This window comes from Copadichromis virginalis, linkage group LG15 (assembly GCF_057382275.1).
Source record: "Copadichromis virginalis isolate Kocher_CV1m ecotype Utaka linkage group LG15, C_Virginalis_male_GT1.1, whole genome shotgun sequence".
NCBI lineage: Eukaryota > Metazoa > Chordata > Actinopteri > Cichliformes > Cichlidae > Copadichromis > Copadichromis virginalis.
The window spans coordinates 37,616,822-37,688,910 of NC_140632.1; the positions used below are offsets into that span (position 1 = coordinate 37,616,822).

Genomic DNA, 72,089 nt, shown 5'->3' on the forward strand with positions numbered 1-72,089 from the left:
CTAGGGAAAACAGTGGTTAGAGACCGTGCTCTGACCATGTGCAATAAACTTGTGATCTCATTGCCTTTGAAATGGTTGCTCTGAAGATGAGGACCAGGTCTGAGACCACTTACAGTCAGCTGCCATCTTCAAAGCAACTTTGGTATGTCAAGATGGTGATAAAACATCAGTCTGCTTTCAGTTTGAATTGGGTCAAGTTGGTAATTACACACAATCTGCTTTTGATAATTGGCAAAACATTGCAAATTCTTTCTGTCTACATATAGAGAAATTCACATTAACTATTTACAGTCAAGTCACAGCCAGAACATCATAGATCTAGAAAGAAATCCAAACATTCCTCCACAAATGATGATGTAGTTTCCGCAGGATGGCCATTTAAGTGACAAGGGTGCTCACTAATACAATATAATCAAAATACAAAAAAGTATAGGCAACTTAAGTCGAGTCCTCTACTGCAAAAAGAAGCATCACAGACGAGTTGTGCTCATCAGAACAAATAGATTCAACTCTAACAGGGATTAAAGTTATTCCAATTTGAACTCCACTTTGTTTGAAGACATGTTGCCTGCAACCACGCTTTCTGTGCAGTCGCTATGCAAGTTGCTCACCACAGGTACTCACAATCAATTGCTGAATGCCAAAAAGTTCAAGGCAGTCTGTAGGCAGTCAGAGATTGAGCTCCTATTTTTGCTCCAGTGTGTCTGAGCCATTAATTGATGATTCTAAATGGGCTGTGCGTTTGTGAGCGTGAATATTTGTTTGCCTCTCTGGCGAGGTTGACTGGCAAAGTGCCTCTCACTGGGATTGACTTAAGCAGAAAGAAAACGGCCTGATGGATGGACAATTGTAAGTCAAAACGTCAACTTTTCGTTGTGACTAACTGAATTGCAAATTTTAATCTTGTTTATAAAACCACATGATTATGGTAAATACAGCTCTAACAACTTTCAAATTTCTTAAATCAAAGGAAGACAGTTAAAAGTAATGAGAATGACAAAATCCATGAATATTAGCTGTTTTCATGCTGCATTATCACACTTATGCACACAGGATAAGACATGCTGAGATTTAATGATCCCTTTGGGGAAATTAACCATACAAGTATGTTTAAACTTAAAAGCAAATACATAAACACCCACACACACACACACACACACACACACACACGCATAAACATAGTTCTTATTTCTGTTTGCCTGCTTCTGATCCAGCAGGCCAAGAGACGCCTCTGTGTCCTCTCTAAAAAGTCAGTTTATACAGCTTCTGATTTATGGCGCTGCTGCATGCAGCCAAAACAACGTCTCTGACCTCTTTTCCCACAGTTCTCTCCTCTGTCTGTCAACAGACGTTGAATAGCGATCTCTTTTTTTTTTCTTTTTTTTTTTTACAGTTGGTGCAATAGCAACAGACCTACGTGTGTCACACTGTGTTTAAAAAACACATTTTGGAGGATATTTTGGCATGTTTTGGTGCTAGAGTGACAAGATTTTATGCATACCACCACACAAACACAGCCTGAAAGCTTTGATGACTTTAACACCATTTATTATGTATACTGGTGAGTTACCAGAGCTGATCTAAATTGCACTGATGCAGTAATATCTGTGCAGCAGTTTCCTTGAAGCTAACTATGAGGCAAACTGAAGATGATTTTGTTTTAAGGAAAAGCTCACAAATGATCATAAAATCGGCTCAATTTTTGGACCCGAGTATGAATCAGGAAAAGTAAATGAGTATGGGAACAGAAAGAATATCCGCAGAAGAGAGCCTCACAAACAGTAATAGGCAATGATGAAAAAACAGAAACAGGTTTTGAATGAGAAGCAAACACAAGCTCCCGCAGGAATAGAGAAGCATTACTACTGTGAAAAGAATGCACGTAATTGGGAACAGGCATATCAGATCTAACAGGTTAAATGCTCCAAGACCCAACCGGCCTTGTAAAAGGATGTCAGATGTGTTCAGTAAGCCATATAAAAAGGGTTACAGTGGGCAAAAACACAGGTCAAGCAAACCCTAAAATGAGCAATCAGTCAAAAATATCAGCAAAAGAGAATTTTCATGCTTAAACAAGAAAGGACAATGGGAGAGGTCTGAAGCAGTAAAGCTAAAAAGCAACATGGACCAATTGGCAAGACAGAAAAAACACCCATACATACTGGGATTACATGCATTTGACCATTTATACAGGGGATGCATCATAAAATTTCTAATCTTCAAAGCTTGATTTATAGAAATTATATCTTATGGAAAAATCATCTGGTGATTACATGAGTAAATGAGCATTTGGCTGTGATTTGAGAGTGGAGAAAGAAGATTTCCCACCAGCAAACACTCGCTTACTTATGCTCAACACCCCTCCTGAGTCCTCCAAAGTGCTCACTCTTAAGCATTGTCTTAATCTGATGCCAATTGTTTCCCAACTTCTCAGGATCCTATTGGAGTTCTCTGCCATGTATTCTTTGGCCTTGCTCTTCTTCTCCTCCCCTTCGGGTTGACGTCTGTGCTTGTCTGGTGATGTTGTTGCCTGGTTTCCTCAGTTTATATCCTGTCCATCTACAGCTTCTTGTCTGTCCCTTCTTTTACATTTGCTTGCTTCGCATTTTCGAATAAGAATGATTGATAGATCATAAAAAACTTTCACTGGGTGGCTTCTGGTGATAGTCTGTATCTTATTGATGGTAGCCACTGTTGTCCTCCAAGACTGACAGTAAGGCCAAATCAGTGAAATTCAGGTTTATCAGTTGTGTCCACTGAATTCGGTTTCTTCTTCCTTTTATGGTTTTCTTCATTACCCAGTCAAACACTAATAGGAACAGGAATGGTGAACGTGGGCACCGTTGTCTCACCTCTTGATCAGGTTAACCAGCTTCACTGGAACTCCATAGTTTCTTAGCAGTTCCCACTAGTCTGTCCAAAATTATTCTGTTTGGGATTTTCCCTGGAATTGAGGGTAATGTAATTACAGATGGCCCCGCCCCTCCCTGAGCCTGTTTCTGCTGGAGGTTTCTTCCTGTTAAAAGGGAGTTTTTCCTTCCCACTGTTGCCAAGTGCTTTATCATTGTGGTCAACTGATTGTTGGGCTTTTCATCGAATTATTGTAGGATCTTTACCTTTAATATAAAGCACCTTTGACTATTGTTCTGATTTTGGCCTATATAAAAAATTTAATTCAATTCAATTTAATTTAATTCCTTAGCAGTTCTTGGAAAAGACTGATAATAGCACTTCTTTCGAGTCTACTGGTATTTCTTCTTGTTCCCAAATCTCTGGGAAGAGTGGGTAGAGCGTTCCCAATGTGGTATTGAGACCTGCTTTTGGTACTTTGGCTCTTATGTCTTCAACCTCATTATCCATGTTGTGATGAAAAGAATAATAAACATGGTGTACTCATCAATTCAATATGTTCACCTTCAAAGTCAGCTTTCAGTATTAATTTTATCTGCACTTGTGAAGGTTGTTTTTTTCATGTATCAGATAAAAATGTCTTGTGACGAGAGCAGCTATAAAACAGTGTCATGGTCCTCCAGTCTTCACTGTGCATCCCAACCATTTCTCTCCCCTTTGTTCTCTCTCTGTGTTTGTGTGTTTGCTGCACTGAGTGTTGGTGTGTTTACCTGCCGTACAGGGGCGGGATCCTCCTGGATGCACCTGAATCATTCAAGAACCTGTGGATCATCTTTCAATCAGCTGTTTGGTGTTTAAGCTGAGACCTGTTTCTGTTCGGGACACTGAGAGGATTGGGCACTTGGACCCTTCCTCACATTGGATTTTGTACATCTTGGACTTTTCAACTGAGCACTTCAAAAAAGACTTTATATATTGCGCTGCACCAACACTATATATAAACTCACTGAACTTTCATTCCTGAGTCCTGCATCTGAGTTCGGCCAGACAAACCGTGACAAACAGAATTTTTAAACAGAACTGTTTTCTTCTATTTCAAATTTAGTTTAAATAAAATCTTGACCAGGGACCCCATGTCCATGTGTATTCGGTTATTTTAAGTGAAAACCCTCAAAACACCAAAGCGGTATGAAATCCTTTGCAATGATCGGCATATTTTTGTAAATCAGAATGTCCTGCAGGGTCGAGGCTAATTAATTTGGGTATATTTCACAGGAGAACCACATGGGTGCTACCCAATGCTGGCCAAACAGCAGAGTGAGGGAAGCCAAGAGTGGACCTCAGAGATTCTGCATGTAGATGGGGCATGAGAGGGTCATCAGAGGTTATGCCGACCTCACAGTTTGGATGTCTACACCTCCCACTCATTCATTTCTCTTTCTCCTGATCTCTTGCCATCACTTTCCCTTTGGTGGTGAGTTCTTTCCATCTCTGTCTCCACTGTCATTTACTCTCAGACTATCCATCTGTAAACAAATGCACGCATATGTGTCCATATTTACAAGCGCGCACAGCCAAACATCACACCATCACATCAAGGCTCTCATCAGAAACATGTGTCCTGGGTGGAGACTCCTTAGATCCCCCAAACTAATACCAAGTGCTGAAAAACTAATGAACAACAAAAATGAAAAAGTCTTAATTCTGTTTCCTCAATCTTGCCAGCAGATGTGGGGGGAAAAAACTCAACCCCGCATCACCTCAATTTCTCCCCTCAAAGAGTGAGCAGACTTTGCAGAATTACTGGAAATTACATGTTGAATTAAAAGCCCATATTATCTAAAAAACAGAGGGCCTGTGACAGAGACAGTGTATTATGGAGTGCCGGCAAACGCTCTCTGTTTGCTTAACTGCTCTTGCCACCCTGCATAATCTTGCATTACTTTATTGTTTCAGTAAAATAGCTTTTCTCCCTAAGCTTTTCTCTTAATCTCTCAACTCCTTTTTAAATGGATGGCAAAAGTGAAAGAGATAAACACGCTTTCCAGCAAGACCATTAGGCTTATTTTTCTTTTCTTTCTTTTTTTTTAGGTCCAACAACTTTTTGGACTTTTTAACTCTTTTACTTTCACACGACTTTTAGTTTAGTTTGTCTGTAGAAATTCTCCCAATTAAGGTCATGAGTGGCCATCCAGACTGCTGATCACACAGAGGCACTGACTTTAAGCCACGCAGATACATACTCACATTAACCTGAACTAGATGGTGGTGCTTGATTTGTGCAGCCCACAACTCATGTTTCAGTTAATTCAGAGTCCACTGAATCGCAAAGTGTGTTTACATTCACTCCAGTGATGCATCTAAAACTTCAAGTAAGGTGATACTGCAAATAGCGTTCAGGTAAACGCCCTCGATTGTGAGAGCAACGTGCGCTGGGTTTGTTGCCGTGATTTCAGCACAAATGCAACTTAACTCATGACATAAAGCAGACGCTCGACATTGTGTTTAATAAAAAAGCGGAATGGCTGGAGGTGAAGGAAAAGGAAACCTTGCTTTCCGTGGTGACAGCAAACCAGCTGTTACAACAAAGCACACGTCTCTGTAAAACAACCCGAGCAACAAACAGCAAAACTCTTCAATTTTCCTGTGAAATGGATTGTATTATTAACAGCAGACTTGTACCTCACAGCTGTGTAAACCTGAGGTATTAGAGGAGTGCTGGTAGTAACTAAAAGCATCAAGAAAATTTTGAGTTAGTTTTACTTAACTATTAATTTCTTTTCTGTGGATACTTTACCAGATTTCCCATTGGAAATACACTAATATGCTGCATTTATCTGACAGCTGCAGTGGAAAGGTCGAGTTACTAGCCCAAAGTAAAGCTAGTAAAGCTAAGTACACAATGATAATCAGCTGCAATGTTTCTACATCAGCTGACCTTTAACCGTCAGTGTGAGATGCTTTGTGAATAGCTTTTATCATTACGAAGGTTTCCTGTGAGATATTATATATAAAAAATTATAATTCCTTTGTTTTTTATTTATTATTTATTATTTTGCTCTTGTTTGTTTTTCAGATATGCATTTCCTGGATTGTCACAGTTTACTTTGATTTTGGACACAGTGTGTTTTGGGTCACTGCTCTTGGCACTCTCTGTTGAACATGGTCCTCAACTCGAGCTGCCTGGCACGATGTCAGTGTCAGACAGTAAAGAAGATTCAGCTGTGCTCCAAGGGAAATGTTCGCAGCCGCTTACAGGGGGGTTTCGCCCTAGTACACCTCAATTGCTCTTGTCCCTTAACACCCCGCTCTGCTGCAACCAAACAGGAGAAAGGAGAGATTAAATAAGGAAAGGAGTGAACCAAATTTATCCATCAGTACGAACGCACATGCTAAATGGCATTCTACCATTAAGCTACACTGTAGATCTTATTTTTTAACAATTAAACAGGCCTCTGCTCATCTAATCTAGCTCATGGCTCCTTTGACCACACCCGTTTATTTGTGCACCACAGCAACATGTTGGGAAACTGAATTACTGGAAGTCTGCTGAGAGAGACCAGCAGCAAGTAAAACATCTGAACTTTCAAATTTGGCAATTATATTTTATGTCAAACCACTACAAACATCAGAGCTGGCAGCACCCTAAGGCCTTTTCAAAGGACTTGAAAAGATAAAAATATTTTTTATCTTTTTAAGGATACTGTTAGAACACATCAGTGGAATTTAAATGGTTACTTTGTTACCTAAAAATATCTAAATATATCTTATGTTAGCTATGCTACAATAAGTATTTTGAGATAGCCAAAGAAAAGAGAGCCGGGCACTGGGCAGCTTGCTGCACCTATCACCCCTCCTAGAGGTTCTGGGATATAAACTTGACTCGATCAGCCGGGGGTGTTGCGGGACCAACTGGTCAGCTGATTCTCCATTTCAGCCTTTATACTTCTCATCATCCCCCCCCCAGTACATTTACCATAAAAGACATGAAGAACAATCCTTATACATCCTTTTCACCATCAGCAGCTAAGTACTAAGCGGTCACAAAGTTTAGACTTTAGTCCTCATGCGACACTGCAAGTACGAGAAAGTTTGAGTTTGGTCTAATCGAATGTTCTGTAGGTCAATAATGTCATCAACAGTGTCTGAATGTTTGCCGGTGTATAAGCAAAACTTGCTGTGCTGCAGGAAGAGTTGGGTTTTCACGACAAATGTAACTGACAGGAGTTGCCTTTGTCTGTGCACTACACTGCCGTGGGGCATGTGGGGGTGTTTGAAACTATGTTTAAGTGTCAGACATTGTGTACATTTTTATATCCTGAGTTCAGCTGTACATTTGCTGCGTGGGTGGATCAAGATTACAATACTGTCAAGTCAGACAGTGTCAAGAATGTGATTCACAGGACAGAAAAAGTTGCAAAAGGACAAAAAAAGATTATCTATATGACTGGAAAGTAAGCAGGATATGGATTTTGGCTTCCTGTGGCTAGAACATGAAGTTTACTACATCAGTTGAGCTGTTGCTCTTTCGTAAAATGATTTAATTGCAAATACTTTATCCATAATTGTTGTATTCTGTAATAATTTGTCCAATCATTTAAAATGGGTAATCCTGCTTTTTTTCTGTTGTTAATGTCCTGCTGCTGTCCCCACCTCCAGCTTTTCATGTGTGCATGTGGGTGATGTGATCTCAGCACTTTATGCATGCACATATAACCACTAAAGGACGGCTTTCAGCACACAACTATGCTGCAAATATAAACTACTGTACAAAGAAAACAACTGTCTATCACTATAGCAGTCCTCTGTGAAAGACAATAGTATCACTGAGCCACAGGAACAAGTGAACTCGATTCATTGCAGACATAAATTACATGGACAGAGGGCAACTCATTTTTCTCTCACTGTTTTCTTAAAAGTGCATATTATTAGTGCATATACTGCTCTCTAGATCTATCTAATATAGGTAGCAAGTTTCTCGGTGGAACCACACAACTTTCTCCTCTTCCTCCTCACCCACAGAGACCCACACACACACAGATTTCCGTCTTTAATTCCACAGTCACCCTGTGACTCAGTCAGCTCAGTAAACCCTTTCTAATCGATTAGCCATCCCTTTCCACGCACCACCCATAATTTTGGATCTCAGAGAGGCCGCTGTGCCTTCAACCTGTTTGGTGCAGATAGGCCACCATGACACTTCTACAGGAAACGTCACATTTGCTGTGGAATACATCGACTAAAAGGCAACGTGATAATGTGTGAAAGTTGTAATGACTTTGTGCCTAAGGCCTTCTTTCACTGCCTCATTGGTGAGTTTTGTACGTCTGATGGAGAACAGTTCGTGACAGAAGACCAGAAGTTGATTCATGAGGCTGAAGAAGCCACCGAGCTAAAATAGTAGCTTACTAATTGAGGCCACTGTCTCCTCTTGAGCTTTACTCCCATTTGTGAGGTGCATCCCCTTTCACAGGATGAGCACCACTATAAATATGCCTCTGTTAAAAAGCTGTCCAAGTTTTTTCATGGCTATCTTTGAAGCGTTCTTTCTTTTGATTACAATTGATAATTAGCATAATTGATTTATCTGTATGTGATAGTGGCATTGAAGTAAATGGAGATCAGTCAAAAACTGTTAATCACATTAAAAAGTGATACATTAAGTAATGAATATAGATTTTGGTGCAAAATCTGCTAGTTAGGGACCTTTCCAAATTGTCCACATAACCGATAACCGAACTTCCAAGTTCCCATGGTGTAAAGAAAAAGACCCATTAGCTATTTGTCAACCCTGACGATTGTGGTCACTACGTATCATCCAGCCACAGATCTAATATGCATTACACAACAGTTTGTCAGGGGTCCATGAAGTGGATTAGTGCTAACAGGTCAGCTTGGTAGCAAAGACAGTTTGGAAAGGCAGCCAAGTGCTTTGTGTCCGATTAATCTTTATTAAAGACGGAAACTAACTGTTGTTTCCAGTGAAACAAAGACATACAACCAAAGACAAAGCAAAGCGCTTTCATTTCATTCATTGCAATGAATGAAAAGGACCATGTGTGCCAACTAATGCTTTTCACTCAAACATTCTAGAGCAGGGGTGTCCAACATAAGAAGTAGGGGCAAGAACCGGTCTGGTAAAGACTCATTCGATGCTTTTGGAAAATATGAAGGATTTTATGGACTTTAAATGTATTTAAATACTGTTTTGCATATTTCCCTCCTAATAAAGACCTCCACCATGCCTTTCATACTACACCAAAGAAATGTCAGTTTTTAACAACAGGGCCACAATAATAAAAATGTATACATGCGAAGAATCGTGCTGACAGATTTCTCTGATTTACTACAACAGCATTACTTTATCATGTAGAAAGCTGTATGTGGCCCACAATGTAAAACTAGGTTAAAATTGCTGCTCTAGAGTTTCAGCCTGCCTGGTTTTATTTAAAACCTGTTATCACACATTTAATGTTGTGTGATTACAGAAACAGAAGACAGTGTAAATAATTAAAACAGTCCCATTGATCACAGCTAAAACAACTGAGGAGCAGTATTTCTATTTGGTGAAGACTATAATTGTGGATCCAGTAGTTTCTTTGGTGTCCAGTTCTATTTACATGGTCTAAAAACTCAAAAACATCTGAGCAATTCATGCTGAAGATATGAGGCTGGACGATACTGAGATTCTACTTTTTAGTTGTAAGTGATCTTCTGTTCCACCTGCTGACTTTGCTTTTCATGTTTCTGCATCTTTTCTCATCGTTTGGCCTTCGTAAAGAGAATATGTACGTAACTCGTAAAAATCATTCAAGAAACCTGACAACAGGGGTAGCATGTTTTTTGAAACGGTAAAAAAGTCACCATATTGGTGATCTTTGGAGTGTAAATTAAATTTTCTATGCTGTCTTTTATAAAGATGTTCAGCATACCCACAGTGCTCGAGTTTGAAATGCCAAGAGGATTTAATGGCGCTGATAAGTGGGGTCGGCGTATTAAGCTAAGTCCTTTGAGTGTTGCCATTTCTGTTTCAACTATAATTTGTGGGATGTGGAATTAAAGTATTACAAAGACAAAAAAAGAGGAATGGGAGATGAGAAAGCATAATAAGGGACTCTGGGTTACAGTATAAAGGATACAGCAGTATAGGGTTCAGCTAGATGTCTCTTTGGGCTCGTTGTACTCGAACAACAGTGAACTACAGCGAAACAGACGGAGTACAAACGTGAACACGGGCAGATATTCACAGACGCACACTGTGACTTTTTCTGCATGACTGGAGGTACATATCACTAGCTGCAGCGGGGGCAGAGGGCAGATGGTGCCTTTGAGGTAGGAGGTTGAAATGTAGGAAGGTAGAGGAGGTGTCTATGTGTGTGCATGCGCATGTGTGAGAGAGGGAGTGCGAAGCCAGATTCTGGCTGAGGTGTGGGCAGCACAGCAGCACATGAAGGTGAAATTCTGCACAAAAAAACACAAAATCAGCTTCACACAATTTCATATGGTTGTGCTTTTATTGTGAAATTTTTCAAAGCTGTAATCTGACTTATTAAAGATGAGGTGACTGGTAGTAAACTCACGGCCACATCTTGCTATGCAAACCATGGTTTCCTCATTGCATCTGCGTCTAATGTGCCGTAGCTCTGATTTGCATGCCGTGATTTAGATGTTTCAAGCTTTTGAAGAGATCAGCCTAAGTTCATAAGCTTTTGAATAAACACAAATTTTACACGGTTACAACACAAGACATAAACTCCCTCTGCCGCCACCGGGCTGTCAAAACAAAACTAAAGTTTTCAAGCCCACAGGTCTGAAGAACTGATTCATAAAGGACGGATTATGTAGCACGGTGGGTGAGTGGGATGATGGTTCCATCTAGTGGTAAAAAGGTTTATATTCAATTAAACTTTAAAATTTGCACCATTTCAGAACAACAGTAATCTCAAGGCACTTTATATTGTAAGGTAGAGATCCTACAATGTTAGAGAGAAAAGCCCCCAAAACACCTATGACCAGCACATAGCAACTAGGGGAAAGAAGAACTCCCTTTTAACAGGACGTGAGTTCTGACAGAACCAGGGCAGCCATGTGCTGCAACCAGTTTGGCAAATGAGGAGAAGGAGATGAGCAATAAAGGAGAGCATGGAGAGAAAACGTGAAGCGAAAAACTGTGGGAGAAAGTTCATGACATGATGCGTTAGCAGTGTATTTTAAATGGTACGATCAAAGTGCCGACTTTCAGCTTTAATTGAAGATGTACAAAAAAACCTGCATGAACCATTTAGGAGTTACAGCATTTTATACATAGTTACCAACTTTCAGAGGCTCAAAATTAATACATTGACTGATCACCAGTTTCATAACCAGATGAGGTCTGTCTCCTCGGGATATCATGACAAGCAAAACAGGTAAAATATCTGAAGTTGGGCAAAGTATTGAATTTGTCTTTTATCGCTTTTCTGTGTAATTTTAAATATAAGGTTGTCAGTGGGGTGGTTGAGTGGTTTCCTTACACCAAAAAGGTCCTGTGTTTGAATTCACCCTCTGGCCAGGGCCTCTCTGCATGGAGTTTGCACATTCTCTACGTGCGCTCCACCTTCGTCTTACAGTCCAAAAGTCACGCACTTAGGTTAACTGGTGATTCTAAATTAGGTGTATGAATAGTTGCCTGTCTGGCAACCTGTCCAGGGAACCCCACCTCTTAAGCTATGGCAGCTGGCATAGGCTCCAACTATCCTTTGTGGCCCCTTATTCAGTCTATGAAAGTCAGTCTGCGCTTTGGCAACCCCCCCCCCCCCCCCACCCCAAAAAAACAAAAACAAAACAAAAACAAAAATCATTTCAATTAAAACAGAAAGTCTGCACTTCAATCGCGTATTCATAGAGTTAAAGTCCACTGTTGTGTCTTTGTCCATTAATTATGATTCTAACTGTGAAAGCCCCCTACAGTGTGAGTCTATAGCGGCAAATCTGAAGAATGAGTCAGAGTCATCGAATCCAGTTTTATCAAAAAGGAAAGTTTTAAGTCTAATCTTTGAAAATAGAAATGCGTGTCTCTAGCAATCAAACTAGGATCTGGGTCCACAGAAAAAGGGCTCTGAGAGGTGAAGGCTCTGCCTCCCATTCTTCTTTTGGATTCTAAGAACTGCGAATAAGCCTCTTAGGGTAGTGTAATACACGTTTTAACACAGCCCTTGATCATTCAAAACTTTGTGAGGGGTAAGATTTTCAAATCAGATCTGGATTTAACAGGGAAAAAGTAAAGAGAAGGTAATATCTGCGAAATATGGTGTTGCTTTCTAGTCCCTGTCAGTATTTTCACTGCAGCATTTTGGATCAACTGAAGCCCTTCTGGGGAGCTTTGAGAACAGCCTGACACTGTTTTCCAGCATCACTCTGATACAGGATGTTTTTACTTTTAGCAGTATTGCACAGATGAAATCATGCCTCAGTCTGTGCTTTGAGGGTTCTGGCAGTCAGTACAGCACATGGGTGCTGATTTATTTACATGAATATATTCTTCCATCTGCAACTAAGTTTCTGTAAGACAAAATAAACCAACATGTTGATCAGCTATTTAATCACTCATTAACTAAAGTTTTGTCATGTAGTTTAGTAAGTTAATTGTTCTGAAAAGGTGTTACAGCTTTTCTTCGTGAATTTTTAATGGTTTACTCCTTTTGTTTAGATCTTTATGTAAGGTGGCCTGGAAGCAGACACAGGTTTTATGGGGTAAAGGTTTTGGTGTGACAAGAGGAGGAGAAAACTGCAGAGAGACGTGTAAGACTGCATCTCAGCGCCAGATAGTCATGTTTATAGAGGTTTAATCAAGCCATATTTATGAAACACTGGCACAAGTTCAACAAGGAACACTCTTAAAACTGTAGAGATGACAGTGGACTTCAGGAGAAGTCCCCCCCTCACCATATCAGACAGCCCTGTGTCGACTGTGAAGATCTTCAAGTTCCTGGGTATCACCATCTCCCAGGACCTGAAGTGGGAGACCAACATCTCCTCCATCCTCAAAAAGACCCAGCAGAGGATGTGCTTCCTGAGACAACTGAGGAAGTACAGTCTTCCACAGGAGCTGCTAATCCAGTTCTACACTGCAGTCATTGAGTCTGTCCTGTGCTCCTCCATCACAGTCTGGTATGGTAGACTGCAGCGGACTGTACGGGCAGCAGAAAGGATCATCGGCGCCCCCCTGCCCTCCATCCACGATCTGTACCTCTCAAGAACCAGGAAACGGGGAGGGAAAATCATCACAGACCCCTCACACACTGGACACAGACTTTTTGATCTGCTGCCCTCTGGCAGACAGTACAGAAGCCTGCAGCCACCTTATTCATTTCTGTATTTTATGTATATAAGTTTAGATTAGTTATTTATAGTTGGTTTACACAGCTTTGTGTATGTATGTGTATGCATATATAGACACGTGTGTGTGTGTGTGTGTGTGTGTGTTTTTTACATTGCTGTGCTTGAGAGCCACCATCTACCAGAACCAAATTCCTTGTATGTGTCTGCACATATACTTGGCCAATAAACACGATTCTGATTCTATATTCACTAATCTGTCTGCTTTCCCAGGTGTTTAGCTGCTAGTCTATTCATTACATGACTAACACATTCCCATGCTGTAAAACTCAATGGTGACATCATTGCTTCTTCCTGCCCGCAAGTCACTTCATCGAAGCCTCCAGCATCTAGACTCTGGAGAGTCCTGCCCTAATTTTTGTCACCGTTGAGATTTCATTCTGCTGTGGGCCATCAGAGTCTAATCGGCAAATAGCATCATTTAATTCTGTAGCTCAATAAATCATTTTCAATTCCTTCTAATGATTTCTCTCTATTGAATTAGATTTGCTTGACCACCTAAAATTGGATGAATACCATCTCCAGAAAGACTGGAGAAGTATAACGTTTGCACTGTTTTAAGCAGTTGAGGGATGACATGTGGCTATAAATGCAATCACTGTTCAGATCAGGGGTCAGATTGCTTGAAACGTGTAATGTATCAACACAGCTTTGTTTATGGAGGGAGTGGTGTTAAAAATATCTAAATCTAAAGTCTTTGAGTCATCTTTATCTACACAAGATGTTCTCTGTGCTCACTGCATAATCCATTTGTGCTTTAAAAAGTGCAGAGTTATGAATTACTCTTTCTTTAATTAATTCAACAAAAATGGGCATCCTCAATGGGATCCAAGTAAAAAATGTTCACTATGTTGCCAAAAGTATTCCCTTGTCTGTCTTTACACTTATGAACTTGAGCGATATCCTATTCGTAATCTATGGGGTGCAATAAAACATCAGCCCACCTTTTGAAGCTATAACCGCTTCAGCTCTTCTGGGAAGGCTTTCCACAAGGTTTGGGAGTGTTTATGGGAATTTCTGACCATTCTTCCAAAAGTACATTTGTGAGATCAGACATTGATGTTGGATGAAAAGGCTTGGCTTGCAGTCTCCCCTCTAATTTATCCCGAAGGTGTGCTGTCGGGATGAGGTCAGCACTGTTGTTGAAGACCGGCCCACACAAACTCCCTCATCTCTCTATGGACCTTGCTTTGTGCACTGGTGTGCAGTCATGTTGGAACAGGAAAGGGCCATACCAAAAACCGTCTCCACAAAGTTGGGAGCTGAAATTGTTCAAAATGTCTTGGTATGCTGAAGAACTAAGAGTTTCATCCACTGGAAATGAATGCCCGAGTCCAGCTCCTAAGAAACAACTCCACAACGAATTCACCCCTCTACCACACTTCAACTTGGCACAATGAAGTCAGACAAGCACTGTTCTCCTGGCAATCTCTGCAATCATCCTGCTCTGTGAGGGTCAGCAGATGGCCTACCACATCGTCGTTACAATGCTGTTGTTCCCAATCGCTTCCAGTTTGTTATAATGCCACTAACAGTTGACTGTGGAAATTTCACAACTAGGCACAGGTGGCATCCTATCACAGAGGTCCTGAGAGAGACCCGTTCTCTCACAAATGGTTGTAGAACGGAAATTGAAAAAGATGAAAAAAATGGACAGGAAGATTTCTGAACAGAAATTTCAGGTTCAATAATCAGATCGTAGAGTCACAACTGAGCATAAACAACATGAAAGCACAGATCCATCCTGCCTTGTATCAATAGTTCAGACAGGCTGTGGTGGTGTAACTATGTGGCGTATTTTCTTGCCACACTCTGAGCCCCTTAGAACTCTCTGAGCATCACTTCACATCTGATTTCTTCAACATGACAATGAGTTCATTGTACTCAAAGGGCCTCCACAGTCACCAGATCTCAGTCCAACAGAGTACCTTTGAAAGCAGGTGGAACAGGAGACTTTTATCATGGGTGTGCTGCCATCAAATCTGCAGCTAGCATGTCAATATTTACCCAACTCTTCAAGCACTTTGATGGATTGGAGCGATGAATTACAGCAGCACTGAAGGCAAAAGAAGTCCTACTTGTTACAGTGTACCTAATAAAGTGGCCGGTATGTGTATGTCAGTGTAACATTACTCTACAAAGGAAAAACATACTTTTTGAAACAAAAATTACAATAAAATAAAATAAAAAATTGATGATATGATATATTATCATATCAGACTGTCGGTGATGTCAGTGATTAACAGTCAGTGTTTTAGTATTTACCATAAAGTCCTTGCTTCACTAATGACAACCACATGGGGGCAGTATTACACTAGATTTAATCAAAAATACTGTCAGGAGAAAATCACAACACCAAAATACATGATGGACATTTTTAAAGCTACTAAAGGTATAACTTTCATAATAAAATGATACATGACGCATGATAGCATCTGTTAGATCCGATGCTATGAATTATGAGTTAAAACTGCTGCAAGAGAAATGAGTGTAACTCATGTAAAGAGCCCTAACTTGAAAAGAACACAAAGTCATCGAGTCTTTTTTTTAAAAATTATGTTCCTAATACGTGATGTTTCTGCTGCTGATCTATCTGAATTAAACTTGTGTGATGTACAGCAAATATCATCCTTTCACTTTTGCAATTTGAATGTGGTAGAAAGTCTGTGCCAAAAACCATTTTGGCTCCAAAGCCCCTTCAATAACAGAAATAAAAACACAACATGAAATTCTTTAATTTATTTTTAAATGTTTTGTCTTTTAAATGAACTGTGTAATCTGCGTGATTTCAAATCCATGTCTTCACATCCATGTGTCTGCACTTGGATCTGTGTGTCTGTGATGAGATTTGGAAATGTGTTAACAAATCTGTTAACATCGATTTCTTAAAAGTGTAGAGGAACGTGGATGTGTTTAATTCAGACGTATTTAAGCATCTCTAAACAATCTGATTAAATCACTCTGTCATTTACCGTAATCTGTAAAATAAGATGACAATTCAGTTACTTTTTCCTTTTTAAGTAGATCTGAGGCACTTAACTGTGGGAGTTAGTAATCGCTTTTTCAGTTTCTCATCCATGAATTTGCTAATAACTACCTCTTCTTTTACAGTACTTCATTAATAGTTTTTATACAGTGTCCCAATTGAGAACCAAAACAAAATAGAGGCCCAGGAGGATGCAATCAAACAGATGATTATTGAACACACGCGTGGGAAGATGAACACTGCAAAACATCAGATGTAGATCTCCGCCCAAAAATACACTTCAGATTGCTTTTATAACGTCAGGGTTGGTTAACGCCCCTTCTCGCGTTGTACAAGAACATACTTTGTATTTTAAGAACATCATTTGCATGTTTTATAGACAATGAGCAATCTTAAGAGATAAATGCAGACACTGAAGTTCCCCTCTCTAGCATCTTCTCCAAATATGGCGATGGATTCAGGCTCTGATGTTGATGTCCTCCTTTTTGGCCCATCTTTTGTCACCTGTTACTAAGCAAACTCAGATGCAACAAGAAGCCGGATACATTCAGGCCTTCACTCAAGCCTGTTTCTAGATTATATGTATTATATGTGTTTTGTGAGCGTGTACGCAGTTTTAACCTTCTGTTGCTCCAAGTCACTTTTACAATAGATTGTCTGGACATTGCACCAAACAAAGCTTGAGACCTTCGATTGACTGAGCAGAATACACTTCTTAATAAGCACAAGATGCAATGTGTATAAAATGGTCTTAGCTGTACCTGTAGTAAAAAGGTTAATGTAATGGCAACAGCTTCAATAAATGTTTTACTGAAATGATGATTGATTTGATTAATGCAATGGTAATAATGATGAGTATGAGTAGCAGTAAAATATTTCCCTTATTCCACAACAGTATCTAAATTTCTTCTCAGACACATTATATACTCCTCTAGCTTTATTGAAACACTTTGACGTTCCTTGTTGTTCTGTCTGAAATAAAACAAGTTTAAAAGATATAAACTGTTTTAACTGTGGAAACACAATCTTCGTTTTTGTGGACAAATTGTCGCTCGGTGGAGTCACTGCCTTCATGAACGAGTTTGTTCCTGTCTTTCACTTTTGTCACTGAGCTGAGCAGCAGTCTCAAACCACAGCTTCTCCACCTGCTCCTTTCCTAACTCCCAGAGCTGCTGGAGAATGTTAACACCCTTTCTGGATGAAATCATCAGATACTCTTCATTTTCTGGCTGCAAGGTCAGAGAGTAACGACCTAAAACTAAGGACTGGCAAAAGCGGGACAGCACCAGCAAATATAGACAATCTTTCTCCACCTCATTGAGAGGAAGGACGCTTTCCCAGCCAGCAAGGACGGGTCCACCCACCTCGATGGGTTTAGGGTGCTCAATCATCATGTACATGACGGTGATTGCAAGCTCATGGATGTAGTAGCCACTATTCATGTCGCCAAAGTCCAGAATACCGGTGATCCTATAGCCTTCTTTATCATTAGGCTGTACCAGGACATTGAGGTCATTGAAGTCGCCATGGTTAACGCCTTTAAAAAAGACATTTGAAAAGTGTATTTGTAAAATCAAACTACTACATACAATCAGCCAATGAGAAGCCAAGACAAGGTAATCAAGAAGTACAGTGCAAACTGTATGAGCAGCTCTCTGATAAACAGTTACTGGTCTTTAACCTTCACAGCTATGCTTTTATGACAATAAATATATTTTATGTTAAGTCATAAGCATGTAACTGATACATGTAACAAGATAATATTGTATACTCACATTTGCGAAAACTAGAGCGTTTGGGATCCACAGAGCTCTTGTACCCTTGGATTACAGACTTCACAACCTCCAGCAGAGGCTCTCCGTCTAACACGTAGAGGTAATCTTCCAGGAGAGCAACATTTGACAGACTCCATTTGAACCCCTCTCTCTCCAGCACGTGAAGATGAGGGTGTTTCATCTTAAATTACACCAAAAATGCAAGACATGTGTAAATGAAAAATAGCTGATAGTCACATGTATTCTGGGCAGTTTCACGAAATTCTCTCCCGAAGATTCACTGAAATTCTAACACAGAGTGGACGCCTTTAGAAGAGATTTCACAGGACTGTTACTATGATACCTTTTTAATGACTGTGTCCATTTTAGCTGCAGTTTTCCCCATTTCATACAGCAGCTGTGGAGTTAAAGGAACCTTGGAGATGGTTGTCCCAGGCAAATAGGTCAACAGTCTCACCAGGTACTTCTGACTGCCAAAACCACAATCTGCCAAAAGTAAGGATATGAATAATTATAGGCTTCAATAAACTTGAACATATATGGCAGAGCCCTGTTCAAGGGCACAGGCGTAACAATATTGCTAATTATGCAAACTTCCTTGTGTAAGATTGCCCTTTAGCCCTAAGCCAGGATGTGTTATTCTACTCCTGCAGATGCCAAGTTTGCCTGTGCCTTATCTTTACAGATTATCTGCGAAAGCAACCGTCCAAAGGTCGAGTTCAACTACGCAGCACATTTATACTATGTCACAGAAACACAGTACTTATAAGCATGTGCAGTGTGCCAATACTTAAGTAATGATGGAAAGTCTTTGGACACTGGTTCACTCATTTTCTGTCAATTTCAGGATTTTGTTTAGGGTCTAGGACCCACAATATCTGATCAGCCGTTATTGGCTGCATTTTGTGTTTCTTTGGTTATCTTTATCCAATAAAAAATGTATTTGGTGATCTGGAACATTTAAATATAAAAAAATGATAAGAAATCTGGAAGGAGACAAAGATGTTCACAGCACTGTGACATAAAGAAGTCTCCAGTAAGCACACAAAGTCTTTTGGGGGCTTCATAGTCCTAGGTTTAAATAACACTCTGACATGTTATCTTTAGATGTTACTGAAAAACAAACAATTTCTAATTATAATCACTTGTGATTCAACAGTGAATGTTTACAGGGAAATTGTTACGAAGCATTTTGACATCAGTCAGGATCAATTTGAGCCTGACTGACTGAACACCGAGTGCCAGGCTGCAGTGACACAAGCTTCATCGTGCATGGATGAAATTTTATGTCATGTCAGGTAACGATATTTTTTCAGATCTGAACAACGTGGCTGGTCACATACCAATTTCCTCCAGACTCATTCGCTCTCCTGAGGTGTTGGGCAGCGCGGTTTGAGCAGGAATTCCATTCTGTTGTAGGAAGGACATGGTGTATGTCTGTACCTCAATCAGCAAGGTATTCTTGCTGTCCTCTGAGTTCATTATCTTTAGGATATACTCGCCACCCTCACTGGGCGCCACATAGAAGTTCTGGTCATCATAACTGGGCAGAGACTGAATCACTGATGCAGTCAGCCGGTAGAGCCTCTTCACAATCTCAGATACCTGGGAATGGCTTAAGTTGGGCTTGGCATTTTTTGGTGGCATTATTGCTGAAGGAAAACAACAAGCCATTAGAGAAGAGTTGCACTAATTTATAAAATCAACAAATATTATAACATCTTCATAAATTACAACAAATGCAACTGCAAAAAAAGTTAGAGTGAGAGAAACATTTCCTCTACCTGACTACCTGTTTTCATCTGCCTTTTACAGTGTTACAGTATTAATCAGGCACAATTCAATCATTGCCATGCTAGAACTGGTGAATCAGATCTTTTATGTGTTTTGTAACAATGATGTGAACTTCAGTCTTCATTATTAATGTTTACAGTTGAGCTGCACACATTTCTAGTCCTCAATAATAATAAAGGTGTTAACAGCAGAAGTGAAACTTGTTTGAGCGTAGAGCTGGGCGATATGAGATTTTTTCATATCACGATGTTTTTTTCATTTCAGGCGATAACGATATATATCACGATATAAGCCAAATAACTATATTTGTAAGATTTAAATGTGCCGTTGCTCACAAGTAAAATGTGAAATAATCAGCAGCTTGTTTTTATTTAAATATTTATTTCCCATAATAAGTTCAACGGGGTAGATGTACTTAAGGAACATGAGACTTTTTCAGATAAATAAAGGCAAATATTACAAACTACACAAAAGGCAGCCGCTAAAGCGTTTAAGTTTCAAAATAGAACAAACGAAACAGACTAAATTGTCAATTCCACTTAGAAACAAAATATTAATTCTAAAAATAAATCTTAGTTTGTTTTACAGAAGAACAGACAAAATTGACTAACTTTTGTCAATATCAAATAAACTGAGAACTAAAAGGAAATTCTCAATCTCTCCTTGTTGTATAGCTGAGCTTTTCAAACAGTTTTAACAGTTACTTTAGTCTGACAAAAGCCGAATGACGAATTAGCGCTTCCAGTCAGAGACTGAGGCTACGTCCACGCGTACACGGGTGTTTTTGAAAACTGAGATTTTCCGTTTTCGTTTTAAAAAATAATCCCGTCCACACATAAAGGCAGAAATGAAGGAAAACGCTGCTATGAACATGCCAAAGCAGCATTTCTGGTGCAGAAATGTTGGCCAATCAGAAGTCTAGAAGCCTCGGTGGGAAAAAGTAAACAAAGCTGGGGCATAGAAGCAGAACCGAGTCGTATGTGTGGAGGGACAGTAACTGTGTGTATATGTAAGCATTTAAACACTGCAGAGAGTACAATTAACAGTAACAGTATTGTAGAAATTCATTTCACCGAAACAATAACATGGCGCACAGTGTGACGCATGCACCAGTTTATTGTATTTCCAGACTTGCTTTCGGCACATTTACAGTGCACGCTACTCTGTTTTTTGTCAGACTTGAAATAGCCGAAATACCTTCACACTACGGAACTTCTATGGCTCTTCCGTTCGACAATATCTCCGGCGTTGGAACCATCATCTGTTTTCTCTTCGGTCACGCTCGGTTGATTTTTCTAGTCGGCACACTCATTTCCTCCATTACGCGCTGGCTCCATTACCCGCTGGCTGCTTCCCAAACAAACACACGTGCGGCTTGGCACTTGTGCTGTACGTAACAAGTCACGGGACGTGACGCTGCGGCTGTGATTGGTTCGGCTCTGCACTACTTAATTTGGATTGGCTGACCTTTTTTTTTTTTTTTTTTTTTTTTTTTTTAATAAATAGGACAGGGGGAATGAATGAGAGAAAGAGGGGGAGAGAAAGAAAGAAAACCAAAGGGGAGAAGAGACGGTGAGAAGGAGGGGGAAGAGAGAGAAAAAAAAAAAAAGAACTCCTGGGTCACCTGTATGGAGAGAAAAAAAAAAAAAAAACAGATCATTACTAGCAGATCATTACATGGAGAAACCTTTGGAATGCAAGCATGCTGATCCACACAGGTATGCACACATGGGTATTCACAGACGCGGACTAAAGCTTTCTTGGCTGCTGCCTCAAAGCACACTGTGCGCTGTCTATCTTGCGTGCTGCACAATATCGTTTATTATTTAGTAAATATTGATATCTATGACTAGCTAGTTTATTGTGATGGTGCTTTGTTTTCTCTATTATTATGTTGCTCTTTGTTGTTTGCTGTCTCCTCTGTTTGTTTTTTTTTTTTTTTTTTTAAGAGGACAAGAGCGGCGAAGTCTATCGCGATAGTTTAATTTCTCTATCGAGTAAAAGTTATATCGCGATACATATCGTTATCGTTCTATCGCCCAGCTCTATTTGAGCGTTAAAAAAAAGAGCAGAAAATTGCAATACACAACACAGAGATCAGTCCACACAACATGAGGAAAAAGCACAAAACCCTTTACATCTTTTTTAGACACATACACCAACACAGTACTGGCTTTAAGAGACAGACTTCCTGACGGACAGGAAGCAGCATGTGAGGCTGGGAAAGAATGTCTCGGACTCCCGGACCATCAGCACCGGCTCCCCTCAGGGCTGTGTTCTTTCTCCTCTGCTCTTCTCCCTGTACACCAACTGCTGCACCTCCACCCACCAGTCTGTCAAGCTAATCAAGTTTGCAGATGACACCACCGTTATTGGACTCATCTCGGACGGGGATGAGTCTGCCTATAGGAGGGAGGTTGAACGTCTGGTGTCCTGGTGCAGCCACAACAACCTGGTGCTGAATGCCCAGAAGACAGTGGAGATTATTGTGGACTTCAGGAAGCACACAGCTCCACTCCCCCCCATCATCCTGACTGACACCCCCATCACCTCTGTGGACTCATTCCGCTTCCTGGGTACCACCATCACCCAGGACCTGAAGTGGGAGCCCACCATCACCTCCGTCATTAAGAAAGCCCAGCAGAGGATGTACTTCCTGAGGCAGCTGAAGAAATTCAACCTGCCAACACGGACGATGATGCAATTCTACACTGCAATCATCGAGTCCATCCTCACCTCCTCCATCACCGTGTGGTACGCTGGAGCCACTATCAGGGACAAACAGAGACTGCAGCGTGTTGTGCGCTCTGCTGAGAAGGTGATTGGCTGCAGACTCCCATCTTTGCAGGACCTGTACACCTCCAGGACATTGCGGCGTGCAGCTCGGATCTCAGCTGACCCTTCTCACCCTGGACACAGTCTGTTTGACCTGCTCCCCTCAGGCAGGAGGCTCCGGTCCATTCGCACCAGAACCTCTCGCCATAAGAACAGTTTCTTCCCCTCTGCTGTTGGACACATGAACAATAACCATATGACTGTACCCGCCACTAACACATGACCCTACGCTGTGGTCACTGCATCATTCCATGTTTGGCACTGATCACCACCTGCACTCATGTATATATCATGTATATATCTATCTATCTACTTAGCACTTTTAATTCTTATTCTTATTTTTATTTTCATGTCTATTTAAGCTTAATTTATAACAGTATTTATAACAGTATGTTTGCACTGAAGCACCGCAGCAATTTCCTAATGTTGTAAACCCGCTCAACATTTGGCAATAAAACCCATTCTGATTCTGATTAACAGACCTGAACCTCGCAAAGAAACAAGAAAACTAAATACAGCAATGCCTTTTCATTAATAAATAAAATCATCATTTAAGAACTGCATTTTGTATTTACTCTTTAGCTAACGTGAAATTGATATAAAGATGTAAAACATGTAAATCTAGCAAATATGCAAATAAAATGAGAAGAGTAAGACATTTTATTGCAGCAGTGCTGTAGCAGATATTTGGCCTAAAAAACTGAAAGACAGCTTAAGTTCTTCTCTGAAGATGCCTCTTTGAAAATGGCTCCACAGAAAACAGTTCAGAAAATGCTTGATCATGCCCCTGACTTGTATGAGCAAACTAATAACAGTAGAAAGCTAAAACATTTTCAATTACTATGTAGATTTCTTATTAATAAATGTGTTATTACTGGAATTGCTGGCTCATCATCACTGGGAACTCAGTAATGGTCTTAAATTTAGTCAGTTTCCATGGAATGGACCCAAATGCTTCTTTTTTCTCAGGACATATTAATGCAGCAAAGTGCAAATGCAAATAAATACTTGGAACAAATTCTTAGAAGTCTATGTAATCCTTGTTAAAAACTCTATTATTAATGTGAGTTGACTTGTTTCAGTGCTAGCAAAATCACATCTGTCATAAATATCTGTCCCAAATTAATTACTGTGAAGCTGCATTCACAGCAGTATCTAGTGGGAATGGCATTTGATTGTGATTTGAGTGTAATGGCAAAGCAGCTTGATAATTTAAAAGTATTTCAAGAGTGTGTATCTCTGGCACAAAACATTGAAACAAATGATGTGTTTTGTAATAAGCTGCTAGCAGTAAAGTATCTAAAGATACAATTTGAGATGGGTTACGTTCTGCCTGCACCATGTCAAACTTTCAGTGTGAAGAGGAGGAGACCTAAATGCATCCATGAGACCATCTATATTACCCAACAGTGTTGCAGAACCTGGGTGTGAGTCAATGGTCCTGCTCAAGCCCTACAAATATTTTATTGTAAAAACTTGTTAAATCAAGAAATATTGTATTCACACCATAAATGAAAAGAACTGCAAAGTAAAGCTAAGCTGAAGGGAGACTTCATAATGCAAACATAATGTGACAGTTTTGCTTGATCCCTGAAGGACAAACACAGCTGTGATGAATCCAGCTGTGTTTGATTTTTTTAGCTACACCTCATATCATAATATTTTACTTCCAGGTAGCCACACTCTCTTGCAATTTGGGAAAATGGCTGCTTTTCACTTGTTTTCAGAATTTAGCAAACTCACAATTTAAGATTGGTTCTTTTCTATCTTTAGATACTTTACTGCTGGCAGCCTATTACAAAACACATCATTTGTTCCAATTTCTTCCTGCCAGAGATACGTACTCTTGAAATTATCAAGCTGCTTTGCCATTACACAACTTAAGTTAGCCCAGTTTAATCAGTGCTATTACTACCTGTAGAGCAAGATTTGACTTTGCACAGTACTGCTTTTTTAATCTTCAAACATCTAAGCAAATCTGTTCTTTTAAGGTCGTGCAAATCTAGATCCCAGAGCTGCTGTCAGCACAAACTCTGCTGGACTAAAGTTCTGGTACGTGTATTTCTTTTTTTTTTTTTTCAAAAGATGTAAATTGTTGTACTCTGAAACGGAATTTAAATTTTTATTTTCATTTCAATGAATGAAATGATAATGCAAAATTGCTTATGAAGTTACTGCTACTGGGTAAGGCTGTTTTTGTGGGGGGTTTTTTACTGCAAATTAAGATACTGTGTTAAGGTTATCAGGTTCATTAATCTGGCTTCTGGTTAGATCTAGTAGTAAATTAACTCTGGTCTGTCTATCTCTGGTACACCACATACTGACATACCAGAGATGGACAAACACAAGTCTAACAGACTACTTTCCAAACACATTTCCAAATCTGTCATGATAACCTACTGAAAGGTGACTTGTAACTGATGATTTGTCTGTATATTCAGTGCTTCTTGCAGAACTTTTAGCTATTGTAAATGTATTTACATGTTTACAAATGCCATTATAGGCATTCTGAATAAACATCTACAGATTCCTGTACACATGTATAAGTTTGACACAGTTTTACAGATCTGTAAATGTGTAAAAAAATAATAAAAAAATAAAAGTGCAAACACATACACACAAACATACAGATTTTGATACGCACACACAAATCTCTACGCAGACTGAATAACAGAAAAAAATCAATATAACTACAGCAGTAATGGTTAATTGAATAAAATCATTTTAGTTTAATCCACAATTCTAATATCACTATGCAAACATGAGGGTTTCTCTCACATTTGCAACTAAAAATAGTATCTATGAGCACGTGTGTGAGTAAAAAGTATTACAACATTAAGCCCATGCAGGCAGCAGGTTTTTTTAACAGAAATACTGCTAAAACAACAGCAGCTGAGAAGATCATGCAGTTCTATTTGAACATGTAGCCAGAGTCTGCCTCTACACACACAGAGTCCTTCAGTTGGTAAGTTCAGGTTAAGTGAGTTTTTTTTTCTAGCACCTATTACTATAATGTAAAGTTAACTTTATAGCAGATTGTTTTACACAGTGAAAATCTACAGTAAAGATACAGAAGTTACATTAAAATTTGCAGATGAACTGCTACCTTAGTCTGTTACAATGTTTCAACTAGACAGAGTCACCTGCAACAAGCAAAGCTGACCTATAAAAATGTACATGGCACAGTAAAACTCTGAGGCACTGGCCTGGGGCTGGTAGGTTAGATACTGAATGGTTCAAATTAATTATTAATTAATAACACCTACACCATCCAAAAGTCTGCTCTCTGCAACAGTAAACGTCGCATTAAATCACAGGGCAAACCTCAGTTCTGAGAATGCTGATCTGCTCGCTTTTCTTCATAGCAGACATCACATGCTCCTTTTACGACTTACAGACACACACTTACTAGCACACTTACACGTAGACACACAGCACACACAAAATACACACATGCATGAACACACACCATATACAGTTAGGTCCATGTATATTTCACACTGACACAAGTTTTATTTATTTACCTGTTTACTGAAACATGTTCCAATTATAGTTACAGTGGGGCAAAAAAGTATTTAGCAGCCACCAATTGTGCAAGTTGCCCCACTTAAAAAGATGAGACAGGTCTGTAATTTTCAGGATAGGTTCACTTCAACTGTGAGAGACAGAATGTAAAAAAGCATCCATCCATCCATCCATCCATCTTCATCCGCTTTATCCGAGGCCGGGTCACGGTGGCAGCAGCCTAAGCAAAAAGGCCCAGACCTCCCTCTCCCCAGCCACCTCCTCCAACTTATCCGGGGGAACGCCAAGGCATTCGCAGGCCAGCCGAGAGATATAATCTCTCCAGCGTGTCCTGGGTCTGCCCCGGGGCCTCCTCCCGGTGGGACATGCCTGGAACACCTCACCCAGGAGGCACCCAGGGGGCATCCTTGTCAGATGCCCGAACCACCTCAGCTGGCTCCTTTCGATGTGGAGCAGCAGCGGCTCTACTCTGAGCTCCTCCCGGATGGCCGAACTTCTCACCCTATCTCTAAGGGAGAGGCCAGCCACCCTTCGGAGGAAGCTCATTTCTGCCGCTTGTATCTGCGATCTCGTTCTTTCGGTCGCTACCCACAGCTTGTGGCCATAGGTGAGGGTAGGGACGTAGATCGACCGGTAAATTGAGAGCTTCGCTTTTACACTCAGCTCCCTCTTCACCACGACGGACCGGTGCAGCGTCCGCATTACTGCAGCTGCAGCCCCAATCCGTCTGTCGATCTCTGGCTCCCTTCTCCCATCACTCGCGAACAAGACCCCGAGATACTTGAACTCCTCCACTTGGGGCAGGAACTCATCCCCGATCCAGAGTTTCCTTACTAGAAAATGGAATAAAAACAAGACCACTGAGAATCTCAGTCGACCTGGGGCTCCATGCAAGATGTCACCTGATGGGGTCAAAATCATCTTGAGAACTAGGGCTGGGCCATATTATACCGTTCACGGTAATACCAGTATAACGGTCGGCAACGATAGGAAAATGAAATATTGCGATAGAATGTGGGCAAAATGCGCATGCGCAGTGCCTTTGTTTTCATACGCTCATACGCACATGGCAGAAAAAGTATGGCGGCAATGGAGGATGACACGGACGAAAGCGCATCTTTGAATGAAGCGGGTGAACCAGAATTGGTCAGTAAAAACAGTGCAACTTCGGTGGTGTGGAAGTGATTTGGTTTTCGTCCATTGGATACCCATCAAAGCACAATTTTTTGTAGAACGTGCAAGCGGGCCGTGGCAAAAGGAGGAAACACTACAAACCTATTTTATCATTTGAAGCAGAAGCACTTCTTGGAGTACAAAAAAGCCGTTAAAGCACGTGAAGAGTTGTCCGCTTCAACTAGGTGGTGAGACCAAAGAAGATGACTCAACAAACAATCGACGTAGCTTTAAATAGCTGCACGCCTTATGACAAAAGTAACAAATGCTGGGGGGAACTAACTAATGCAGTGACACATTGTTTAGCCAGGGATATGATGCCTATTCAGAGTGTGGAAAGAGAAGGCTTCTAAAAGATGCTTAAAACGTTCCATCCACGCTACAAGCTACCCACAAAGAAATACTTCTCTAAAGTCGCCTTGCCTGCTTTATATGAAGTAGGGCTGCCACAAACGACTATTTTGATAGTCGACTAGTCACCAATTATTTTTGCGATTAGTCGACTAATCAGATCATGCATCCATTCGACGTACAGCGTATAGCTTATTGCACCAGCATGCATCTGCTCTTATATAACTATCATTAGCTTACAGCTTTAAGTGTTTAAGGTATGTGCTAACTAAAAATAAAGACAAGATGATAGTTTATTACATTTTAATGAAATTTGCAGATCGTTTCGGTGAAGTTTAATAAACTCCTTGCTATCTAAAATATAACAGGACACCGGAGTATATTCTCGAGCATCTCACACTTCTGATAATCAGCTGTCTGCTTGACGTTTATTCAGCTGTGTAAAAACTGTAACTTTAATCTCAGCCAAACCGATTTACTCAGGCACAAATAAAATACTAAAAAAAAGCCAAACGATAACATTTTTAAGTTATCTAAGTGACTTATATATGTTTAACCTGAGTAGTGAAAGATGGTGGTGGGTTTGAAAACGATTTGCCGGGAGTCCGGTGTTCTCAGCGGCTCTAGTGAGCCTTGCCCCGGCTAGCTATCGAGCTAGTGGGTAACAGACGCCTCCGAAAACGTTGGAGAGCTTTTGAAAATATGTGGTGTCTTGATAAACTGAGCAGATATTTGAGGTTTACGCAGTTACATTCTCGCCTGAAAATATGCTAAACGTTTATTTTGTGACCCAGAAAGAATAATAAGAGTAATATTAAAACTAACTAGCTGCCGCCATTGTTGGAAACTGAGCTGGGCTGCGCTATGAATTCTGGGACACAGCTTCTTCTTCTTCGGGGTTTAACGGCAGCTGGCATCCTTGTACATGCCATCTTCTGTTTCAGTCCATTATTACACTCTTAAATCCTACTACTTATTCCTGCGTCTTTTGGGATCTTACAAAGCTTCAAACGACGTGTCAACTATTAAATCAGTCGTCGACGATTTTGATAGTCGACATAATCGTGATTAGTCGACTAATCGTGGCAGCCCTAATATGAAGAGATCCGTACTGAGGTGTCAAATGCATTATCTTCGGTGGAGTTTTTTGCGTCCACCACGGACATGTGGTCAAGCCGAACATCAGACCCCTACATGAGCCTCACAATACATTACGTGGACAAAGACTGGAAGCTACAAAACACGTGCCTCAAAACAAGTTTTTTCCCCGAGGACCATACTGGGGAAAATATAGCCAGAGTCTTAACCCTTTAGAGCCGATCGGAGCGGACACGCTCCATTTTGCGTAACTATTTTTAAATCCCGGTAGCACTGCAACCACGTAAGCTAGCGCAAAAAATTTTTTTGTATATGAAACCGGAGGAGTTGTACTTACATCTTATGCCATCAGCTTGTCCTAGGTCACAGTTTCCTTCCACATAAAGCTTTGCAAAAACTGCATAAAAAGCGCTTGCAGGAACAAAAACATAATATTCCAGAAACACGCTTTTCCGATCCGATCAGCTGTTCATAACACTTCCTACGTTGGAATAGATGTCAGCGCGAACTTTTGCATTTCCGCCATTACCTGCCCGAAACCGGAAGTGACGTCATTTTCGCGGAAATGTAGTCTTTTTTACCATCAGGGCCTCAGGGCCTATACTGGTCTTTTTAAAAGTTATCTTTGACTTTATGACTTTCTGTGTCGTTTCTGGGATGCTTAGGACTCATATTGCACTGCTGGAAATAGTTTATTTTGATGCATATGCTGCTTTTTTGCAAATTTGCAGTATAATATTTATTTTCGTTTTTCCTGCAGAGTATAAAAATTGGTGTATTTCAAAAATAAAACTATGAAGACACTCAAAATAAATTTCCTGTGGTGGGAAACTATTTTGTGCAACTTTTTTGTATTTACAGTTTTGAGGGATAAGCCTCTTAAATTTCTCTAACTAGAAATATATGTTAAAAAACAAAAACGATTTTCAATTTTTTTGTAGTTTATTGCACTTTTTTTGCAAATGTAATTACTATGCACTTAATGAATACATATTATTAAAATCTGGGCTATAATGGTTGTATTGATGTATAGCAACTTGAAATGCTCCCAAAAATGGCTCCACAGCATGTAAAAATATAATATAAGCTCTGGCGGACTTGGTTCTATGGTAGGTCTTAAAGGGTTAAAAGAGTTCCTCAGCTCGTGGAATCTTTAGGAGGAAAAACAAGTGTGTGTGACGACAGGCAACGGGGCCAACATTGTGAAAGCCGTCGCACTCAACAACTGGACCAGACTTTCATGCTTTGGACATCGCCTGCACATTGCAATAGGTACGTTTTTTTTTTTTTGCAATAGGTAAGTTAATTATAAAGTCAGATTAAGCATATATGTATGTATGTATATACACACATATATATATATATATATATATATATATATATATGTGTGTATATATATATATATATATATATATATATATATATATATATATATATATATATATATTAGGGGTGCAACGATACACAAAATTCACGGTTCGGTTCGGTTCGATACTTTGGTGTCACGGTTCGATATTTTTTCGATACAAAAAAATGTTCATGCATTTTTAATTTGTCATTTATTAAAATTATAAATATATATTTTAACTCAAAAGTACAGTTTTTAAATTTAACCCTAACCCTTGTGCGTGTTTTTTATTTTGACAGCGAATGCGCACCTGCGGACCACTTATGTGCAGCCCTGGTTATTTAGCTCGTCATATTGCAGCCACAGAAATTATTTTGTCCATGAAACCATAAAGCTGCACTTTCTTTTTGCCTTATAGTCTGATTTGTCATAACTTCTCCGTTTTGTGGTAAACTTTTCTTTGGCTGTCACTTCTTCACCCCGACCTGTCTTATTTGGCTCAGCAGAACTGAAATGTTTTTACACACTCACTCACATAAGCTCAGCGATTCTCTGCGCGATCAACCTCTCACATGTTTAAGCTTGCTGCGGGAGATTTCACTTGTCATGTTTGCATAGTAAGCTAACGATTAATAAGACGATGTCAGAGGAATTGGTGCACAAATTATCATCACTCACAGATCAGTGCTGTCGCTCTCTATACACAGTTCGCACGATTGCAAAGTGAAAGCAAAAAAACAAGCGCAAATTCAAACGCGACTTCAATATGTCACATATTGACAGTGGCTCACCGATGCCAATGACATAATTACCCAGCTACATTTCCGAAAGAATGCAAAAGCATTGACATATATTTTTCCTACAATAGCCCGACGGGCAGGGAAGAGATAGATTTTGGTAGCCCGACTGAAAAAATCGCTAGCTCCGGGACGTCGGGCTAGCGATATTGCAAGCCCTGTATCTGATTGAGGAATCACTCATCTTTGGAAAAGAGAGTTTATTACAGAGAAATGTCTCTTTCCAAAATAAAAGCTATACTATCCGCTTCTTCTGGGCTATATTCTCAGCAGCATAAGGAGAATCATGTGCTAACAGCTGTCTAAATGACTCGGCTAAAGTTAGTAGCATGCTTGCTTTTTTTTGTCTGCTTCCACTTGTCTTTGCACTAGGATGATGTCGGCGTAAATGTGCAGTCATATTTGTCGTGTTCCCACTAGTGCTTTCAGGTTAATCTCGTTGAAATGACCTTAACGCCACAACACGGCAAATCTCCGTTAACGAGCTACCGCCGATCGCTCCGTGCATGGGGCTAGACGGCCAACACGTTAACGAGCTAACTGCGCTAACACACTAGTTCACACCAATGTAATTGAGCATTGCATGGCACATCCAACATACTGTTTTACTTTAGTCCATGACTCGCTTACCTTCAGGGTCATACGTCACATGAAAACCAAAATAATTCCAAACGCCAGATCTGAATGAGGTTCAATTTGCCTGTTGCAAGGAGAGCTTAACTTCTGTCTCGCTAGCTTGCCCTGCGCTCTTCCTCCTGACTATGCTGTCTGTGTTGAGCGCTCAGTGGATCTGCGCTCGACAGTGCAGCCTAGGCGGAGTAGTCGAACACAGATTCACTGAGCGCTCAACACAGACAGCATCGTCAGAAGGAAAATTGATAAAATAAATTACAAATGTTGTATTGTTCGATACATATGCGTACCGAACCGAAAGCACTGTATCGAACGGTTCAATATCGATACGAATATCGTTGCACCCCTAATATATATATATATGTATGTATATATATATGTATGTGTATATATATATACACATAACTGGGAACAGCTAAGATACTGCGCAGGACCCTCAAGCTCCCAGGCCTCTGGTAGAGGACCCGAGCTTGAAGGATAAACCGCCCCCAGGGGCGTGCTGGGTGTTTGTTTGTTTTTTTATATATATGTATGTATGTATGTATGTATGTATGTATGTATGTATGTATAGATAGATAGATAGATAGATAGATAGATAGATAGATAGATAGGTGTGTGTGTGTAGGTGTGTGTGTGTGTGTGTGTGTGTGTGTGTGTGTGTGTGTGTGTGTGTGTGTGTGTGTGTGTGTGTGTGTTTGTATGTGTGTGTGTGTAAATAATTGTGTGTTATACATAAAACGTAAATGTCACACATTCCACACCGCATTAATATTGCTGTTGAGTAATGAACTGTGTTTCCTTTTAAATGTATGTCTTTTAGAAAGAAGTGTGAAGGACCCAAGGATTGAACGAGCAGTTGGAGTGGGAAAGAAGATTGTTGCTGCTTTTGGCCACAGCTGGAAGCGCCAGCGAGCTCTGCAGGCTACCCAAAAGGAACTGGGCCTACGAGAACACAAACTCATAACTGAATGTTGCACTCGTTGGGGTTCAAAGCAGAGAATGATCCAATGGCTGCTGAAACAAGAAAAAGCTATAACACAGGTTTTAGCTGCTGATAAAACCACAAGGCATCTCATGTTGACATGGCAAGACATTGAAGTGCTTGACTCGGTCAGCACTGCATTGAGTCCACTCCTAGAGTTTACAGATGCTTTCTCTGCTGAAGAGTATGTAACCATTCCATGTGTTAAGCCTGTTCTTCAGATGTTTAACAATGACATGTTAAAAGTAAAAGAAGGTGACACTGAGCTGACCAAAGACATCAAAACAGCAATACTTGACTACATGAACAAAAGCTACAAAGACAGTGTCACAGAGAGGCTGGTTGACATGGCTTCTTTCCTTGATCCACGGTTTCATACAGAATATTTCAGTGAGAGTGAAAGCGAAGCCATCAAAGTTCAAGTCATGAGTGAACTAGAGCATCTTGACCCACACCAGGGTAGCACAGCCACAGGTTTTTCAGAAACACCTCATACATCTACTGGTGACCAAACAAGTCAGCGAGCTGTTAAAAAGCTAAAGAAGAATCTCGGGAGTTTTTTGAAGGGACCAGTTAGTGGCAAGAAAGAGGTAACTGCAGAGAGGTTATCATCTGAACTGAGCAGTTATGTGAATAGTCCACCAGCAGACAGTGAGTGTGATCCTCTTTCGTGGTGGAAAGTTCACACAGTAAATTTTCCCCACATCAGCAGATTAGCTAGGAAATACCTCTGCATTCCAGCAACTAGCTCTGCATCTGAAAGGTTGTTCAGCACAGGTGGAAATGTAACTTGTCAAAGGTCCTCCCTTAAGCCCGCATCTGTGAACATGTTAGTGTTTCTGGCAAATAATCTTAAAAGTTGAAATGTAGAAAAACTTCCGGGAGCAGTAGCATAATTTATCTATGTTTTTGTTTGTTTTGTTTTTACTCAAGAGTTTGTGCAATATTATTATTTGACTTATTGATTTTGCACACTGCACTTTTGTTGCAAAGCACCTCTTAAGTTTTGTGGATATACATGATTATGGATAACCATGTATATAACAGTATTCAATTCAATTCAATTTTATTTATATAGCGCCAAATCACAACAAAAGTCGCCTCAAGGCGCTTCATACGTATCATTATGAATACGCATTCATTCATAGTATAACCACTGTTGAATTTTGTGAGGCTGTAATGCACGTTAAAATAAACAGCTGCTTGTTTAAACAAAAAGAAATTGATGGGGTTTTTTCCCCACTAATAAAGTTGTAGAGTTGTATTTTGTTTTGCGTCAATTATATCGTCAGTTATATCGTTATCGCAAATTTTCACATCTATATCGTTGTTACGGTCGCTGACCTCTAGTGGCTCTCCCTCTGTAGAAGAGGTTTTTTTTCTCCTTTTCTTGTGTTGCAGGTCTGCCTCATGAGCCACAGCTGAGGTGTGTTCCAGCTCGTCAGCCACGGCATATAGTCTGCCATCCTAAACTGCCACACCCCTGCCACTTTCCCCATTTTTGCCAGAGCTGTGAGCTGTAGTGTTTAGGGCAGCGGGCCTTAGTGTGTATGTGTGTGAGAACTTAAACTCTGTGGAACTTTGGTTTTCTTTCTTTTATTGTAAGCAAAGGTGTGCCCTTATTGTGTTAATTAGTTCATCATTGTGGAAGCAGGTAGGGGTTCTCTGCCATTTTGGTTTCAACTGTTTTCTCCTGTTTTTGGTTAGACAGGGAGCTCAGCCATTGTATTTTGTTTTGGTTAGTGAGTACTTGGTTTGATTTTTAGCTAAAGGGGGTGTTTTGTTTGTTGTTTTGGCCTTGGAGACCCTGAAGAAAAGAGCTTCCCTGTGTTTATTTTTACTGTAGTAGTTTTGGGCAATAAATCACGTTTAAATGACATCTATTCTCCAGTAGTTCATGTGTTCTCTTTCACTTTGTGTTACCCCTCACTCCAGTCAACACTTCGTTTTCAAGGGGGGGCGTAACATAAGTTGGGGCTCGTCCGGGATTAATTTTGGATATGGCACAGTTTAGCCTGGGTGATTTTATAGCTAAGCCTGCATTAGACCAGCTTGATGCATGTAGGAAGGAAGATTTATTTGCCGTTGCCGCGCATTATGAAATCCCTGTGGCTAAGTCTATGAAGAAGAGCGAGTTAAAGTCTCTTGTTGTCAGTGGGTTGGTTGGGAAAGGTGTGTTCCCTTTAGACGTGGACTCGGGGGATGACGCGTCAGACCTCGAAACCTCTGATCAGCCTGAGGTTTGTGCTGAGGAGGGGGCGGGGACACCTACAGTGGTCAAACCAGGTGAGGGAAAGCCACCAGCCTCTCTTCCACGGTTTGAGCCCTTCTCTGTCGAATCCAGTAATCCCAGTGTTAGTGCACGCTTAAAGGTACGTTTAGCTCGTCTTGAACTTGAGGCCAAAGAAAGGGAACGTAAGGATGAGCTTGAGTTCAAGCTAAAGTGTCGGCAGCTAGAAGCTGAGACATCTATTAGGTTGCGTCAGCTGGAGTTGCAAGCTAACAAATTGTCTCCTGAGCCTTCTGCTCCATCTTCAGTGAAGGATGAAGATAACAATAGTAATCCTTCAGATAATTCTCCCCCTGCTCGTGCACCGCCGACATTCGATGTAGGCAAAAACATTGCCCTAGTTCCACCATTCAGGGAGACTGAGGTGGAGGCCTATTTTAATGCGTTTGAGCGCATTGCTATGGCTTTACATTGGCCCAAGGAGGTTTGGTCCCTTTTGCTTCAGTGCAAATTAATTGGTAAGGCACAGGAAGTATGCACAGCTCTCACTATCGAGGACAGTCTTGTGTATGACAATGTCAAAAGCGCTATACTCAGAGCCTATGAGTTGGTGCCTGAAGCCTACAGGCAGCGTTTCAGGACCCTGAGGAATGGTAAATGGCCTGTATTTATATAGCGCCTTACTAGTCCCTAAGGACCCCAAAGCGCTTTACATATCCAGTCATCCACCCATTCACACACTGGTGATGGCAAGCTACATTGTAGCCACAGCCACCCTGGGGCGCACTGACAGAGGTGAGGCTGCCGGACACTGGCGCCACCGGGCCCTCTGACCACCATCAGTAGGCAACGGGTGAAGTGTCTTGCCCAAGGACACAACGACCGAGACTATCCAAGCCGGGGCTCGAACCGGCAACCTTCCGATTACAAGGCGAACTCCCAACTCTTGAGCCACGATCGCCCCACTGCTCAAACATTCCTTGAGTTTGCAAGGGAAAAAGGGATACTATTTGATAGGTGGTGTCAAGCAAGCAAAGTTTCAGAGTTTAACGCATTGCGTGAACTGGTATTGTTGGAGGAATTCAAAAACTGTGTTCCTGACCGTACAGTGCTGTACCTGAATGAACAAAAAGTTGCCACTTTGCAGGAGGCAGCTGTCCTGGCCAAAACTACACGAGGGGAACTGGTCAATGACCTGAAGAGAGCTGGGACCACAGTAACAAAGTTCACTATTAGTAACACACTACGTCGTCATGGATTAAAATGCCATGTGGTCAAATGAGACCCAAATAGAAGTCTTTGATATAAATATCACTCGCCGTGTTTGGAGGGGAAGAATGCTAAATTAGGGCTGCTCGATTATGGCAAAAATGATAATCACGATTATTTTCACTGAAATTGAGATTGAGATATTTGACGATATTTATTTAACCCTTTAAGACCTACCATAGAACCAAGTCCGCCAGAACTTTTTTTTTTTCTTTTTTTTTTTACATGCTGTAGTGCCATTTTTGGGAGCATTTCAAGTTGCTATACATCAATGCAACTGTTATAGCCCATATTTTAATAATATGTATGCATTAAGTCCATAGTAATTACATTAATTGCAAAAAAGTGCAATAAACAAAAAAATTGAAAATCGTTTTTGTTTTGTTTTTTTACATATATTTCTACTTGGGGAAATTTAAGAGGCTTATCCCTCAAAACTTTAAATACAAAAAAGTTGCAAAAAATAGTTTTCCACCACAGGAAATTTATTTTGAGTGTCTTCATAGTTTTATTTTGGAGATACAGCAGTTTTTATATACTGCAGGAAAAACAAAAAACAATCCTATGATGCAAATTTGCAAAGAAAACAGCATGTGCATCAAAACAAACTGATTCCAGCAGTGCAATTCGAGTTCTAAGCATCCCAGCAACTATTCAGAAAAGTATAGAGTCAAACATGACTTATAAAAACACCAGTATAGGCTTTTAAGGCCTACAAGTAAAAAACTACATTTTCCGCCAAAATGATGTCACTTCCGGTTTCGGACAGGAAATGGCGGACATGCGATAGTTCGCGTTGACTCTTTTTCACTGTGGGAAGTGTTACGAACAGCTGATCGGATCGGCAAAGCATGTTTCTGGAATATTATGTTTTTGTTCCTGCAAGCGCTTTTTATGCAATTTTTGCAAAGCTAAATGTGGAAGGAAACCGTGACCGAGGACAAGCTGATGGCATAAGATGTAAGTACAACTCCTCCGGTTTCATATGCAAAACAAATTATTGCGCTAGCTTACGCGGTTCCGGTTCTACGGGGATTTAAAGGGTTAACAATAACAATGTGTTGAATAATGACTTTAAAAAATAATATAAAATAGCGTGCAAATACTGATAACAGTGCAAATGTTTGCAATATAAAAAATAAATGAAAAATGTAAACATCTATGTTTAGTGAACTTTGCAGTGTTGCTCTGTGGTGCAGCTATGACACCGTAGAAAAGTTTACACACTATGTCTACTTGATCCAAGTCTGACTCCGCGAACCCATAATGTTTCCACACCACTGAAGTTTTTTTTTACCTCTCTTTTCAACCAACGGCAGTCACTCTCCTCTCCAAATAACTTCTGCTTAGCTTTCCGAGCTTCCCTCGGGTCCTCTTAATTGTTGTGATGCGTGTTCGAAATGCAGAGAGGTGCGCTCGATTTGCCACACGGAGCAGCGCGAGAGTAAAGCACGAGGGAGGGGCTAATAATCGGCTCAGTCATTTTTAATGATCGTTGAAAGCCCAGATCGTAATCGTGATTAAAATTCGATTAATTGAGCAGCCCTATGCTAAATTGCATCCCATGAACACCATACCCACTGTGAAGCATGTGAGTGGAAACATTATGCTTTGGGCTGCTTTTCTACAAAGGGGAAAGGACGACTTATTCGTATTACGGAAAGGATGGATGGGGCCATTTATCGTGAGATTTTGGGCGAAAACCTCCTTCCATCAGTGAAAGCACTGAAGATGAAACGTGGCTGAATCTTCCACCATGACAATGATCCCAAACACACCACCCAGGCAACGAAGGAGCGGCTACGTAAAAAGCATTTCAAGGTTCTGGAGTGGCCTAGCCAGTCTCCAAACCTCAATCCAATAGAGAATCTGTGGAGGGAGTCAAAAGTCCAAGTTCAACGATTCAAGAACATACAGCCAAAGAAACCCAAAAATTCATTAAAAGCAAAGAAGTGGAATATTCTTGAACGGCCAAGTCAGCCACCTTAACTTAACCCAGTTGAGCAATCATTTCACTTGTTGAAGACTAAACTCTGGACAGAAAGGCCAACAAAAAACAGGAACTGAAAGCAGCTACAGTAACGGCCTGAAAGAGCATTAAAAAGGAGGAAATCCAGCATCTGGTGACGTCCATGAGTCCAAGACTTCAGAGCGTGATTGGCAGCAAAGGGTTTTCAACCAAGTATCAGAAATAAATGTTTTATGTTCAGTTATTTATTCGTCCAATTACTTTTGAGCTCCTGAAATGAATGGATTGTGCTAAAAGAAATGTGTTACTTCCAAACAATTGTATGCAATCTTTTGTTCAAAAAGTATTTTTTGTCCAATCATGCATTTAATTGTTGGAATAATTATAATAAAGAATACTTGATTACTAAAATAATCAGTAGTTAGAGTTCTTGTCATTAGTATGTACAGAAGAGAGGTATAGTAAGTTTATCGTTATTTGTAAAATGCAGTGGCGGCTTTCTCATGGTTCGTGGCTGCATTTCAGCCAGTGGTGCAAATGTAGAAAATCAGTCTGATTTTTTTCGATACAGTCTGGAAAGCGTCTGATTGGCAATGTCTTCATTTTTGAACACGACAATGATCCCAAACATACTGCCAATACAGTAAAAGCATACCTTGATATCAAACATTATCAGTCATAGATTGACCTACATATTACTGAAGCAGCGTAGGATCGTCTTTAGAGACCACAGAACCAACAGCAGCCAAGAAGACAATAAGAACAAGCCTAGGTTTCTCTCACGACTGTAGACAGGCTGCAAGATCAGAGTTCTGCTGAGTTAAGCAAGCATTCCATTAATCCTTAACTAGTAATGACTTCACGAATTTCAACTATTAGAGAAAAAAGTACTCATAACCATCTCACAGAAATAACATTATGTACAGCTACTTTAATGCCACTCATATTTATCTAGACTCTTTATCTCCACCCTCTGTCTGTCTGTCCAGCCCGACAGACACTCTCTGTACTTTTAAGATTAGGCTCAAAACTTTCCTTTCTGATAAAGCACATAGTTAGGGATGGAGCAGGTGATCCTAAATTCTCCCTATGCAGTTACACTTCAATAGGTCTAAGCTGCTGGAGGCTACCCATCAGTGTTACTTTTTCACTCACCTTTTTTTTCCTACTTCATATGTGTTTATACACCACTCTGCATTTAATCAGTAGTTAATGTTAATTTCTGCCAACATGTCTATGTTGTGTCTTCCTCCCCTCACCCCCAAGCGGTCACAGCCCTGCATGAGCCTGGTTCTGTTTGATGTTTCTTTCTGTTAAAAAGTTTTTTCCTTCCCACTGTCACCAAAATGCTTGCTCATAGGGAGTCATCTGATTGCTGGGGGTTTCTCTGTTTTATCTTGAAATTGCACTAACTTAAATTAGCTTAATAAAATATATTTTACTCAAGTATATTTTGTCAGTCCCCTTAAAACAACATCAGCAAAACATCTTTGACAAAAAAAAGCCATAGATGCTATATATGCTACATACAGGCTGAATACAGGCTAGTAGCTGTATTCAGACTGTGTTTAATTTTAAGCCATTAAAACACACTCAAATAGCAATTAGAATATGTTTTATATTTGCTAAATTGACTCAGTCTTTATAAAAGAAAATTCCTAAGATAAGCCTTTGAAATAGCTGAAATAAACCAATTTAGCATAAGCTAGAAACCTTAGCTAGTACTAATAAAGTCATCAGAGTCTACCAGAAATATTCAGGATTTCACTCACTGATTCCACTTCTTTGACTTCTTCTAACAGTAAAAAAATATGTTCATGCTGCATGCTTGTTTCATGTTAGCAGTCTTTGTGTTTATGAACTCCCTACATTGTGTTTTTCATGCATTTGTTCAGGAATCTAACTTAAATAAATTTTAAGTCTTCATCATCCTCATTTCCTAATGTTTAGCTCACTCTCCGTCTGATTTGCACACTTACACACAGCCTTGTGCACGCTTTAGGAAAAGTTCATAACTTGCTCGTGTGCCAAGTAATTAATAACAAATGCAAAACAAAAGGGAAAAATTCTGGTAGACCTACCTCTGCTTTCTGTATGCCAACTTTGTGAAATCGAGAGGGACTGTGATATTATGCCACTACGTGTAACGGGAAAGCGTCTGCTTCCTGTTCTTTCAAAGTAAAAGCTCAAAGAAAACAAGTTCCAAAGCAGCTTTATAGTGAAGCAATTTATTTCAAGTTTTGTTTTGTTTTTTATAGATATAGTATTTCCTGTTATTTTAACAGTTGTAAAATAACCGTGTTTCTGTTTTTAAATAAATAATGATTGGTTAAAGCTGTCAAAGGGATATTTAGGGCCAGCAAAACCATCCTTTGACATTAAAATTCTATTGACTTTTATAAAATTGTTAAATTTGCTAAATCTAAATAATATGCATATATGAAATACATACAGTAAGGATATAGCAGCAGACCTAGGTTTTCAATACTAAATTTGTAATATAGCTAGATAGATGTATTAAAGTAAATGTATTCATTTAGGAATTTTTATTTCACTCTTCCTTTTTATTCTTACACATTTAATTACACCTGCGTACAACTGCCTCCCCAAAAGCCAGTGGGTAGACAACAAAGGAAAAACATCAGCTGGTCGACCAGTCTTGGAGCTATTTTGTTGCTGCATGTCTGGCATCAGTCTGTCAGAGTTTGTTAGTTTACCCTGCATCCCTCATCATTATGCACCTGAGTCTTCATATTCTTTATATTTGATAGCGCTATCTTCCAGTTTTAATTCAAGAAAGGGGCTTTAAAGAGCCCAGGGAGCTTTTTTTTTTCTTTTTAGAAAGAGACAGCCCTGTTCGCATGTAGTAGTCTTTTATAGATATGTAACATCTGCATCCCCTTGCAATGGCTGGCATGAACGACTTGGATTCATGCTAGCCATTGCTGTTTCTCCAGAAATTTCTCTCAAGAAGGCACTGGCCACTCCACCTGCATCCTGATTTCTAAAAGAAAAACCTCCACCCATTTTGAGATCATATCAACAAACACCATGCAATATTATAAAATACAATAATATCTTATACCTTCACATTGTACAAGCTCACTGAAGCCCATTTAAAACCAGAGGTGATAGTGCCTTTGAGGGTGTGACACTCAAACTGTGAAACAGCCTTGCTCAGCCAGTCAGGTTGGCTGACTCTGTTATTTGTTTTAAGTGAATGCTGAAAACTCATTTTTATAAGTTATCATTTCCTTAATCCATCCCCCTTCATTTGCTGCCATAGTTTGAAAGCACACGTGCATGTTTGTGTGAATGTCTGTCGTTATGGCTGATTATGTGTGTTTGATTTAACATGCACACTTATCCTCAATATGTGGTTTTTATTTGAACTGTGAAGCACTAGTCATTATTATTATTATTATTATTATTATTATTATTATTATTATTTGTAGTTGATCAAAAGGCCTATCCTGGTGTGCCTCTAGTCTGAATACCTGTCCCAGGATTGTTAGTTGCATAAAACAAGAATTGCAAAAAATTTTGAGAATAAATTTGGAAACTCTTTGTAAACTAGTGTTGCTGTTGTACCACCATGACTTTTGACACATGCAGGGATAATGAGTAAAATAATGTTTGGTTTGTCATTGGGCCAATACCAGACCTCACCTGTTATATAAGCCAGTGTGGTTTTCCACACGTTTCTGGAGTAGCTGTGATGTGGGCAGTCTGTAAATTGTGTTAGACGAGGTTCGTTTATTTGTGATGTTAATGTTGTGGTCTTCACATTCTGTTGATCGCCTCCCTCTGGCAGTAGCAAAGCATCCACTAACACACTGATCTTGGACATTTACTTCCCAATTTATGATTTGGAGCACACCTGTGCCATTTTCCTGATGATTAACAATGTATTGTCAAGCCACCTGCTATTTTTTTATACTATGAGCAATACAGAGTTTCAAACATATGATGCTCAAAAAAAACGTAAAGGATCACCTTGACAACAAATCAGAACATAATCATGCATGTGTTTTCCTCCCAGATCTGATCCAGGGCGTCACTGAGCTCCTGGCTAGTGTGGGGGCCAGTCAATGGTATCACCTCCTTGATCCTCAAGTCCCTACTTCCATATTTTTACCACATGAGGCCAGGCAATGTTGTGCACCAGGAGGACCCCAGAACCCATTACACCTGCATAGGATCAGGATTTCATCCTGAGAACTAATGGCAGTCAGCATACCATTACCTTGCCTATAGAACTTAGATGGATATGCCTCTCCAGACCATCATTGATACACCACCAAAGCAGTTATGCTGAACGATGTTATAGCTTCTCCAGATCCATTCACAAATGTCACATGTGCTCAGTGTGAAGTACAGGGCAGCAGTGGTGAACCTGCTAAGCCTGATATTCTATGGGAAGTGCCAGTGAGACTCTACAGAGTCCGGCAGTTAGCACAGTGCCTACAAGAGCACGCCAGTTCTTTAGGTCACCCTCGTGAAGTCTTTTACTGATTGCTTGGTCAAAGATATTTACACCAGTGGCCTGCTGGAGGTCCTTTTGTAGAGCTCTGGCAGTGCTCATCCTGTTCCTCCTTGCACAAAAGAGCAGATGCTGCAGTCCTTCTGATTGATTAAGGACCTTCTAAGACCTTGTCCAGCTCTCCCAGAGTAACTGTCTATCTCCTGGAATCACTTCCATGATCTTGACACTGTGCTGGGAAAGACTGCAGACCTGGCAATGGCACGTATAATGTGCCATCCTGGAGGACCTGGGCTACCTGTGCAACCTATGTATGGTCCATGTATTACCTCATGCTCCCAGCAGTGACACTTAGCCTTGCCAAATCAGTCAGACTACTGTCTCACTGTTGCTTCCTCCAGTGCACCTGTTACTAATTTCATTAACACCAACCTGCTGAAACTGATTAACAACCCCCTCGGCTGCTTAACTGACCAGATGAATATCCCAGAAGTTAAAATGGTTTGATGCTTTACTCTTATAAAAAAGTGTCCTTTTGATTTTTTTGAGCCGTGCATAACAAAGCAGCTGTCTGTTCTCACATAAACTGCTTCATATTCTCTCTGTCTTTCTCACTAACAGTGAAAAAAGAAAGAAGTACAAATTAAAATGCATCATGACTCCGGCTGTCATTCTGTGTATATTCATGATTTGGCCTTTGGCTTGTCCTGAATAACACATGAAATTGGCACCTTTGATACACAGCAGTGGTTACCTGCATATGAATTTAGGTTCAATTTAGTATATAGAAGGGTCACTGAATACAGAGGGAAAAACACCTAAATGAACCCATTTGACTTTGTATTTAAGCAGAAAAAAAGGGAAGGAAATGTGCAAGTAAAAAAGTCCCGCTTAGATCTGCTAAATCTGTGGATGTGCATGTGCACATGATGCCTTTCTGGCTTATTTAGTGATCAATCCTGTGGCTAAATGCATTAGGCGGTAAAGACTGACTCATCGTGAATAAACTCAACCTGTGTGCCTGAAGAAAGCTGACAAGCTGATGCCTGTGGGACAAAATGTGCTGTCCTAATCCCCCAGCTGTGCCATCCTTTTTGTAAAAATGTCTACTTTGTATTTTTTCAGAGTGTTCTCACTCTCACACTGATGCTAGCTCATGAACCCTTGTTATTAAAGGTTCGACTTTGCTAGGCATATTGTAACATTTCAGATTCTCGTAAGTAAGCTGCTGGTGGACAATTTTTATGGCTCTGACATTATTCCCCCTCCTTCCTCCTGACACAAATAGCCTGACAATATGTTGATCCCTTTCCAGCTCATTTCACGTAATGGCCTATAAGCTGATATCAGAGCATCAAACTTTCTTGTGACAACATCCATGGATATAACATCCTCAAGGAGCTGGTTAGTTTAAGTCCAAGATGTAAAGCTGTTCTGAATGGGAACTAAAAGGCTAAACTGAAGTCCAGTTCTTTAGATATGCCTAGCACACTGACAAAGAAGTCTGGCTCCATAAATTAGCAATAATATGCTCACACTACATCAACAACTTGCAGCATATCCTCTGACTAAAATCATGCGAAAGGCAGAATATTCTCTTTTTCTAACAACAACCAGAAGTTAAGAGAAATCAAATTTTTCCTCAGCCTTTTTTGTTCATTTCTAAAATTGGACATCTAGATTTTCTAATAAATTTGCAGTTTGTGTTTTGTAATGAAAAGCCACTTGTCATCAGCTGTTTAGGCTGGTGTATAACCTCTAGGCATCTCAGCCAGCTACATGTCTAACAATGTCAACAACTGCTGGATTTCACTGAAAGGACAAGCTATCATACTGTCATAGCTATAACACAATCCATACTGACACCACAGTGCCTAAAACAAACTCTGACAATCCAGCTCAGCGTATCTTTCTTTTCAGTGTCACTGGAGGGACTTGCACAGAAAGCACGCAGAATTAACAGGATAAAACATTGGCTCCAAGAGCTGAAAACAAGAACTCGTTTTTATTTAAATGTTTTTGCCCTACTGAGCACAGCTGCAGGCATACATAAAACACCCCTGATTGTAATGTTTAAGGAACATCTGTGGACATGTGTAATATCCACATCACACACTGCTATTCTTTCTATCATCTGGTAATTGTTTTTTAACCATTATCAAAAAAGACAGACAAAGATATTCTTCATCTTTCCTTCTTGTTCATCATTGTGTTTTTTGCCCCCCAGATCATAGTAAGAACAAGCAAAAGGTCAGGGTGATCATTTAATATGGATCTGTCCTGTCAGGTGCAGGCAAACAGCTGCTCAATAAGGTTTTGTCATTCATGAAAAACTAAAATGCCATGAGACGCCTGCTTGCTACTAAATCATTCAATTATTCTCCTGAAATGAGGAATATGAGTTCATTAAAAAGCCGGTAATGAAATTACTTTCCAAAGTCCAAATGTTCACTGAATCAGGCTCTGTCAAGCTGTGTGATTTGCCGTGATTGCTGGAATAGATTCAAAGAGCCCTATCTGATTTATCGCTCAGTGAAATGGAATCTTTCACATGAAATTATGTTGCCTCAGCCTTGTGTTTTAATTAATCAGAGGCTGAAATGTTTCATCAGTCTAAATTAGCATATTTAATTTCCAGTGGATTGGAAATTAAATATTTTTGGTCCCAACTGTTTTTGCAAGTGATTGAACAAATACTTCTAAAAAGTTCTTTAATTATATGGTCACGAGTTAAAACTGTCTTCCAGATAATCATTTCTGCATTTCTCAAATAAATACAGAGGGACTTGGAAGAGTTTGGTTCATACTGACATGATAGCATCATGCAGCTTAATGGCATGATGGTTATCCTGCTGGAAGCAGGTGTCAGAAGAAGAATACATAAAGGGGTGGAGATGGTTAACTACACTACTCAAGTAGTCTGAGGTGACTAAACAATGCTCAGCGGGGTCTTAGAGGGCCTAAAGTGTGCCTAGAAAATAGCCTTTTTGTGTCATGTTAATCATGTTTCCCTCTTCCTGTTTAAGATAGTGTCTCTTTATGTGTTGACTCAGTTGTGTCTGCAGCTGTGTTCCCCACCTGTTCACTATTACCTGTGTCTTCCCCTGTCCTTTGTTGCGTTGTCCCACTTACTGTAGCTGTGTGCTTTGTGCTTTGGTGAGCAATCTGCATTAAAACAGTTTTTTTATGCTTGCTTTCCAAGTTCTGTGTTTGGGTCTACAATGTGCCTGCCACACAGCTGTTTTTATTGGCATTAGCATCTTGAGTTGAGTGACGATATTATTGTGTCATTTTACTGATCCAGATGTTTTCATCTGCCCAGTTACTCCCCACTTTAGATTAATCTTACACTTTTCAGGAACTAACCACTTAACTCCAAAAAGTAAAGAACATACTCTTTTTTCATACAGCTGGATATCATCTAAATGCAACCCCGCATACTGTGTGTTTTCCCAACTTTCCTTTACATGCCATCTCTAGAACAGTGCCTATGAGAGCTAATAATCAAATTCAAAAGAGCGTTTTCAAGCCTGTAAGTCATACAAGTTTTAGTGGTTTCAGATGCTCATGAAATAAAACTGACACGAGTAAAGTCACATGATATTATTAGAAGAGAGAAAAGCTTATTTTCCATGTTTGCTAAGTTCCTGCTATTTTACTTTTATAAAATGGAACAATTTAACAATCATGATGCAGTTACCTGCTGTTTTAAACCTGGTCATTCAGCTTTTTAGCTATTCAGTTTTCATCAGTATCACCACACACAAACTGCTCTTGTAAAGATATTAAATGATATTTGCCTGAATCCAGACTCAGGCAAACTGACTACCATAGTACTGTTTGATCTTAGTGCAACATTTAACATTTCTAATTGAAAAAGTACTATTGGACAGATTAGGAAATGTGATTGGTCTCATGGGAATGTGAAATACAGATATATGGCATGTGTATATTTACAACACACATGTCATATATCTGTGTTTCACATTTCTCACACTATCTGAAGATTATATATGTGTCCTGTGTCCTTCCTCTGAGACTTGGTACACTTTATCATCATACATGGGAAATACCTTATTCATTGTCACCAATGACTCATGACTCAAATGACCGCATGCATGACTATTCAACAAAGAAGAAAAAAACTCCAATCCTTCTTTCAGCTGCTCCAGCAGTGTCTACTCTTGTCTTTGACACTTATTTAGGTATCGTTTGAATCAGTGCAAAATATACAAAAAAAAAACAACAAAAAAAAACAACCCAAAACCTATTAACATGGGTAAATAATAATGAAAGTGCTATCAGTATTTCACCACCATTTACAAGAAACCACAGGTGCATCCTGGTTTAGGTCAAAACAACCTTCAAATTGGAAGAAGCAAACAGTAAGAGTAAAAATCCAAACATATCGTTAATTAGACTTGAAAGTGTCATGTCTCAGATTATTGCAATAAACAGTGAAGTGTTAGACTTTATGTCGCCACTGTAGCCAGTTCTTACTCGGATGCATCAAAAGTAAGAAAATAAACTGTAACTGCAGCATGAGTAGTTCTGGAAAAGGTCATATTTAATAATTTGGTTACATAAAAAAAAGAAGAAAACACACACACACACACACACACACAAACTTTGCTATACAACAAAATCTAAAAAGTGCTTGTTTTTTAAAATATGAAATAACAAGAATATAATGTATATAAAATATATGTAAAAATTCAAGCTGATGTAAGACAACTCCAGGAAGTTACTATGTGTAGTTAGTATGTGCATGATGTCAATTTCAGATTTAAATAAGTCATTTTTTTTTTTTATTTGGCCAGTGCCAGACTCAATAATCACAGGGCTGAGCAATGAACAACCATACAGAAACGTGCTGAAATGCATTTTGAAAAATATGACAGATTACGGTATGAATACACTTATGTGCCTATATGGGCCATCAGCACATTATTTGAAAGCAATATGAAAATTGCTATAAGCACATATGTATATGTGTGCGTGTGTGTGTGTGTAGAGAGAGAGAGAGAGAGAGAACACGCTCTTATTTTGAAAGTTCAGCTGGCGCTCACCAGTTAGCGCCCTCCCTTCCTGTGTCCTATTTTCCAACATACGGGACTCTTGGGACGGTCAGCTGGGGACTCTCCCACCAGCAGCGGACTGAGAGCGGCGTCATGCGTCGCTTAAATGTTGCTTTACTGAGGCTGCAGAGGAGATTTAGGGTGCTTTGTTGGAATGTTAGGTCCTGTATTTTGTAGTTTACAGAAGTTTTGGTGCAAAATCTGAAACCTTTAAATATCTTTGGACTGTTTAAAGAAACAAGCACAAACAAGCTTGAGTAAGTCCGAACATAGTGCTTATCGTACTTGGCCCAGCATTTAATTTCCAGTGAGTGTGGTCACTTTAGATAGTCACAAATAAGAGCTTTACGCAAACCTCTTCAACTTATGTTAATTCAATAAGGCATGAATGCCAAACATGAAGGACTATTGTTGGTCAGGGTGTCAACTTTCTCCATATATTTATGTCTCCCTATATTTCCTGTTTAAAATATATATATTTTAAAAAGTGGGATGCAAATTTGTCCACACAATGGTAAATTAGGAATATATAGATAAATCGTTTTCACCAGGATCAGTCAGCTACCAGAATCCAGCACAGCACACGTAGCGTTAACCACCTGTTGTGAATGTGCATCCTCTTTATCTCCCATTCAGAAAAACCAGTCAACCAGCAAAATTAGAGGGTGATCACGGTGGGAGCTAACTATGGTTTTGATTATATGCTTGGTGCATATGAAAGGTTAGGTGTGCATACATTTCACCTCCACCCACAGTACTGGACCTTCAACAATTCCCCCAGCTGCACAGTGCCCTGAAACAGTCCCAGATATTGGCACATTTAAGTATTGATTATACACCAGGGCAGAACACACACAAAGGGAGAGCTTTTAAATTAATATTCACTTTGCAGTAGAAACATGGCAATTATGACAGATGGTAACTACGCTTGTTTTAGTGTGAAGAAAAAACAAAAAGATTTCAATGGATTGAATGAAATTCAGTTTGACTTTTTCTCAAGATAAAAACAACAATAAACAAATAGAATGTATTGGGGTGAACCACAGTTCAAGTTGTCAGTGAGGGAATGTTCTCCCTCAGACACCTCAACAAGATTATGTTATAACTACATTGACAGTCTGACCCTGGGAGACAGTTTCACTCAGCACCATTGGGAACGTCAAAGAAAACAAGAAGCATGCTTCTGATCACGCTCATCTCCTGTTGTGTCGTCTTTGGGGATACTGCGGGCTCTTTATCTGAAGACCGCTGATTGGTGCCTGAGTTGTTGGGAGACATGAAAAATGTGTCTGTTTAAAACAAAAGTTGTTATTTGTTTTCTGTGCAGGTCTGCAGGTCCATAGTGAAATTGCAATATATACAATGTGTAACCAGGCAACACAGGACTTTGAGAGAGCTATGTTTGGCTCGTTAGACGTGGTTCTAAGCAGCATTAGAAGACAAAGTGACTAGAAGCCAAATTCAGGTAATACAGTCAGTTTGGGCCTTGTACATTAATTTTGCTTAAATATTTATCCATAAAACTGTGTTTGCAAAAACTGAAGATGAGGAATACACTTCAAACATACAAAAACAGCTTAGTGTAGGCAACCTGTTTAGTCACATATTAATATGTCCACCAAGCTGTGGAGGAGATGAACAAAAGCTAACTAATTTCCGACTGATACTTTCTCTTTGAAAACCACTGCTACACCACTCTAACAACGAGGTTTAAGGAAAATTACCAGCTACACATGGAATTGTGTGAAAGTATGTTTTACAGTCTACTGAATTAAAACTGAAAGCTGAGTATCTGCAAGGGTTTTTGTCCTCAACCTTAAGGGGGTTCTGAGTGAAGGGAGCGCAGCTCGTATTCCTACTTTAATATCATCATAGTCATTCGAATTTAAGTGTTTGCAATGGAAAGAACTATAAATGTTGTTTTATTTTATTTTATTTTATTTTATTTTTTTATTTATTTATTTATTTTTTGGCCTGTCCCGTTTGGCTCTTTTGCCCTCAGAATTGTTGTCTAAAGGCAAAGAAAGATGCCCAACGGATTTACTTTACCAAACTGACCATCCCAGCCTTGCCGTAATGGTCCATTTGATTCACCTTTTATTGTTTATTTTATTTTCACTTACTGAATACGGGACAGACTTGACTGGGGGAAAGAAGGGGAGAAAGAAAGAGGGAAAGAGAAACAGCTGAGAAGAGGGACGGGGGAGAAGGGCGAAAGACAAAAACCAACAGAACGGGCAGAGAAAAAAAAAATGCATATATCAATCACCTGGATCACCTGCTGAGAAAGAAAAAAGAAAGCAAGCAGAAGAGAACAAGAGTAATAGAATAAACAACATCACAATGATATATGGGAATATGACAGTAAATACTAAATGTTAAACATTATTGTGCAGCACATAAGATCAACAGAACACAGTGTGCTTTGAGGTAGGAGCCAAAAAGGGTGTAGTTTGTGGGTGTGATCACCCGTGTGTACACCTGTGAGCATGGACGCGCTTGTTTTTTGTTTTTTTAAAAGGTTCCTTCATGTAATAATCTGCTAGAGGGTGTGGGGGGGCCACAGCCCCGTCCTCCAGGGCTTGAAGCAGGTGTGGAGGAGATCAAAACTCCAGACATCCAGAGGCCCCCAGAACACAAGAGACCAAGGAAGACCAACAGAGGGGCAGCCGTGCCACTGTCCCGGAAAGAGCTGAGGAGAGTCCCAGATGAGGGCTCACTCAGCAGCCGCGGAGCAGAAGCCAGGGGGAGTTGCAGTGACGCGCCCGTGAGCTCCGCCGGCAGCCAGCTGCGCCTGAGTGACCGAGCCCCAGGCCGAGAGGCCGGGGGCACCCCACCTCCGAAGTGGCCCGAGCGAGCCCCAGGCTCCAGGCCCCGATAAGCGGCCGCCAAGGAGTGAGCCGGTGTGTACCTGGACGCCCATCCCCGGACACAAAGAACCACCAACGCACCGATGTCTGAGGGGGTCCGCCACTGGCAGGGGAAGTGGTGGTAGGGGGAGATAGGCCTCCAAACCTTGGAGGGCCTGAGATGTCCCCAGAGAGGTGGCGCCTGACACCCAACCTGACATATAGACACAGACATACAGGCACACACAGATACAAACATCCATTCCCACCCTCATGCTCTCATATGCACTTACTCCACACTCAACCAACGTGGAGACAGACATAAAGAGACGCTGTACACACGATCACACTCCCCAAGCGTACTCTACAAACCGGGTCTAGGTGCCCCCGCCCCTGGAGGGGGGAACTGCACCCAGACCCAGGTGGTGTTTCCCTTTTCCCTGCGGTGGGGGGAGGCAGACCGCCCCGACTCCGCAGCAGCAGGAAGGCCCCACACTCCAGACCGCAGTCGGACGGCCAACTCCTCCTACTAGCCCCCCTGCTCCAGCAGGTCGCAGAGAACGGGGGCGAGAGAAGACTCCAAACCTCCCTCCACCCGCTCATTGTAATGTTGATGCATGTGTGTTCTAAGGTGCATTTAAAACCCAGGAGGGCATGGAGCTACCTGCCAGAGAGCAGCAGGTAAGCGCATGGTCCCTCCTGCTAGCCCTCAATGTCTACGTGTATTTAAAATTGAGAGGTGGGCAACGACGCCAGGGGTGAGGTGTACACCCTGATGGTACTTTGGACTCCGTGTATCGTGCCCACCCCCAAGATCCTATATGTATGTGTAATGAGAGTGTGAGTAATGTGAATGTCTAAGTTGTGGGATAAAATTGAGGCAGAGGCAGCCAGAAGGGGACAGAGGGGGGGGTAGCCTCCTCTGCACCCTGGTGACATACCCCTACTCCAAGGCCCTGCATGTGTGGGTGGTTGTGGTGGAGCGGGAAGAGGGAGGCAGCTGGAGATGGGGAGGGAAGGAAGGGAGGGGCAAGTGACCCCTCCCTGGGGCCAGCTCCCCCGCTGACCCCAGTAGGCACCCCCATACTCCGCGACCCGCCAGGGAAAGGGGGCCCAGGCCCATCCAGACCGGGCCCAGTGCAGCAGCGCCGCCCGGCCCCACAGAGCCCGGGACAGTCCACCCAACCCCACCACAGAGAAAACTGCACCCACCCCACCATCCACTCATCTTCCAGACTACATAAGACAATAAACACCCAGGCTGAGATCTTCCTCCACCTCTCCTGTATCTCCCCCTCCTGCAGAGGGAGCTCCTGAGGAGAGGAAAGCTCCTGCAAGATGTGACAATCTCTCCCACCAGTTGAAGAGCCCCCCAGGTGGCTCGACGCACCGGCGGCACCCTGCTCCAGGGCTGGGCCCCCATGCACCCACCCGCCCACAACCCCGGCAACACACCAACCAGGACCCAAGCCCCCGAGGCCCGGTCCGGGTCCCAGCCCAGAGACGGAGCGCCCCCAGAACCTCACGCCCATCCCAGACCCACCCAGGGCCAGCCAGGCTACCAGGTCAGTAACCCACGTCCATCAGCACAGACCCTCCCCTAGCCCCGCTGCACGCAGCCGCGAGGAAACAGTCACCGGAGAGCCAACAGAGCCCCTAACCGGACATGACCGCTACCCCAGGTTGAGCCCCCCAAGGAAGATGCCTCCGGGGAACCCCCCGACGCCCTAAGCCTGTCCCTACCCCCACACCAATCACAACAGTGAAGCCGGGACCAAACTATGACCCCCCACCCCCACTAGGTGATGGAGCTGATCAAAGGAGCCCAGAGCAATTGATCTGATGTGGTGGCAGAGGCTGTATCAAGACTAATGTAATCTAATAGATAATTTCTATATTGGTTAGAATTAAGATTATTTTTATTTTTCCAGTTCATGAGGACTGTTTTCTTGGCTATGCATAGGGCAGTGAAAACCATATGGGCGATATTCTTTTCTGAAGTGACATTATCTAAGCTGCCCAACAAACACACTAAGGGGGAAGTTGGAATGTTACATTTCAGACACTTCGATAAGTCTTCACATATCTCGCGCCAAAACTTCTGAACTGGTGGACAGAACCAAAGAGCGTGGATATAATTGTCCGGTGAATTGGTTTGGCAGTGTGAGCAGTTGTTGGTAGACGTAAAGCCCATCTTGAACATCCGATGACCTGTATAGTGTACTCTATGTAATATTTTGTATTGATTTAATTGAAGACTGGGATTTCTAATTAGATGAAAGGTTTTTAAGCAAATCTGAGACCAGAAGTTTAGGTCTAAGTTAACTGATAAATCCGCTTCCCATTTTGCAATAGGAAGTGATATTGATTCATCTGTTTTAGAAAGCATTCTGTATATTTTGGATAGTAATTTGGGGGGTTTAAGAGTAAGAAATTGAACCACACTTGGTGGTGTTTGTAGTTCAACTTGACCCGGTTTAAATTTCTTTTTTACTATGGATTTAATTTGTTGATATTCTAAAAATCTTTTCTTGTTGATCCCATATTGTGTAACTAGTCCGTCAAATGAAATAAATTCTGTTCCTTCTAGTATATGTTCTAAATATTTGATTCCTTTACCACTCCATATGAAAAGTTTATCATATTATTGTTTTGTAATATGTCAGGGTTGTTCCAGATAGGTGTACGTTTGCATGGGATTAATGAAGACGCTGTCAATTTTAGAAACTCCCACCATGCTGTCAGAGAAGAGCTGATGTTGATGCTTTTAAAGCATTCATGTCGTTGGATGTTTGAGCTGATAAATGGTAGGTCTGAGATCTCTAGATTATTGCAGAGTGCTTGTTCTACATCTAGCCAAGGTTCATCTAAGAGGGTATGTTTTAGCCATCCTGAGATAAACTGAAGCCTGTTGGCTAAGAAGTAGTGCTGAAAGTTAGGCAGTTCTAGTCCTCCTTTATCCTTGGTCTTTTGTAGTGTTTTTAAGCTTATACGTGGGGGTTTATTTTTCCAAAGGAATTTGGACATACATGAATCTAGAGATCTGAACCAATCTTGTGGCGGTTTAGTTGGGATCATTGAGAATAAATAATTTATTTTTGGTAAGACCATCATTTTTATAGCGGCAACCCTTCCTATGAGTGATATGGGTAGACATTTCCATCTAGCCAGATCATCTTCTACCTTCTTTAAAAGTGGGATATGGTTTAATTTAGTTAGATCTGCAAGCTTGGGAGAAACATTAATACCTAAATATTTTATATTTCCCGATTGCAGTGGTGTAGAAGAGGAATTATGGAAGGAGCAATTAATCGGTAGGACTGTAGATTTTGACCAGTTAATTGAGTAATCTGATATTCTTGCAAAAGAGTTTATCAATTCAATCACCCCAGAGATATTGGTTTGTGAATTTTGGAGAAAGAGTAACACATCATCCGCATAAAGGCTGATTTTATGTTCCACGTTCTTGCATTTTATGCCCTTAATTACTGAATTCTGTCTAATTGCTGCTGCTAGTGGTTCAATAAAAATTGCAAATAGTGAAGGGGAGAGTGGGCATCCCTGCCTGGTGCCCCTCAAGAGACAGAAGCTGGAGGATGTCTGGTCATTTGTTCTAACACAAGCTGTTGGGGAATTATATAATATTTTTAACCAGTTTATGAAAGAGGATCCAAAACCAAATTTGTGTAAAGTTGCAAATAGAAATTTCCAGTTAACTCTGTCAAATGCTTTTTCTGCGTCTAAAGAGAATATTGTAGTTTCTAGGTTTTTACTGTATGAGTAGTCTATCATTACACCCCTGATTGTAATGTTTAAGGAACATCTGTGGACATGTGTAATATCCACATCACACACTGCTATTCTTTCTATCATCTGGTAATAGTTTTTTAACCATTATCAAAAAAGACAGACAAAGATATTCTTCATCTTTCCTTCTTGTTCATCATTGTGTTTTTTGCCCCCCAGATCATAGTAAGAACAAGCAAAAGGTCAGGGTGATCATTTAATATGGATCTGTCCTGTCAGGTGCAGGCAAACAGCTGCTCAATAAGGTTTTGTCATTCATGAAAAACTAAAATGCCATGAGACGCCTGCTTGCTACTAAATCATTCAATTATTCTCCTGAAATGAGGAATATGAGTTCATTAAAATGCCGGTAATGAAATTACTTTCCAAAGTCCAAATGTTCACTGAATCAGGCTCGTCAAGCTGTGTGATTCGCCGTGATTGCTGGAATAGATTCAAAGAGCCCTATCTGATTTATCGCTCAGTGAAATGGAATCTTTCACATGAAATTATGTTGCCTCAGCCTTGTGTTTTAATTAATCAGAGGCTGAAATGTTTCATCAGTCTAAATTAGCATATTTAATTTCCAGTGGGTTGGAAATTAAATATTTTTGGTCCCAACTGTTTTTGCAAATGATTGAACAAATACTTCTAAAAAGTTCTTTAATTATATGGTCACGAGTTAAAACTGTCTTCCAGATAATCATTTCTGCATTTCTCAAATAAATACAGAGGGACTTGGAAGAGTTTGGTTCATACTGACATGATAGCATCATGCAGCTTAATGGCATGATGGTTATCCTGCTGGAAGCAGGTGTCAGAAGAAGAATACATAAAGGGGTGGAGATGGTTAACTACACTACTCAAGTAGTCTGAGGTGACTAAACAATGCTCAGCGGGGTCTTAGAGGGCCTACAGTGTGCCTAGAAAATAGCCTTTTTGTGTCATGTTAATCATGTTTCCCTCTTCCTGTTTAAGATAGTGTCTCTTTATGTGTTGACTCAGTTGTGTCTGCAGCTGTGTTCCCCACCTGTTCACTATTACCTGTGTCTTCCCCTGTCCTTTGTTGCGTTGTCCCACTTACTGTAGCTGTGTGCTTTGTGCTTTGGTGAGCAATCTGCATTAAAACAGTTTTTTTATGCTTGCTTTCCAAGTTCTGTGTTTGGGTCTACAATGTGCCTGCCACACAGCTGTTTTTATTGGCATTAGCATCTTGAGTTGAGTGACGATATTATTGTGTCATTTTACTGATCCAGATGTTTTCATCTGCCCAGTTACTCCCCACTTTAGATTAATCTTACACTTTTCAGGAACTAACCACTTAACTCCAAAAAGTAAAGAACATACTCTTTTTCAAACAGCTGGATATCATCTAAATGCAACCCCGCATACTGTGTGTTTTCCCAACTTTCCTTTACATGCCATCTCTAGAACAGTGCCTATGAGAGCTAATAATCAAATTCAAAAGAGCGTTTTCAAGCCTGTAAGTCATACAAGTTTTAGTGGTTTCAGATGCTCATGAAATAAAACTGACACGAGTAAAGTCACATGATATTATTAGAAGAGAGAAAAGCTTATTTTCCATGTTTGCTAAGTTCCTGCTATTTTACTTTTATAAAATGGAACAATTTAACAATCATGATGCAGTTACCTGCTGTTTTAAACCTGGTCATTCAGCTTTTTAGCTATTCAGTTTCATCAGTATCACCACACACAAACTGCTCTTGTAAAGATATTAAATGATATTTGCCTGAATCCAGACTCAGGCAAACTGACTACCATAGTACTGTTTGATCTTAGTGCAACATTTAACATTTCTAATTGAAAAAGTACTATTGGACAGATTAGGAAATGTGATTGGTCTCATGGGAATGTGAAATACAGATATATGGCATGTGTATATTTACAACACACATGTCATATATCTGTGTTTCACATTTCTCACACTATCTGAAGATTATATATGTGTCCTGTGTCCTTCCTCTGAGACTTGGTACACTTTATCATCATACATGGGAAATACCTTATTCATTGTCACCAATGACTCATGACTCAAATGACCGCATGCATGACTATTCAACAAAGAAAAAAAATCTCCAATCCTTCTTTCAGCTGCTCCAGCAGTGTCTACTCTTGTCTTTGACACTTATTTAGGTATCGTTTGAATCAGTGCAAAATATACAAAAACAAAACAAAAAAAAAAAAACAACCCAAAACCTATTAACATGGGTAAATAATAATGAAAGTGCTATCAGTATTTCACCACCATTTACAAGAAACCACAGGTGCATCCTGGTTTAGGTCAAAACAACCTTCAAATTGGAAGAAGCAAACAGTAAGAGTAAAAATCCAAACATATCGTTAATTAGACTTGAAAGTGTCATGTCTCAGATTATTGCAATAAACAGTGAAGTGTTAGACTTTATGTCGCCACTGTAGCCAGTTCTTACTCGGATGCATCAAAAGTAAGAAAATAAACTGTAACTGCAGCATGAGTAGTTCTGGAAAAGGTCATATTTAATAATTTGGTTACATAAAAAAAAGAAGAAAACACACACACACACACACACACACACACAAACTTTGCTATACAACAAAATCTAAAAAGTGCTTGTTTTTTAAAATATGAAATAACAAGAATATAATGTATATAAAATATATGTAAAAATTCAAGCTGATGTAAGACAACTCCAGGAAGTTACTATGTGTAGTTAGTATGTGCATGATGTCAATTTCAGATTTAAATAAGTCAATTTTTTTTTTTATTTGGCCAGTGCCAGACTCAATAATCACAGGGCTGAGCAATGAACAACCATACAAAAACGTGCTGAAATGCATTTTGAAAAATATGACAGATTACGGTATGAATACACTTATGTGCCTATATGGGCCATCAGCACATTATTTGAAAGCAATATGAAAATTGCTATAAGCACATATGTATATGTGTGCGTGTGTGTGTGTGTGTAGAGAGAGAGAGAGAGAACACGCTCTTATTTTGAAAGTTCAGCTGGCGCTCACCAGTTAGCGCCCTCCCTTCCTGTGTCCTATTTTCCAACATACGGGACTCTTGGGATGGTCAGCTGGGGACTCTCCCACCAGCAGCGGACTGAGAGCGGCGTCATGCGTCGCTTAAATGTTGCTTTACTGAGGCTGCAGAGGAGATTTAGGGTGCTTTGTTGGAATGTTAGGTCCTGTATTTTGTAGTTTACAGAAGTTTTGGTGCAAAATCTGAAACCTTTAAATATCTTTGGACTGTTTAAAGAAACAAGCACAAACAAGCTTGAGTAAGTCCGAACATAGTGCTTATCGTACTTGGCCCAGCATTTAATTTCCAGTGAGTGTGGTCACTTTAGATAGTCACAAATAAGAGCTTTACGCAAACCTCTTCAACTTATGTTAATTCAATAAGGCATGAATGCCAAACATGAAGGACTATTGTTGGTCAGGGTGTCAACTTTCTCCATATATTTATGTCTCCCTATATTTCCTGTTTAAAATATATATATTTTAAAAAGTGGGATGCAAATTTGTCCACACAATGGTAAATTAGGAATATATAGATAAATCGTTTTCACCAGGATCAGTCAGCTACCAGAATCCAGCACAGCACACGTAGCGTTAACCACCTGTTGTGAATGTGCATCCTCTTTATCTCCCATTCAGAAAAACCAGTCAACCAGCAAAATTAGAGGGTGATCACGGTGGGAGCTAACTATGGTTTTGATTATATGCTTGGTGCATATGAAAGGTTAGGTGTGCATACATTTCACCTCCACCCACAGTACTGGACCTTCAACAATTCCCCCAGCTGCACAGTGCCCTGAAACAGTCCCAGATATTGGCACATTTAAGTATTGATTATACACCAGGGCAGAACACACACAAAGGGAGAGCTTTTAAATTAATATTCACTTTGCAGCAGAAACATGGCAATTATGACAGATGGTAACTACGCTTGTTTTAGTGTGGAGAAAAAACAAAAAGATTTCAATGGATTGAATGAAATTCAGTTTGACTTTTTCTCAAGATAAAAACAACAATAAACAAATAGAATGTATTGGGGTGAACCACAGTTCAAGTTGTCAGTGAGGGAATGTTCTCCCTCAGACACCTCAACAAGATTATGTTATAACTACATTGACAGTCTGACCCTGGGAGACAGTTTCACTCAGCACCATTGGGAACGTCAAAGAAAACAAGAAGCATGCTTCTGATCACGCTCATCTCCTGTTGTGTCGTCTTTGGGGATACTGCGGGCTCTTTATCTGAAGACCGCTGATTGGTGCCTGAGTTGTTGGGAGACATGAAAAATGTGTCTGTTTAAAACAAAAGTTGTTATTTGTTTTCTGTGCAGGTCTGCAGGTCCATAGTGAAATTGCAATATATACAATGTGTAACCAGGCAACACAGGACTTTGAGAGAGCTATGTTTGGCTCGTTAGACGTGGTTCTAAGCAGCATTAGAAGACAAAGTGACTAGAAGCCAAATTCAGGTAATACAGTCAGTTTGGGCCTTGTACATTAATTTTGCTTAAATATTTATCCATAAAACTGTGTTTGCAAAAACTGAAGATGAGGAATACACTTCAAACATACAAAAACAGCTTAGTGTAGGCAACCTGTTTAGTCACATATTAATATGTCCACCAAGCTGTGGAGGAGATGAACAAAAGCTAACTAATTTCCGACTGATACTTTCTCTTTGAAAACCACTGCTACGCCACTCTAACAACGAGGTTTAAGGAAAATTACCAGCTACACATGGAATTGTGTGAAAGTATGTTTTACAGTCTACTGAATTAAAACTGAAAGCTGAGTATCTGCAAGGGTTTTTATCCTCAACCTTAAGGGGGTTCTGAGTGAAGGGAGCGCAGCTCGTATTCCTACTTTAATATCATCATAGTCATTCGAATTTAAGTGTTTGCAATGGAAAGAACTATAAATGTTGTTTTAAATATCTGCCTGTGTTTGAACATTCATGTCTGAGAGTCTGACGTGCAGGAAGGATGACAGAAAAGGGGAGAGCGTGTGTGTGCGCGCAATATGTATGTATGTGTGTAACTGCAAGTGAGGCTGGAGGAGAGTGCGACAGACCAGGAGGAGAGTGGAGTGAAAGAGCCGCACATTGTTCAGACTTAAGGCTTCAACCTGAGTTTACGCAAAGGAATAACAACACAGGGACACACTGGAGGTAAGAGCATTTATATCCAGTAAAAAAGCTAGAGATGCTCCAGTGCAGAGCTGCAGTAAATCACTGTAATTTTTATTCACTATCTGATATAGGAGGCACTTCATCGTTCAGACTAAAATAAATCTCGGGTGTCATTGTGTAATCAACCAGTTCATTAAACTACTACTTTTTAATTACCTTTGTTTACACAGTAACAGCGCTTTACTGAGGATTGCAGATCTCTCTCTTAATTCTCCCAAATTATTATACGCTACATGTGATCAAGTCAATATTTACTTGAAAAGGAAGAGATTCGATTTCTTTCAGCTCATAGGTTCTTTTACAAGTGTCACATACAAGTTTTTATTGAATCCAAAACAATGCATTTCTGGCTTTTTTGTATCTTGGTGCATCAGCTGTTAATTTACCAATCAATCAGTTATTACGTCTTTACATATTGTAAAGTAGATGAATGAGGTTCAAACACTCGCAGGTCTTTTTCTTGTGGCATTAACTCCATTACAGACTATTACATGATTTGACTTGTTTAGAACAAAGAACGTGTTGAATGAATGAAAATGTGATGTGTCAAAAATGATAAAAGCAGTGAGGTATAAAAATAAATCATGAATATTGCAAGATACAGAAAAAAATACAGAAAAAGGAGATATGTTCTGTGTTCTCTTTTTTTGTCTGTGTTCTCCGTGCCCCCAAATAAATTGAAAAGTGTGCACTGTTATTAAAGTCTGACTTACAGTCAGACATTAAAGTTCCCTGTTTGGCATTTGTATAATTCCTGCAATCCTGTACTGACTTCATGCAGTTTTAAAGCTTGTGAAAAAACACTCCAACCCATCAAGATATGACATTTTTGACTTTCATAAGAGACGGTGTCATGGAGACTTTGCTGAAACAGGTTATTTTTGTCCACTGACATGATTCAGACTCACGATTTTGATTATTTATTAAATCATAGCAGAAAAGTGAAAAGTATGGTCTCTACTTCAGGGACAAAAGCTCTGACAACTGGAAAAAGCTTCTGGGTAACATATGGATTGTGGTGTTGTGTTAACAGCTGCAGACTAGATAATTGATTGCATTGCTCACTGGCCTCAAACAATGATCAATTAACATTCAAAAAAAGGATGCTTTTCCATTTTCCTCAGTGATTTCTATAAGTGGCCAACATGTGATCAAATATACAATCTTTCAGAAAGCGATTCTTACTCATTTTAGGGCAATACATGTTACTTCCATAGTTCATCATTGCTTTCTACACCTATTTAGCATCTTCTGTAAAGTTGAATTCCTTTAATGCAACTCTGTTTAAAACAGTTCAGGCTTGTATTAACTATATTGTATTATCTATTGTTTAATTCAGTTTAATGCACATCAGTTTAATTTGATACATTTCAGGGCTGTGATAGATTGAATTGAAACTTAATTCCATTAAACTGAATTAAAAAGTTTCTTCTACCCGCCTTGAGGTCTGGCATTGTCACGCAGTAGATACATTTGTCTGAATAATTTAAAAAAATGTAATAAAAAGAAATTGTCTATAGAGACTTAGAGACAAAACAAATGTGTCTGGCACAACGGGGCATTCAGATCATGATTGTGCCTGCTAAAGCTGCCCGACAGGACAGGTTAAAAAAAAACAACTACTGTTCACGGCAGTGTACACGCAGGTGTTATGTCAGCCAGAACGATATGGTATTCTGTTCTGGCACCAAACTAAATAAATCAGTCCATTTGCAAGTTTTATACATAGCAATGTCAAGTGGGTTCATGTTTTGCAGCTGCCAGGCAGATATTCAGTCAGAGACAGAAACTAATGTTACTCCAAGGTCCTACATCTGCAGTCAAACCACAAACGTTGTTCCTTTTCATCCTTGTCTATGAATTCTTACTTTTAGATGTCAGTAAACTCACAATCACTGTTCTTATATCCAGCAAAGCTACTGTACCTATTGACGAGTAGTAAAGGTAAAAATATTTCCTTTTTATCTGAAGTGGTAGGTTGTTTTAAATGTAGACCTTTAAGGTGTAAAAAAAAAATGTAATAAAAAGAAATTGTCTATAGAGACTTAGAGACAAAACAAACGTGTCTGAAATTATAAATATTTTTTTATTGATTGGCTCAATTGTTGCCTCAAGGTGCTTTATGATGTAAGGTAAAGACCCTACGGTAATACAGAGAAAACCCAAATAATCAAATGACCCCTATAAGCAAGTAAGAGTAAGAGAACCAGGCTCAGGCCATTGGCCGTGCCCAGGTGGGGCAGACTGTGGAAGACAGCCAGAGTTTAATAATGAATAATTTTAAAATTAGTGCAAGTTTAAAATGGCTATATTTTAATAATGGACGATTTTACGTGGTGCAGAGCATCTTGTGGTAGCCATAGTTATGCGGAACCTTCTACCAGATTGCAGAAGTTGGAACAGTTTGTTGCCAGGATGGGACGGGTCCTTCAGTATCTGCGCTGCTCTAGTCCGGCATCTCCTGGTGTAGGTGTCCTGAAGCGGGGGGAGAGCAATCCTGCAGCAGCGTTCTGCTGTACGGATCACTCTCTGGAGAGCTTTTTGGTCCTTCACACAGCTGTTCCCGAACCACGATGTCATGTTCTGTGTGAGGATGCTCTCCACAGCGCCTGTATAGAAAATCCTGAGGATCTTTGGAGAGACCCTGAACTTCCTCAGTTGTCGTAGGTGATACAGGCGCTGCCTAGCCTTTTTGGTCTGGACCTGAATGTGGGCAGCCCATGTCAGGTCTGAGGAGATGTGGACACCAAGATACTTGAAGGACTGCACCCTCTCCACTGGAGCTCCATTGATGATAATGGGCTTGTAGTCTCTGTGCTGACCCCTTCTGAAGTCCACCACCAGCTCCTTGGTCTTGCTGACGTTCAGCTGGAGGTGGTTGTCCTGGCACCACGATGCCAGATTCTTCACTTCATCCATGTAGGCCGCCTCATCGTTGTTGGAGATGGGATAAGATTTTCATGATTCCGATTCCATTTTCGATTCTGTTTAACGATTCGATTCTTTATCGATTCTCTTATTGATTCTTATTTTTAAAAAAGGAGAACACTAAGGTCGATTAGCTTAGAACTTTGTTTTATATCTTCTCTTTGAACAAGATAGAAATTTAGGAGTAACATGGCCTTACAAACCCAGCAGTGAGATATTAAGAGATCCACAGCTTACGGCTCTTCAATGGGGTGTCACGGGGTCCCCAGGAAAAAAATTGTAAATGTAAAATAATAAAATAAATATTCTTCAGTAGCAATAACAAAGTATAACATAAATTATTCTGTAGCAATTACACAAGAATATTCAGTAATGTCCCTGCCTACAATTAAACACATTCACTTACCGAAAATCGGAGCATCTGCTGTGGCAAATGGGTGCAAGCCTTTGACCACAAACTCAGTCACTGCTCGGTGACATTCGTCTGAAAGGAGACGCTAATGGTAGACTGCAGTGAGAACTGCCAGCATCTGAGCCAGCCAGACTCTGTCTCTCTCATCATGGTCACCTAAATGCACAGTAATGGCAGGTTTGGTAATAAGGAGCGGAATTAAAAACACGACATTCATTTAAGGTTATCACGTGTTTTGTGAGCAAATGCTTTTGCATATTCGTAGTGTTTCCTCCCTTAAATGAAATATCTACTTTTCAAGTATTGCAAGTTGCCCTGTTGTCATCCGTTCTCGTAAAGTATAACCAAACTTTTGAGCGTGGTGAGATCATTCGGGGCGACTGGAATTGATAAGGGAATCGTTTGCAAAAATAATACTTGCTATACAAATACATGAGGAATCCAGTAATCAATTCATAATCTGTTGCACAACCTCTGATTTCTTTATATTTTCTTATTTTCTTTTCTTTCTTTCTTTTTTGCAACATGAGGTTACTTCCTGAAACAGGTGCAAACATGAAAAGGAAAACTCCTTGGTGGTTAGATATAAAGAAATGGAGGTGGCTCAAAGCTTTTGCACAGTGCTGTAATGATTCTCATATACATATAGATGAACATTACCTGACAATTAAGTGATGTGGTAAGTGCCAGAAGTAACACTTTCTTTATCTGCTATATAGTCCTGCGTTCAGGGTTGAGGTAGGAAATACTCTTAGTTTAATAATTATCACGCAGTTCTTCATTCTTTCCTTACTTATTTTGAAACTCATTATTTATCCTCACTATTCAGTGTTGTCTACTGTGTGTTCAACTGGATTGATGCTAATAACGGTTTCCTCTACTTTTTTCCAGCCAGTGAGCTCGGCTAAGTTGGCAGGATGTCAGCTTTCAACTGTTCATTTGATTTAATAACTGAAAACGAAGAGTGGCTTTGTCCTAAAGGAGAAGCGTGCACCAATATTACTCATGCCGTGAATGGGACCTTTCATAATCTCACACATCTGACAGAGGAGGGGTACCTGGAAAAATATCTGGGTCCTCGTCGATCACCTGTGTTCCTCCCCATCTGCCTGATGTATCTGATCATCTTCCTGGTAGGCGTTGTGGGGAATGTGCTGACGTGCACCGTCATTGCACGCAACAAAGTCATGTGGACACCAACAAACTACTACTTGTTCAGCTTGGCCGTGTCAGACCTGTTAGTGCTACTACTTGGCATGCCATTAGAGCTGTATGAGCTGTGGCAGAACTACCCCTTTCTTCTGGGAACGGCAGGTTGCTACTTTAAGACCTTCTTATTTGAGACGGTCTGCTTGGCATCCATCCTAAACGTGACGGCACTGAGCATAGAGCGTTACATCGCCGTGGTCCACCCTCTGCGAGCAAAGTATTATGTGACACGTACTCATGCTAAGAGAGTCATTCTCACTGTGTGGGGTGTATCAGTTTTGTGTGCTGTGCCCAATACAAGCCTGCATGGGATTGTCTTCTTGCACAGTTGTTCCACAGACCCTGCTGGAACCATAAATGTGGAGATTCCCGACTCAGCCATGTGCACATTAGTGAAACCACGCTGGATGTACAACCTGACAATCCAGATGACCACCTTGCTGTTTTTTATTCTGCCCATGCTCACAATCAGTGTTCTTTACATGCTCATTGGGCTGCAGCTAAAGCGTGAAAAGATGCACCAGGAACTGGAGCCAAAATCTGGTTTCGGACAAGATAGCTGCTGTAACATCCGCACACAGCAGCAGAAGGCACGTCGCCGGCAAGTCACTAAAATGTTGTGTAAGTATATGGATCTGCTAATGTGCCAACTTTTACCTTCTAGTTCACAGTCTTGTTATGTAGTTTGTGCAGAATTGAGTGCTTAGTTAGAGTTAGTTAACTTTACCTTTAGGGACACTGCTGGTGTGATCACATAATCCCATCCCATATGGATAGTAAGTCTGTAGTCTGATATAAATCAATTAAAAAAATTTTTTAATAAGGAAAACAAGAAGAAAGGGTTAACTCAAGTGTCACTTTGTTATATTCTATCAGAAACATAGCTTTGAAAGGGTTTGTCATGGCTCACGTGTGCTTTTGCATCACTCAGTGGTGAAGGTGAAGTTAAATTGCCAATCTTTCTCAGATGTGACATAATTTATTGACCTCTATTTCAAAGCAGCGTTTGGTTGCATGATAGTAAGACCTCTAGGGTCATTGTCATCCTCCTCTCAGGTCATATTCCTTCAACAAAGTGCAAAATATCGAAGCGTTGTGACTTTGAACAGGTCATAGTATTCTTGGAAGATTTTCATCAATATGCCTGAAAGGAAGAGATCAAAGGAGCTCAAAGAAAGGTAGGCAGTTCGTGCCCAACTGTCAAGAAAAGTCACTGAATGCTTTTGATGAAAGCAACAGAAACAGCTCCAGCTTTTGATACCCAGCAGGGGACTTGCAGTCAGAGCCTGCAAAAAAACCTGTCCAACTGTGTGATTATGAACATCAGTGTGCTTCTTGTTTTTTCAAGCAAACAATATTCTAGATAGTTCAAGCCAAATACAACAAGCTAGTTCTGTCAGTTTATTTGTAATTAACAGCTTCTTCTCAATGTACATCTTATATGCTTTGTAAAATTCAGAACAGATCATAACTATGTGAAGTTACCGTTTTACCTCTTAGAGTACAGTCACACAGACTGAACCAAATTCAGGAAGTGTTCATGTTCATTCATTGTCTGTGCAAAGGTGAGATGTGCACACTGTACAAGACACCTTTGGAATAACAGAGTGTTTTTCTGAACATGGCAGCACTAAAAGAAGTATTTTCACTGAATTCACTTGAGGAGATGATATAAATCCCTGGGAATGTTCTGGATACAGTTTAACCGACCTTTGAAAAGTTGGGCCAAAACAAAGCAGAAGATTTTTTTTCTGGTAACTGTTCTCTTTTCAACTTACGTCCTCTTTCATTAGTGTGTCTCATATTTTTCTTCAGCATCTATAATATTGCCACTTTTTTTAAACATCTTTTTATTCAACGATGTGACAGGTTCTGTTAAAATAAAAATCAATCCTCAAGTTTGGTGAATAAATTTCCTTGGAAATGTAAATGCCTCAAAAAACGTGTACTCTGCCGGTTAGTCTGTTAAGACACAAGAAAACTGAAATTAGCTTCAAAGTAACACAAAAAAATCTTTTTTTTCATTTCATTTTTTATTAGTTGTAATTTTCAGCCACAATAATCCAGTCGACAAGTCTGCCAGACAGAATAATGTCTCAACTAATTAGAATGCACAATTAAAGTTCAAACAACAATTAGAGATGAGGAAAATGTGGTCTGGCATTTTGAAAAATTCTTGTTGTCTTGTTGTCTTTTGTATGAGATGTTCTTTGAAGTGATGACTGTTATTTGGCTGGGAAAGGGCTAAAAATGAACACAGGTACCTAAATCAAGGTTTAAATACTCATATATTGCATCGGTTAAGCATGAGGAAAACACTAATGTTGAAACATCCCCTCTCATTGTGTTCTTGTCTCTCTCGTGCTGTTTTTCAGTTGTCTTGGTTGTGGTTTTTGGAATCTGCTGGGCTCCATTTCACACTGACCGGCTAATGTGGAGTTTCATCAGTGACTGGACTGACACCCACTTGGAAATCTTCCAGTATGTGCACATCACCTCCGGAGTGTTTTTCTATCTCAGCTCAGCAGTCAACCCGATCTTGTACAACCTCATGTCAACACGCTTTAGAGAAATGTTCAAGGAGGTCATGTGCCATCGGCCACATCCCATCACTCCCAGAAAACATTCGCTCAGTGTCACCCGGGTGACGCTCCGCAGTACCCTGAGTGACGCGGCGCTCAGCAACGGAGCTGCTGTTGTTGAGGCAGAAGACGAAGAAGTGAGAATGAAATATGAGACCAGTTTTTCTTGTTAAAAACAAACAAACACATTTTATGTCATGTTATGGGGGACACATTAAGAGAGACTTGCTTGTTCTGAGCCAGTGCATCCATCAGCTGTCATCAACATCCAGTCTGCACAGATGCATCAGCAAAATATCTAAAATAGTCTTAAGTGGAAGAGTTGCAGAAAAAAAGTGCACTCCTCTGCTGAAGCTGTCAGACCGCTGTCTGTTTTGAAAACTTAACCCATAACTCAGCAAACCACACACCCCACATGAACACTAAACTTTTTTAAGAGGGGAGGCTTTGTTCTCTGGCCCTGGAGGCCGCAAACGCCGACGCAGAGGGAGAAGATCTGGCGTTCTGGTTCGACTGAGACGGCGCACTTACAGACCACCGTTACCCAGTTTATTACTGGCTAATATGCAGTCTCTGGAGAACAAGCTGTGCGAGCTTCGGGCACGGATCTCATTCCAGCGAGAGATGCGGGACTGCTGCGTGATCTGCCTCACAGAAACCTGGCTATCGGACAAAGTACCGGACTCCGCAATACAACTGCCGGGGTTCTCTGTGCACCGCGCGGACAGGTCACAGGATCTTACTGGGAAAAGCAGAGGCGGTGGTGTGTGTTTCATGATCAACAACAGCTGGTGTGATTATGCGAACGTGCACCCGGTCAAATCCTTCTGCTCACCGGACCTGGAGTACCTGATGATTAAGTGCCGGCCATTCTGGCTACCGAGGGAATTTACAGCAGTGATTATTACGGCTGTTTACATTCCCCCACAAGCCGACACTGACCGTGCACTCAGGGAACTGTACAGCGCGATCAGCAGCGAGGAAACCGCACACCCAGAGGCAGCGTTTATCACAGCCGGAGACTTTAATAAGGGAAACCTGAAGAAAGTCTCACCAAAACTCCATCAACACATCCTTTTCAACACACGTGGAAACCGGCAACTCGACCACTGTTACACCTCTTTCCGGGATGCGTACAAAGCCCTCCCCCGCGCCCCATTCGGCCAATCAGATCACTGCTCCATCCTGCTCCTGCCCGCCTACAGGCAGAAGCTGAAACAGGAAGCTCCAACCCGGAGGGCGGTGCACTGTTGGACGGACCAATCGGAGTCTGCGCTGCGGGACTGTTTTGATCACGCGGACTGGGAAATGTTTCACGTGGCCGCCAGAGACATTGATGAATACACAGACTCAGTCTGTGGATTTATCAGGAAATGCGTGGAAGATGTCGTCCCATCCAGAACAGTCAAATCCTTCCCAAATCAAAAACCCTGGATTAACGGAGATGTTCGCGCGGCACTGGCGGCACGGAACACCGCCTTTGCCTCCGCGAACACATCGGACTACAAACACGCACATTACCAACTCCGGAAGACGATCAAAGCAGCCAAACGTGAGTACAGGGACAGGGTGGAACAACAGTTTGACAACCCTCGGAGTATGTGGCAGGGACTAAACACGATCACAGACTTTAGAGGGAAAACCAGCACACCGCAGACCACGGCCTCTCTGTGTGAGGATCTAAACGTATTCTACGCTAGATTCGACACAGCGAACACCATGAGACCGGACAGTGTGCGCACCGCGGATGACGTCAGTGCGCACACTGTGTCTGAGGAGGATGTGCGGAAGTGCTTCAGGAAGGTGAACGCACGCAAAGCTACTGGTCCGGACGGGATTCCCGGCCGCATCCTCAGGTCATGCGCGGCTCAGCTGGCTGGAGTGTTCACGCACATCTTCAACCTTTCCCTCTCTCTGTCTGTAGTCCCAGCCTGCTTCAAAATGGCCACCATCGTCCCTGTACCCAAATCCTCCACCATCTCCTCATTGAACGACTGGCGACCTGTAGCCCTGACCCCCATCATGAGCAAATGCTTCGAGAAGCTGGTCAGGGACTTCATCTGCTCTGCACTACCCGACTCACTGGACCCTCTACAGTTTGCATACCGCCACAACAGGTCCACTGATGATGCCATAGCCCTGACACTACACACTGCCCTGTCACACCTGGAGAAGAGAGACACGTATGTGAGGATGCTGTTTGTAGATTACAGCTCAGCATTCAATACCATCGTTCCCTCGAAGCTGGACAGGAAACTGCAGGATCTAGGACTGAGCAGCTCCCTCTGCAGCTGGATCCTTAGCTTCCTGTCTGACAGACGCCAGGTGGTCAGACTGGGCAGCATCACCTCATCCCCCATCACACTGAACACTGGTGCTCCACAGGGGTGTGTACTGAGCCCTCTCCTGTACTCACTCTACACCTACGACTGCACAGCCACTAACAGCTCCAACATCATTGTGAAGTTTGCGGACGACACTACAGTGGTGGGTCTTATCACCAACGGTGATGAGACGGCTTACAGGGAGGAGGTCAGCGCCCTGACCCACTGGTGTCAAGACAACCATCTCGCCCTCAACGTCGCAAAGACAAAGGAGTTGATAGTGGACTTCCGGAGGTGCAGAGAAGTACACACCCCCATCACCATCAGCGGCGCTGCTGTGGAGAGAGTGAGCAGCTTCCGGTTCCTTGGCGTACACCTGGCTGAGGATCTTACGTGGTCAGTACACACAAACAAAACAGTGAAGAAGGCGCAGCAGCGCCTCTTCTTTCTCAGGAGACTGAAAAGATTCGGCATGAGCCCCCGCATCCTCAGGACCTTCTATCGCTGTGCCATTGAGAGCATCCTCACTGGATGCATCACCACCTGGTATGGCAACAGCACCGCCTACAACCGCAAAGCTCTCCAGCGAGTAGTGCGGTGCTCTGAACGGATAATTGGAGGTGAGCTTCCCTCCCTCCAAGACATCTACAGGAAGCGGTGCCTGAGGAAAGCGGGGAGGATCATCAAGGACTCCAGTCACCCCAGCCATAAACTGTTCAGACTGCTTCCATCAGGAAGGAGGTTCTGCAGCATCCGGTCCCGTACCAGCAGACTGAGAGACAGCTTTTTCCATCAGGCCATCAGACTGCTGAACACGTCATAGACACCTCAGCTTCACTACTGGAACTTCAACATTATGCACTCCACACTGTATATAAATGCCACTTGTTTTGCACATATTCAACTCTGTATATTTTATATATTTTATTATTATTATTATTATTATTATTATTATTATTATTATTTATTTATTTATTTTTACTATTTAATTTGTAAAAATGTGTATACACACACACACACACACACGTAGGAAAATATTTAGTATACACATCCAGAAATGCATACACTATTATATATTGTACATATATTTATTAGTTTCAGGTTGGCCATTCTTGTATTTTGCTCGTTTGTGTTGTTGTGTTTGCACATCTCTGTTGCTTGTGGGGCTCGCACACTAGAATTCCTCTCGCATGTGCTGTGCCAGTGTGCCTGCACATGTGATGTGACAATAAAAAGTGATTTGATTTGATTTATGCTGATCAAGCTATAAAATATGTTCCATGAATGTACACACCCATCGGTTTATAAAGTTCTCAATACAGGTCACTACTATACATTGCAAAAAAAAAGCACTGCAGTACATGTGGTTACATTACTTTGTTGTTACTCCAAAAAGCACATTGTTACATAATTACCAGTTAACAATATAAACCTCCCAATCTACTTCTATTTATCCCAGGAACCACAAGTAAGCCTGCAGTCTGTCAGTGAAGTGCTCGATTTGGATGATATGATCCTGTGAGGTCTTTAAGATCACCCTGACTATTTAAGATCTTGCATGTCAGGGGGAGGATTGTAAATTAGATTCTGGATTTAACAGGGAGCAAATAAAAAGTATATATATGTGCTCATTCTAGTCCCTGTCTAGTACTCTCACAGCAGCATTTTAGAATGAAGGATAGCTGGTTATAGCATACTTTTAAATGATGACATCGGTGTATTCTGAGAACCTGCATTCTCAACTTGCACTACAAAAGAGAAGCGTGGAACTCAACTAGTCCTGAAATCTACAGGTTTCTTTATATAATAACGGCAGGAGGCCACTGAAAAAACAGTTTATTTAAGCAGGGCCTTAAACATAACTCCAAAATTTCTGCCAATAGACATGACCAAGATGGCTGCCAAGTGGTCAGACTTGTTTCTATGTGAACCAATAAATGTGAAAGTCAGAAAGAAGCCATATTTGTGTGTACAGTAGAAAATGCTTTAAATGATGATATCATTGAGGAGTAATCTAGACATACAGGTTGCAGACAAAATAATAAAATGACCAGTTGTGTTGAACTTATTTGTTATTTGTTAAAATACTATGAATATAATTTTGAATGTAAAATATTAATGTCTTTTGATGTAAGAGGTAAACTACACAATATGTATATCAAAATATTGGTTATTTCTATCATCACAAACTACCTTGATGTGCATTTGAAAAATGTGTATGTGTACTGCTTATACTGGTGTTTTAATGCTTTGTGTACTTCTTAGAGTTGTAATATAAATGTTCTTTACTCACTGTTGCCGTTCAAAGTCTCAAAGATGTAACATATACACTCAAACCTTTTGAGTGGATTTTTTCGGAGTATTGTGTTGAAAACAAAACATATTCAATCTTGGCTGTAAATGTGTTAAAAATACACATTCAAACCCATTTTTAAATTGAGTCTAGAATTTGTTTGTTTAGTTTTGTATCAGGAATAAAATGTTACTTTCACAGTGATTAGCCCCACTGTGAAATGTAGGAATGGCAAAGCTTGACTTTATATTTTAATTGGTCAAGCATGTAGTGAAAATTCACCTAAACTTTCTCACCAGCCGGCTAAGGTCCCACTTCCACACTCTCCTGTCGTTCCTGTTATTAGCAAAGGGACTTCATAACAATAGCAACTAGGTGAGTGATGATGCGTCACAACAGTTCACGTTATTGTCCTTATTTCAGCCTCACCACACCTGAAAAAGACAAAAAAAACAAAAAACAAATCGCCTCACTTTAACTTTAACAGCCACCTGTGTGTAACAGAAACAAGGAAAAGAAGAGACTATGTGTTGTGGTCAAGAAACACATAACAAGTTATAGGATCCATATTCTCATCATTACGAAGACAACAGCTAAAACAATCTTATCTGCAGACATGCAGATGATGGGGTCAACATTCTAAATGATTTTCAAGTCAGCGTGTCCTGGCACGTGTCACATGGTACTCATGGTACTCTCAGTGAAAATTGGCCTCATGTCGATTAATCAGCCACTTACCATTTTATTCTCCCCCCAAAAACAGTTTTGAGTACTTTGTTTCTGTGCCAGAACAACATATCACATAACAAAGCACCTAAAGGTCTACATTAGAAGATAACTCAGAAAAGCTGCAGATTTCAGCATGTTAACGTCACTGTTTTTCCACAGAGGACCCTTTTAGCAAGTGCTGCAGGCTCCTGGGATGCTGAGTGTTGCGCT

At 40.7% G+C, this 72,089-nt stretch overlaps 2 protein-coding genes across 3 annotated transcripts; one reads left to right on the forward strand and one right to left on the reverse strand.

The window, feature by feature from the left end:
- Positions 1–15,529: 15,529 nt before the first annotated feature.
- On the reverse strand, positions 15,530–40,143 carry hykk.2 (hydroxylysine kinase, tandem duplicate 2). Of its 2 annotated transcripts, XM_085433224.1 has the most exons (6): positions 40,074–40,134; positions 20,980–21,406; positions 19,332–19,640; positions 18,332–18,474; positions 17,989–18,169; positions 15,530–17,750 (listed from the first exon to the last, which is right to left on the reverse strand). In XM_085433224.1, the coding sequence occupies exons 3-6, from the start codon at positions 19,633–19,635 to the stop codon at positions 17,284–17,286; spliced, it is 1,095 nt and encodes a 364-aa protein (XP_085289350.1). In that variant the 5' UTR covers positions 19,636–19,640; positions 20,980–21,406; positions 40,074–40,134; the 3' UTR covers positions 15,530–17,283. The 2 variants fall into 2 exon arrangements, with proteins under 2 accessions (XP_085289350.1, XP_085289349.1); XM_085433223.1 differs by lacking the exon at positions 20,980–21,406 and having other exon boundaries at positions 40,074–40,143.
- Positions 40,144–63,642: 23,499 nt separating this feature from the next.
- Positions 63,643–66,975, forward strand: nmur1a (neuromedin U receptor 1a). The gene is made up of 2 exons (XM_085431166.1): positions 63,643–64,572; positions 66,327–66,975. The coding sequence occupies exons 1-2, from the start codon at positions 63,660–63,662 to the stop codon at positions 66,704–66,706; spliced, it is 1,293 nt and encodes a 430-aa protein (XP_085287292.1). The 5' UTR covers positions 63,643–63,659; the 3' UTR covers positions 66,707–66,975.
- The last annotated feature ends 5,114 nt before the right edge of the window (positions 66,976–72,089 follow it).

Bases quoted from the DNA above. Each gene is read 5' to 3' on its own strand.
- nmur1a (XM_085431166.1), top strand. From the start codon at position 63,660: ATGTCAGCTTTCAACTGTTCATTTGATTTAATAACTGAAAACGAAGAG. The intron at 64,573-66,326 runs GTAAGTATATGG...GCTGTTTTTCAG, and splicing joins GCAAGTCACTAAAATGTTGT to TTGTCTTGGTTGTGGTTTTT.
- hykk.2 (XM_085433223.1), bottom strand. From the start codon at position 19,635: ATGCCACCAAAAAATGCCAAGCCCAACTTAAGCCATTCCCAGGTATCT. The intron at 18,475-19,331 runs GTATGTGACCAG...TACTTTTGGCAG, and splicing joins AATGAGTCTGGAGGAAATTG to ATTGTGGTTTTGGCAGTCAG. The intron at 18,170-18,331 runs GTATCATAGTAA...GTGTAATTTAAG, and splicing joins TGGACACAGTCATTAAAAAG to ATGAAACACCCTCATCTTCA.